The 52,231-nt window shown below is 34.9% G+C and overlaps 1 protein-coding gene across 1 annotated transcript; it reads right to left on the bottom strand.

Moving 5' to 3' along the window:
* Positions 1-21,031: 21,031 nt before the first annotated feature.
* On the bottom strand, positions 21,032-51,852 carry LOC113521062 (protein boule). Its single transcript, XM_026906494.3, has 4 exons — positions 51,165-51,852; positions 29,129-29,191; positions 27,195-27,351; positions 21,032-26,255 (listed from the first exon to the last, which is right to left on the bottom strand). The coding sequence occupies exons 1-4, from the start codon at positions 51,537-51,539 to the stop codon at positions 26,107-26,109; spliced, it is 744 nt and encodes a 247-aa protein (XP_026762295.1). The 5' UTR covers positions 51,540-51,852; the 3' UTR covers positions 21,032-26,106.
* Between the last annotated feature and the right edge of the window lie 379 nt (positions 51,853-52,231).

Genomic DNA, 52,231 nt, shown 5'->3' with positions numbered 1-52,231 from the left:
ATGAGAAAAAGCTTTTTATTTAAGCTTTTTTACGTATTAACGAATTATATGCTATTAAAAATAGTCTATACTAATATACGAGTATAGTGCAAGTTTGTTTATTTTTTATACCACTGAGGTGGCAAACAAGCATACGGCCCACCTGATGGTAAGCGGTTACCGTACCCTATGAACGTCTGCAATACCAGAGGTATTACGCGCGCGTTGCCGACCCTGAAGAAACCTTTTTACCCCCCTTTTGAAGAACCCCATGCTGTACTCGTAGTCTCTCGGGAAAACCTCGGCAGGAAGCTCATTCCATTTGGTTTGAACACGCTAATCACTGAAACTTCTAGTCGAATATATATAATTTTTTTTTGCATTTGATAGCTCTTTTCCATCCAAAGGTTGCCTGCAAGAGATCGCTCTTAGCGATAAGGTCGGCCATTGTTTTCTTATTGTGATTATTTCTTGTAATTATTCATATTTATAATAAGTTTACTACTGTAATCTTTTGGAAGAAACAATAAAGAGTATCTATCTATCTATCTTTTCTTGAAAAAAGTTATATACTTATATATTATTGTACATCACGATATAACCATGGGCAAAGACGCGGAATACAGCTAGTTAAATAATAAAATTAATTTAAAAATGGAATACTATCGATAATAACGTAATTCGTCGTTCCAAAGATAAAACAGTAACTATATTTTACTGTAAAACGCTACTACATAGGTACACATACTCAAGCACTCATGCATGCACGCACGCACGCACGCACGCACGCACGCACACACAAGCACACATACAAAATAACAACGACACTTATAATTCGTACCCCCATTTTATATAGTAGGGATAGGATAGATAGATAGATAAATAGATAATTTATTTGCATTACTTATAATACGCAAATAACAATACAAACATATATACATTATACAGACATACACAGTAAAAGAGATAAAAGAATGAAAAACAAAAAAAAGTAACAAAAATTATTGCTTTTTATATTTTTTTTATTATTTATTTGATTGTAATTATAAGAATTATAAGAGAAAGGAATTTTTTAATAAATAGTAATGAAATAATGGGTAACTATTTATTTTTAAAATAAAAAATATTTTTATTCAAGTAAATTTAAATAATTATATACAATTTTAAATACTATTTTTATCGCCTTATTCGAAATGGAAGGAATTTGCAATTTCAACTGAGAAGAACGGACAAGAAAATTAGTTGTTGTTTACGCTAAAGGGGTATATATATATATATATATATGTATTTGTTTTAAAGTACGAATAGTGAAGTCTCTATTTACAGTAAAAATTTGTTGTAATTGTTCCTTCTATTGCATGAATGCATTATGTTTCATTTCCTAATCACTTCTTATTTTTCTGAAAATGAAAAAGTGTAAATCAAATTTCAAAGTATTTTTATATTAAACTACCTCCATAATGCAGTAGTAAGCACGTTGCTTAACATGAATGAGGTCTCAGATTTGATTCTCGCTCGAGTCAATTTGGAAATTAAACTTTTTTTAATTGACTCGATTCTGGGTGTACTAAGTGATGTACCCACATGCTCGTCGCCTGTTCCTCGTAACACAGGGTGTCCCAAATTGAGGAGCAAGTGATTATTTATTTATTTATTTATTTTAATCGTGCGATCGCATGGCACTTATTATTATTAGTATACGACACGAACACAACATCGTGCCGTCTTCGTCGCGGAATAACTCTGCAGATAATTCAATACGCCTATAACTCAATCCGAGCCGCCACACCCCCAAAGTTTTCACAGGGGAAAATTTATGGAACCATTTTCCAGAATAACGACCCGATTGAGAGTTTGCAATATAAAATGCCCCTTTTTAAACGCCTTCCAAAAGGAGTAAATTCTTAATTCGTCCGTGGTGAGGTTTCGTCGCCAATTCTGTGTCAATTTTGGTAATTAACTTTATAATCTGTTATATATGTGTAAGTATATTTGTTATTTATATATATTTATTCGTTTATATATGTAATTTTAGTATGTATGTATATCAATAATTACTAGTATCGCATACGAGTATTCTGACACTTCTCTATGGTTGACTGGAAGAGAATGCTTTTAGCATTAAGTCCGCCATGTACACATATTTGTACTAATGAATAAATAAATAAAATAATCAATGAAGTTTCGATCCCATTTTATTTATTGATCGCAATCGATGATTATCTTTACTCAGCAACTACATTTAGCAGAAACAAAATATCTGATAAACAATATGTGTTTGATGTTTTTGTGCATTATACACATACGTAAAAATTGAATAATTCACTCTTGCGCCACCTGCTCACTTCTATCTGTTCTCCTTTAACCAAAGCTTGTCTGTAAGAGATTGCCCTAGCAATAAGACCGCCTTTTGTACCTTTATATGTATATTTTAATCTGTACTCCATGCTAGTGTATTTCACTTGAATTGGCTTTATATGTCATTGTTTATTTTTACGTTTTTGGTGCAATAAACAGTTAAATAAATAAATATAATTATCAAAATACAATTCATTAATTCGACATTTAATTAACTGTCAAATATAATATGTCTACAAAACGTTTTGTTATTCGTGGGTGTTTTTTTTTATACCACAAAGAAGGCAAATAATACATCCCGTTTAATGGTAAACGGTCACTGTAGCCTATGGATGCCTGCAATACTAAAGGTGTCACGTGTGCGTTTTTTTTGATGGGTGAAAATGGTATGGTAGCCCCGCCTGCGCTAACGGGATACGCTGGCGGGGCACCAGTGAAGGGTGATAGATGAGAATGAAAACAGGCCAGTTAGCCAATCGGGACTAATTCAATATAATTAATCACGATGGTTTCCAGGGGGAACCGCGTGGAGGTCGACCTGACATGGTATATTGCTAGCAATGAAACTGATAGCTTGCATTACTAACAACCCTTCCCCCCTCACGTGTGCGTTACCAACTATGAAGGAACCTTTATATACCCTTTTTGAACAACCCCATACTGAAGTCTGTAGGGAAAACCTCGGCAGGTAGCTCATTCTACAGTCTGAGCGTTTGAGGAAACTCCTTTGAAACCGCACTGTAATCGACTATTTAGGTTCTAGCGTGTGAAGATGAATTTCCTGTCGATGATAAGCGGTATGATGATAAAAGGTGGCTGTTGGTATCATTTCCATCAATATCTCAGAATACAATCCATTATACAAGTGTTACAACGACGAAAGGTTGTAATGAAACATAGTATGTATTATTGTAACGGATGTAGTCGTTATATATTCACGGTTTCACATATTTATTTATTTAATTAATGTATTCTTTTGGGAAATTAAATAAGGTTTTCCCAAGAGACTACAGCATGGGGTGCTTCAAAAGGGGGGTAAGAGGTTTCTTCAGGGTCGGCAACGCGCGCGTAATACCTTTGGTATTGCAGGTGTTCATAGGCTACGATAACCACTTACTATCAGGTGAGTGAGTGCGTGCGTGGTTGCGTGCGTGCGTGCGTGCGTGTATATATTACGCAATACACTTGCAAATAGTGTATTTTGATGTTTTCTCAATTAATGTAAATTAGTCACTTCTGTTAATTTCATAATAATTTCATGAGATTGTTATCTTTTAAAAAAATAATCACAAAATTTCGTAATAATATAACATGTACTGGTATATCGTGGGCGTGCTCCAATCGTAAGTGCACGAAGTCAATGCACTATATATTGAAGTGAAATAATGTGTTCAATTTTCCAACGCACCAATCGGAACTCGGTCCCTTCGCTTGGCAGCCGAGCGTTTTGACAACTAAGGAACTCGGTCATGGATATGTGTAGTTTCTTTTTGAATGCATCGAGCTTCAAAAAGTTCTCAATTCGATTTCTTTTTTTTTTGTCTGTACATTATATGCTATATCTTCACTGGTTACGATTTTTTTTTTGTATTTCCTAGCATTTTCTTTAGAATTTTTATTTTATATTATTTTATACAAAAATCCACAGCTCTCAAAAAACAATTTACATGCTAAGTCTCTTATGAATACAGCCAATAACGGATTTTATTTATAGAAACAAAAATTATAATTCCAAAGCGAGGTAAGCAAGTAGAGTGGGTGTATGCAAGTAATATAAGTATATGTATGAAAGAAACCATGTATAGATAGATAGATAGACAAATAATTTATTTCCATTACTTACAGCACACAAACAGCAAAAGACACAAATGCAAGGTGAAAAAAAAATAAAAAAAGATACATGTATAAAAAATAAAAAAAAAAAATCAGAATGCATAAAATTAGTAATAATTTTTTTTTCTTCATGCCGTGTGCCACAGTAATACAAAATGGCCGCAACTCAGGCTTTTTGCTTTGCCCTAAAAAGAGCAAAACACTGATATTCTGTTGTGGCCAAAAGTGAACCGCGAAATACCACTAAAAAAAATAATAAAAAAAAATAAAGTATGTAATAATGAGTGTCCATAAAGTTAGGTTAATTGATATATAAAATAATTAAAATCCATGTTGCTAAAGTTCAGATATTGACAACAATGATTAAGTAATACAAATTCATGGTCACCAATTGTAAAGAGGTATAAATGCCTTACTGTACTTATACAATTGTATCGTTGTGTTTGTAAATTGTCTTGCTTATTTCCTATATTGTATAATGCAAATAAAGTATACTCATTCATTCATTCATTCAAATGTATGAGTGGGTAACATAGTGTGATATAAATAAACGTAAATATGTAGTGTATATACGTACATGTACATGTACATAATAGACTTCAGTTTGCAAAATTCAGGTGATATTTATAAGAATCAATTTTACAATAACTCAGGTTTAAGCTACATCATCAGAGAGTAATATGGAGTATCATCACCATCATTGCAACTTGAACTGTCCACTGCTGAACATAAACCTCCCCCTTAGGGGGTTTTGCCAGTAGTTGCCACGCTTGGCAGGCGATTTGGCAACTGTAGTTAGTCTTTAGAGATGTTTTAAGAGGGACGTTGCTGCCTTTCCGTTGTCCTCCCTTAGTTGCCTCTTGCGACAGTCACAGGAAAAGAAGGGATGGCCTATTCTATGCCGGGACCACACGACTAAATTATAAACATAGATTATATATATATTTTATTTTCAAAAATGTTAGAGATCCCTAGGAAAATTACAATACTGTTAATATTGTTCAAATATTAAAATTGTTTTTTATTTGAATTTAAATATTCTATATAAAAACGCTTTATATTATTCTCAATTTCGTGTATAATATAGTATATGTCATATATATGTAAGTATATTTGTTATTTATATATATTTATTCGTTTATATATGTAATTTTAGTATGTATGTATATTAATTAAATACTAGTACCGCATTCGTGTATTCTGCCACTTCCCTATGGTTGACTGGGAGAGAATGCTTTGAGCATTAAGTCCGCCATGTACACATATTTGTACTAATGAATAAATTAATTATTGAAGCTAACCTACCCGTGCGAAGCCGGGCCGTATAACTAGCAATAATACTTTTTTACTTATCGTGGAATCTTGCAATATATTCCGTACGGTTTATATACGAGAAAAGTAAGAAAACAGTGGCATATAAAATGGCGGCACATGAATATGCAATTATATATTGTCGCGTCTGATAATAACTCACTGCAAGGGAGGCGCGCGACATATTTCGTAGACCTAGCCTGCAGTGCCGAATGGCCGGTACATTGCGCAACAGAATTTCTACATATAAAAAAAATATACTATTTATATATTATTATATATAATATTTTTACCAGAAGGAAACTTTGTACAAAAGTCGTTTGCTTGGACACCTCTGTCACGTTCGTGTTTCTACCGTGAAGCAATTATGTTTGCATGACTATGTTTCGGTTTGAAGGGTGAGATATGGCGTAAATTTACTGGGTACAGAGAAATGGCAAAGAAGCTGTCCGTCCACCTGATGGAAAGTGGTAACCGTCGCCTATAGACATGAGCAGTGCCATGGACATAAAAGAGGGACTTGTGAAAACACTTTTGTGCACTTATGTACTTGAAGCTTTATTGCTTTACAGTTTTAACCCTCTACTCCGGAGCTGGATAACTACAGCACTGAGTCAACGCTCCGCTTTTAAACTGACCCTTAATGTATAATCTGGAATGTTCTAGAAGTTCAAATGTGGCGAGATCGATGTGATATCCTGATAGAGTTTTGATTTTCGATTCTGATGGAATGTGGTAGTCGTCGCTTACGTATGAAGAGTACCATGGATTATAGAATAATACAATGTGATTTTGATGGTAAACCACACATATTGCTAATTCTAAGGTATAGCTGTAATTCGACTACATCAATTAGAGTGAGATATCAAGGTAATTAAGCAAAACCATAGGAAGTTTTCCACGAAAACTTCCTATGGTTTTATATAATTATTGTCAGTAATACGGACTACCGGTCCTATTGCTAACAGTATATCCTTTCAGGACGACCTCCACGCGGTCCCCCCGGAAACTATGGAGCTGAATTCCAGATGGGCTAACTGACCTGCCTTTTCATTCTCATCTATCGTCCCTCACTGGTGCTCCGCCAGCTTATACCGATAGTACAAGCGGAGTTATAATTCCATTATCACCAATTAAAAAAATATATAAATATACATACACATTTATAGATTATACACTGTAATACCAATAAATAACGATAGAGATCAAAGGTGATGATGATGAAGATGATGAACTGCTTTCACAGGTTCTTCCATTTGAAGAAGCTGTGAAAGCAGTCCATCATCTTCCCACTTTTCTCTTAAAAATAATCACATTCACTTCATTGTATATATTTTAGCCAATTTTGTTTCTTTATTAAAAAAAATACCGGCCGTGTGGTCCCGGCATAGAATAGGCCACCCCTTCCTATCCCGTGGGTGTCGTAAGAGTCGACTAAGGGAGAGCGAGGGATGGGCAACAGCGTCCCTCTTAAAACAATCCTGACTGCGGTTGCCAACCCGCCTGCCAAGCGTGGAATTTCTGGCAAAACCCCCCAAGGGGGAGGCTTATGTTCAGCAGTGGACAAAGGCTGATACGATGAGGATTAAAAAAACGTAACTGTCAATTGTGACAAAATTATATTATTATTATTTTAATATAATTGTTACTTATTTATTTATTTATTTATAAAAGATACACCAACAATATGTTCACAATAATTAAACAGACTACGTACAATGTTATAAGTAAGTAAGTAATGAAAAATTACAATTCAAAAATTTCAACAATGACTGGATGATGTCTGTATATCTGTATATTATGCCATAGGGAGATTTTGTACAAAAGTTGATTGCTTGGGTACCTCTGTCCCATTCATGTTTCTACCGTGAAGCAGTTGTGTTTGCATAACTGTGTTTCGGTTTGAAGGGTGGGATGTGACGGAAATTTACTGGGTACAGAGAAATAACACCCGAGTCCTCAGGAATGGCAACGCATGGGGGGTATCATGGGCGAAACAGTGCACTCTGTTATGTCCATGGTACTACTCATGTCTATAGGCGACGGTTACCACTTTCCATCAGGTAGGCCGTCAGCTTGTTTGCCATTCTAAGTTGTATAAAAAAAATATCGATCATAAGACCAAATAGATGCTAAAATATTTTTTTTTAGAAAATTTTATCTGTCTGCATCTATCTGTTTGTATGTTTGTTCTGGTATCACGTAAAACTGTTATACCAAATTGGATGCGGTTTCCACAGTCGAGTTCCTGTTGATCTACATAACTCAAAATCTGGAGTATGTTTCATCTTGGTTCGACATAAAAAAATGATATTTTTAATGGCATTCTCTACTTCTGAATTCCACGCGTACTGTTACAACCTTTTTTTTTTTGTCGAGGGGAAATGCTTCATTCAAACCCACACACCTCGGGGGAGATATGTGGGTACTGCCGGACTCTTACCGGCTAAAACCCCCCGGGTGTTCCTCGTCGACCTATTGCCGGAGCCGAGGGGAACCCGCTTGAAGTACACGTCCGAGACACTGTTACAACAACTGGGGGGAAAGGGATTGTTAGTAATGGGGTCAAATAGCCCTATTACTAGCAATATACCCTGTCAGGTCGACCTCCACGTGGCTCCCCCTGGAAACCATCGTGATTTATTCTAGTTTAATTCGTCAGGATGGGCTAACTGACCTACTTTCATCTTCATCTGTCATCCCTCACTGGTGCCCCGCCAATGTATACCAGTAGCGCAGACGGGGTTACCATACCATTATCACCCATTAAAAAAAAAACCCTAGCATATAGACATATCATTGCTGACTAGCAATATCATTAATTTTCATTTAAATCAGCAGTATTATGCCTATATAAACTCATACAAACTAAATCGATCAGTTCTAATTTAGCTAGCCAAAGTACTGCCCAGCTACGGACCTGGTTTCGGCCCGCCGGTCTGGCCAGTAAAACTAGCTAGTTAGATTCGGGGGAAAGGGATTGTGAGCAATGTATTTTGACAACCCTATTGCTAGCAATATGTCCTATTAGGTCGCCCTCCACGTGGAAACCATTGTGGCTAATTTATCCTTGAATTCGCCACGATGGGCTAACTGACCTGCTTGATCCTCACCTATCATCCCTCACTGGTGTCCCGCCGGTGTATACCGATAACGCTGGCGGAGTTACCATTCCATTATCATCCATTAAAAAAAATAGGCTATAATAACGCTGTTTACCATCAGACGGGCCGTATGCTTGTTTGTCACCATAGTTGTATAAAAAAAAATCAATTACCTATCAAATATCCGTAGCCGAATTACCGACCGCACTAATCACTCCCCCCTTTTCTAGGTGACAATGACTTATCGTGACGAGTCCTCAGTGACCTTGAGATCTCCCCCACCCTTACGCATAAGAAATCCGGGTGAAGTATATTTTAACCCTAAATTAAGTAGTGAGATTTCCTCCGACTGCCCGCGCCGTCGCGTCTCGATGTGGCGGTGTTAAAATCAGAAGGTCTCATCAAAATCGTCGCGGTATACGTATTTGGATCTTAAATGTGGGGGTTAAGGTTGAGGATCGTATGGTACGTAAGCAATATCAGGGGTGTGTTGTGGGCTCGCGCGCTGCGTCCTCTCAGAACATGGAGACAATACGATTATGGTGTCACAGTATATGTTGAAAGTGAACATAATTCATAAAATTTATTATTATTTATTTATTATTTATTGATTAAAATAATTACAACATTATGACATTCAAATACAAATTAATATTATAGCCCTAGTGCTTACATCCAAAATTATATTATTTTTATTATATTTCTTTATGTTTTTTTTTATACAACTTAGAATGGCTAACAAGCTGACGGCCCACTTGATGAAAAGTGGTAACCGTCGCCTACAGACATGAGCGGTGCCATGGACTTAACAGAGTATACTATTTCGCCCATGATTCCTGAGGACTCGGATGTTATTCCTCTGTACCCTGTAAATTAACCAATGTAACGTTTTCGTCACACGACGGCAAGTCAATATATACATTATAATTTTTAAAATTAATAAAATAAATAATAACAATGACAATAACAACAGAGAGAGACTTTGTACAAAAGTTGATTTCTTGGGTACCTCTGTCCCATTCGTATTTCCACCGTGAAGCAGTTGTTTGCATGGCTGTTTCGGTTTGAAGGGTGGGATATGGCGCGAATTTACAGGGTATAGAGGAATAACTTACCTTATTAAAGAATTAATTTGTTATTATTAAGCTATTGTATAGCTTTTATCGCGGGCCTTGAGCGCGGAGACCGAATGTAAAAATTCCGTAACGGAAATGGAACCTAACACCCCCCACTCTTACGATGGCAGAGCGGTGCGAGAACGGAAGCCGTGCATCGTCTAACGTCGCTTCAGTTCGGCAGACTTCGACACGGTGTTTGTGTGCGTGCGAGTAGACGTATGCGTGTAGACTAGCCGCTGACTGCTCATAACTGATTCTATCTCTTTTAGATACAATGCTAGGTGAGACAGCGTGCTTTTTGCGAGCTGCTCCGGAATTGGACGAATACGTAAGCAGCTGTTGTAAGAATGTATATAGGTGTATAGGTATCTATCATAAATGTCCAACAGTGAATAGCTGTACGCGTAAAATTTGTGTATAAAGTGTTTTAATATTAAATATGAATAAACAAAGTGCATTTATTAATGCAGAAAGTAACGAAAAAATAGTGAAAGAAAATGAGTGAGTACTCTATATAAATACATTTTATTTATTATCATAAATGCAGTGCTTTTGTTTTTGAATTTATATATAATACTGCTATAAAAATACATATCCTAAATTTTGGATTTTGAAATGAGCGATTTTAAAAGTAGCCCTCTTTTATACACATAAACACACACTCATATAGTTTAAATTTTCAATTTCGATTCTCAATATGTATATATATATATATATATATATATATATATATATTCATTCTTCATTATGTATATAATAGAAACCATTAAACCAAAAAAAAAATTATAAAATTGCATAAGTTGATAAAAAATGCTATACAATAGCTTTACCGCGGCAGTCTCCGACTGCCACACGTCTTTTATTATTAAAAAAAAGATATACAGGTTTTATAAGCTATTCCTTACACGTTAAAAAATATATTGTTGTTGTATACATCTGAGAATTTTACGTATACTCGGAGACCTCGCAAATATTATTATGTATAATATAATAATTTAGACTATCCGCTTCCCATCCCTCTCGCACTTCCCACTTTGTAATCTTTTGTCTCTTTCCAAACCCGTTTACAGGCGGATTTCGCGGGTCTTTTTTTCGATTTTTCACATTTTTGCTACACTACTGATTGATAGAGGTAGGGAAGGGTGGGACGAGTGGGGGTAAGACAGCAATGTACAGTGCAACTGTACCCAACTCGCCAATAGATGCCGTTAGCGGAGCATTTAGTGCGGTTCTCTTTAGTTCCTTTTATTTCTTGCGTTAACTGGATAGTTGTTAGATATTCGGCATTGGTCGATAATTCATTACATTAATCTTTCCCGTCGCAGCTTTAGTGTGTGATAAACATCGATACTTTAATGGTGTTTTAAGGAAATTAGATTTTAGGAGAACTTCACTTGGTATGCCAGATTGATTTTGAGCGGCGATTGCAGCTCAACGTTAACTGCATCAGAAGCATCACTCTCGTGCTGCTAACCCTTATGACTTGCAGATTTTTATTCCTAGCAAACAGGTTATTCTATTCTATCTTTGTTAAACTGCCCCATCAAATTACGTTTAGTTTCCTGAAATTATACACCTGTCAAGTATACCTTGGATTTATTTCAAGAAAGGCGTGAAAAAATGTTCATATAAGACAGATGGTGTGGGCCGCAGGTTACATGCACTTTTGCATTGGGCCTGCGACCCATACAGATAGATTTCATAACCACTTATCTATTCATTGAATTTGAGTTAAAATTTATCGTGTCGTTATAAAAAAAAAAACCTAGAATATAACAATAAAATATAAAAAAAACATTTAAAGTTTTTATGTAGGTTTCTTAGATAAACTTGTGTTTTTTTATACAACTTAGAATAACAAACAAGCTGACGGCCCACTTGATGAAAAGTGGGAACCGTCGCCTACAGACATAAGCAGTACTATGGACATTACAGAGTATACTGTTTCGCCCATGATACCCTCATGCGTTGCCATTCCTGAGGGCTCAGGTGTTATTCATCTGTACCCTGTAAATTCACACCATATCCCTTCAAACCGAAATATAGCCATGCAAACACAACTGCTTTACGGTTAAACACGAGTGGGACAGAGGTACCCAAGCAAACGACTTTTGTACAAAGTTTCCCTCTGGTAGACAAGAGAAAGGTCTTAAATGAGGAGAGAGACGATACTTCCCATGACTAACAATCCCTTCCCGCCTACAAACTCTCTCTCTCTCTTTGCCGTTTGCCGGTTCCCGTTTATCTTTATTGACTTCGTAAGAAGATTGTTTTTTTTTACAACACAGGGGACAAACGAGCATGCATCTCACCTGATGGTAAGTGACTACCGTCGCCCATGATCACCCACAACACCACCGGCATTGCAGGTGTGCTGCCAGCCTTTTAAAAAGGAATATGCTCTTTTCTTGATGGTTATGATGTGGTATCGGTTCGGAAATACTGCAGCTGGAAGTTGATTTCAAAGAGTGGTTATAGGTGAAATGCCTTGAAAAATGCACGGTGAAAGACTGACACTCGTCCAGATGGTTGGAATGAAACTTTAAGATGATGTAATGTGAAGAGAAATTTTCGTTCTTGAAGAAAGAAAGAAAGAAATAATTTCTTCAGCAATAGTATATATATATATATATATATATATATATTGTTATTTCTTTCAGTTCGTGTCTCGCTTCAACAATAATGAAGCAAAACATTTCACAGTGACAAGAACGGTCGACGAATCTCTCTAAGTAATCCATCCTCCATAGAATTACAGTCGAGTGCATATTTTTTTTAACTTTTTTACCGAATACAACCTCCAAACATGGCTCGATATCTTGCGAACGTTGGCCCCAGATGCAAAGTCGGGACGGATTTGGATCACGCTCCATAAATAGGTCAAGGAACTTTATATCTTCACGCTTACGCACGAATCTAGTCATAAACTGACATTTTATTTTGCCCAAATAACTTTTTGACGATTCTAAAGAAATGTTACTTTTAGTAATTTTTAAGATATAGGCCCATAAACATCATTTTTTAGTCATGTTAAGATAACTATTCCGTGACGTCATATGTAATCATTTTATAATACCATAAAATAAAAAACAAATGAACAACAGCTCAAAGACGTAATTTTTAGTCATTTTAGAATGTCGACCTTAAAATGTAAAATACAACCTCTTTTAACCTCTTTTAAAAGGAGAGGAATTTTTATTACTAATAAAAATTTATTATTTTTTATAACTAATAAATTCGAAACAAAATTAATAATATAACGCGAACATAAAACTATCAGTTTCAAAAATAATTATCGAAATCGGTTCAGAACTATTGAACATGTACGAAAAAGATTAATCGAGAATAATTTTAACGCGATTTCCAAAAGGAAGAAGTTCTTGATTCATACCAGAGGGAGGCTTTGTACAAAAGTCGATTGCTTGGGTACCTCTGTCCCATTCATGTTTCAACCGTGAAGCAGTTGTGTTTGCATGGCTGTGTTTCAGTTTGAAGGGTGGGATATGGCGTGAATTTACTGAGTACAAAGGAATAAAACCTGAGTCCTCAGGAATGGCAACGCTTGGGGGGTATCATGGGCGAAACAGTATACTGTTATGTCCATGGTACAGTTCATGTCTATAGGCGACGGTTACCACTTTCCATCAGGTGGGCCGTCAGCTTGTTTGCCATTCTAAGTTGTATAAAAAAAACTCATGTGTTTTTTGTGTATCATATCAGCCGTTAACTGTCCGCTGCTGGACATTTAACCTTTCCCATAAGGGGAGTCAGTTTTTTTGTATATGTGCCTGTAATATTTTCATGAAGTAAGTTTAACAAACCTACTTTGAGACCGGCTAAATTTAGATTCACTTCGAGTTCGTCACAAAATTTATGTCAAAAAGTTTAGAGGACTCTTTAAACTTTTCGACATAAATGTGACTAGAAACGGCAAAACAGCGTTACAGATGGTAGTGTCGAAAGTGTTCGGTGTGGAAGGGGGAAAGGGGTTTTTTTTTTTATGGGTGATGATGGTATTGTAACCCCGCCTGCGCTAATGGGATACGCTAGCGGAGCACCAGTGAAGGGTGATAGATGAGAATGAAAACAGGCCAGTTAGCCCATCATGATGAATTCATCAGGAATTAACCATGATAGTTTCCAGGGGAACCGCGAGTAGGTCGACCTGGTTGGGTATATTGCTAGCAATGGGATTCTCAGTCTCCATTACCAACAATCCCTTTCCCCCGGGGAAAGGGGTTTACTTAATAAATAAGCAATCATCGGTAATTTCTAGATTAACTTGAATATGTCTCTTCTAGACATAAGTATTGTATTATTATTATTCTTTATTGTACATATTTTACATTAGACATATTAAAAAGATTTAATTTACAGTGGCGGACTTATCCCATAGAGGGATCTCTTATAGTCAACCTTTGAGAAGCTGAAAGAAAACTATACTTATAAAATTATGTATAAGTTTGCGTTTTACTCTTGCTTACTTTGTCTCTTTTTGTATACGATTAAAAAAAAATTAAACAAATCCTTACAATTTTTATTATTACTATTATTTCAGCCGTTAACTGTCCACTGCTGGACATAAGTCCATAGACAGTCTTCCCCATAACCCAAAACTCCGCTTAGCAAGATGTTTTAAGAAGGACATTGCTGCTCATCACTCCACCATAGGCTCCCTTAGTCGCCTCTTACGAAATCCATAGGAAATTGTGACCCACGGGAAAGGAAGGAGTGCCGTGGGCCACTCCTTCCTTTCCCGTGGGTTACAATTTTCAACAACTTCAAAAAGTAGCAAGTTTTCAATTCGGTTGTATTTTTTTGTGTTTAATTACCTCATAATTTCATGATTTGTAATTTTCCAAATCGGTTGATTTAAAAATTCTATTTTTTAACTGAAAGGATATACATACAGATTAATCTAATAGAAATTTTATCAAAATCGGTTCAGTAATTCAGTTTTTAAATCAATGTAAATGGTTTCGCTACAATTGAAGTCACTTTTTTTGTGGTTTAACAATCTTTATTAATAAATCAATATAAAATTTATATCATTCTTCTTGCGTTATCTATCCCGTTTATATCTGTGGTCGCACTCAGTCAGGGTTTGACAATATTTTATTCACATGTTAAAAATAACTTTTTAATTGTTAATAGCGCGCAGACTTCCCGCTTCGTACAACAATAAAAATTTAAGTGTTGTAGCCGGCAATGGTGTTTGTAATAAATTAAAAATATTATGTTTGACAATTTACATTCCCTGCTCGGTTCTGCTCTAATAATTTTTGAGACGGGTTTAAGGAGCCGTGGATGTGCGAAGGAGTGGATATGCCAACTGTCCTGATCGTTGTTGGTGATATTTTGAGCATACATTGATGTTATTACACAATTATAATTTACAATTGTATACCATAAAAAAATTACTTAATTGTAGCTAAACTAGTTCTTTCAATTTAGAAACTAAATATACCAAATCGATTTCTATATGATATCCTTTCAGATAAAAAACGGATTTTCCAAATCGGTTTACAATTGACGGAGTTATGACGTAACAATCATAAACAATATGTTATACAACCGAATTGAGAACCTCCTTGTTTTTCAAGTCGGTTGAAAAAGTTGGTTGTTTAGAGAGACTTTGTACAAAAGTCGATAGCTTGGGTACCTCTGTCCCATTCATGTTTCAACCGTAAAACAGTTGTGTTTGCATAACTGTGTTTCGGTTTGAAGGGTGGGATATAGCAGTGAATTTACAAGGTGCAGAGGAATAACACCTGAGTTCTCAGGAATAGCAAGTTGTATAAAAAAAAACCTACAAAAAAGGAAGAGGTGGCCCATTCTATGCCGGGACCACACGGCGACAGAAATGTTTTGTAGAGTTTTCAATACATAAGGCATACATTGATAATATAGCTTTCTATAGATAAAATAATCTTTAAAATTGGTGAATTATTTCTTGAGTTTCGTCGTGTGGTCCCGACATAGAATAGGCGCAAAGCTGCAGACAAACTGCAGTGCAGTTTCGCAGTACTAAGAATATATACTGTCTATGTAGCTGTTTACTTGAAATAAATAAATAATTAAATCTCGTCCTTTTACGTGGGTATCGCTAGAGGCGATTAAAGAAGAGCGAGAAATGGGCAGCAGCGTCCTTCTTAAAACACTTCTAAAGCCTAACTGCGGTTGCTGATCCGCCTGTCAAGCATGTCAACGACTGGCAAAACCCCCCAAAGGCAGAGGCTTATGTTCATCAGTGGACAGTTGAAAGCTGATATGATGATGATAATGATTTATTGAGTTTATTCATTACAAACAAAAATCTTTTCTCATTAATAATATTACTGCCCACTCACTACTTCCTATGCCACTGCGTTAGGTTGACTGGAAGAAATCTCTTTTAGAGATAAGTTCGCCTTTGCTAACATTGTTATTAACTTATTGTTGTTACTGTATGTTTTAGTGCTATATATATATATATATAATAATTTAAAAGCATAATTTTGAATAAAAATGACGCATCCATTTTAATGTTTCGCAACTCTCGGTTCGTCTGGATAGGGGCCAATGAATAGGCAAGTGGGGTTACCACAGTGGTAACTCGTATATGTCTGACTTTTATCAATATAACCACTAAATGTAATTACGAACGAATCTAGAATGTACTAATACCTATTATGTTTTGTGATCTAGTTTTGTAGCCTCCTTGTCGTTTAGAAGTAATTTATCAGAGGGAGACTTTGTACAAAAGTCGATTGCTTGAGTACCTCTGTCTCATTCGTGTTTCTACCATGAAGCAGTTGTGTCTGCATGGCTGTGATTCGGTTTGAAGGGTGGGATATAGTAGTGAATTTACAAAGTACAGAGGAATAATACCTGAGTCCTCAGGAATGGCAACGCATGGGGGGTATCATGGGCGAAACAGTACACTCTGTTATGTCCATGGTACTGCTCATGTCTATAGGTGACGGTTATTACTATCCATCAGGTAGGCCGTCAGCTTGTTTGCCATTCTAAGTTACATAAAAAACTCTTTAGAATATTTAAAAAAATTAAAACGATGGGCTAACTGATAATCCCAGCTGATAATCCCGTGATAACTGGTGCCCCGGTGTATACCGTTAGCGCAGGTGAGGTTACCATTCCATTATCATCCATTAAATAATATATATGGTATACCCTATCAGATTGATGTCCACGCATTTTCCTTTGGAGACTATCCTGTTAATTGTTGACGAATTCGTCGCAATATAGTCAGTAGGCTGACTTGAGGATCTGGGGGGAAAGGGATTGTTAGTAATGGAGACTGAGAATCCCATTGCTAGCAATATACCCAACCAGGTCGACCTCCTCGCGGTTCCCCCTGGAAACTATCGTGGTTAATTTCTGATAAATTCATCATGATGGACTAACGGGCCTGTTTACATTCTTATCTATCATACTTCACTAGTGCTCCGCCAGCGTATCTTGTTAACGCAGGCGGCGTTACCATTCCATTTTCACCCATAAAAAAAAGACCTAAAGGGGATCTACCATGAAATGTTTTCCGAAATTTCGGGCCACAAATTTTATGTTAACATTAAATAATACATACCGTTTAAAAATATTGAAAATGTTAAAATATAATTCCTTTGGACTTTTACTGTAGGATTTATGGACGAACCAAATGTTAAGCTTCATTTACTGAACCGATTTTTAGTGTGTACGAAAACATTAAATTAAGTGAGAATTCGAAATTTCATTTCATGGTACACCCCTGTTTTCATCCTCACGTATCATCTCTCATTGGAGCCCCGTCAGTGTATACCGATAGCGCAGGTAGGGTTGTTACATCATTTTAATCCATTAATAAATCTCAGTTACGTCCAAATAAGGTATGATACCTTATTAGCCAGTAACTATCCACTGTTATACATAGGCTTTGAAGATTTTACCAGTAGTTGCCACCCTTAGTAGGCGCGTTGGCAACCATACTTAGGCTTTACCTCGATCCCTCGACCCTTAGCTCAATAAATTTCCTCAGTCGCCTCTTACAATACCCACGAGAAAAGGAGTGACCATTTTATGCTAGGATCACATGGAAATATGTCTAAATAAAACCACAAAATAATTCATTAATTAATTTATTGTAATAGGTGACTTAATTGTAATTATTTGTTATTGCTTTATAGTTTTATTAGCTACCCTTAGTAGGCGCGTTGGCAACCATACTTAGGCTTTACCTCGATCCCTCGACTCTTAGCTCAATCAATTTCCACAGACGCCTCTTATGACACCTACGAGAAAGGAAGAGGTGGTCATTTTATGCTAGGATCACATGGAAATATGTCTAAATAAAACCACAAAATAATCCATTAATTAATTTATTATAATAGGTGATTTAATTGTAATTATTTGTTATTGCTTTATAGTTTTATTAGCTACCCTTAGTAGGCGCGTTGGCAACCATACTTAGGCTTTACCTCGATCCCTCGACCCTTAGCTCAATCAATTTCCACAGACGCCTCTTATGACACCTACGAGAAAGGAAAGGAGTGGCCATTTTATGCTAGGATCACATGGAAATATGTTTAAATAAAACCACAAAATAATCCATTAATTAATTTATTATAATAGGTGATTTAATTGTAATTATTTGTTATTGCTTTATAGTTTTATTAGCCACCCTTAGTAGGCACATTGGCAACCATATTTAGGCTTTACCTCGATCCCTCGACCCTTAGCTCAATCAATTTCCTCAGTCGCCTCTTATGACACCTACGAGAAAAGGAAAGGGTGGCCATTTTATGCTAGGATCACATGGAAATATGTTTAAATAAAACCACAAAATAATCCATTAATTAATTTATTATAATAGGTGACTTAATTGTAATTATTTGTTATTGCTTTATAGTTTTATTGTACTTAGTTTTATATTACAGTGAGACGCGTTTATCCAGTGATATGGACTAGAATGTGATGTGCTCGATCACTGTCGGTGAGTAATCACTCATACAAACTATTTTATTTACTTATTTCAATAGGTACACATTAAAGAGAATTAATAATGTTATAATAATTTATACGGTACATATAGTATTATCAAAATTTTGTTCAAGCTAACGCCTCCAAAAATATGCGTACACAGCATGATCAAAACATAAACATACAGCTAAACAAATATGTAAATACATTATAATTTATACAACAAAAAAATTAAATTAAACTATTATTATAAAATGGAGAGATTTCCTTTTGTGTTCTTAATGGATAAACTCAAAAATACTTGACAAATTTATTTTTAATTCTTTTATTTCTAGAAAAATATATTATAAACGAGTAGCATGGGTAGAATTCTATTTTCAAAAAACAGATCGTTAATGTATAATTAACGATCTGTTTTGTAAATATATATTATTTATTTATTTAAATATCAGTTTTTATTTAAAATGAAAAAACAGTACTCTTATAGAATCCCTTCGTTGTCCGTCCGTCCCTTCACGTTTCCGTTAAGACCCTTTTTCTTTGAAACGCATGGAGGTATCAAGTTGAAATTAATATCATATACTCAGGTCTGCAATCTCTTAAAGCAGTAAAAAAATCAAGCTTCTAAATCCAGGCAATCAAAAGATACAGCCGTTTATGTTTCATTTATATAGCATATTTTGACAGTCGCAAAGGGAATCAAAGCTTATAGTACTTCCCGTTGATCAAGAATAATTAAATTTGGCAAGAAGCAATGTCATGGAGCACAAGTGAAGGAAAAAACTCAAAAACCTTAAATTTGTAGTTATTTCACAAAAAAAAAATTAAAACTTGATAATTTTGTACGGAACCCTCGTTGCGCGAATCCGGCTCGACCGGCTTTTTAATTTATATTTAAGCAAAACTTTAACAAGATTGACAAGTCGTGGATCAATCAAAAATACCACTGATACCACCAAGGTGATCCACGAGTAACTATCATTTATATTTTTGAAATGGAAACGGTTAATTAATAAACATAACTAATTATAATAATGTTAATAATGTTATTGTTTAAAACGTGTATTCTAATATATAATAGATTGTTAATCACCTTTAATTAAATTTGACACCAAGCATTATTGATTACATTTTTAATGATCCCACCGCTAGGTTAAGAGGAACTTGTAAAATCAACAACAAATTAAAAATGTTTTCTCGGATACATAATGAAACATTAAATAACATAAATTATTCGTACATAATTTATTTACAGTAATATATTTATTTATAATTACACGTAAATGTCATTTGTTTAGAACAGAAAATATTAATGATTGTTTGTATCTATAATAAGTTTACTGTTGTAATCTTTTGGAGAAAACAATAAAGGGTATCTATCTATCTATTATTTTTTAACCTTGTTACATTAAGAAAGTAAATTAAAAGAATTTGAGTAATTACTCACCAACAGTAATTTAGCTGAAAGTACACTAAAAGTATATATATATATATATATATATATATATATATATATATATATATATATATATATATATATATATATATATATATATATATATAAGCGATTCACCAGCACTAAATACTAATTCTACACCAGTATTTTTTTTTTCAGTTTTAAAATAGACTTACTTATATATATATAACACGTATTTCTTAAGAAAGAATTATTCTAATACACACATAAGTCAACAAGGAGAATATATAATTATTATTAATATTTAATTAGCATTTATATATAATCTATTACTCCAATAACAATATCACATACGGTAATAACTAGACGATAACTAATTTTATTTAAATATAACAATCAACAAGGACATACATTCGATGGTACCATGGTGTAATTACATAAATATTTTTTTTTGTTTGTTATTATTAATTCGTATATTATTAATTATATAATTAATTAATTAATGTGCGTAATGATTGAATATGATCACCGATAGCGCGCGCACTAAACATATTTAATTATATTTAATTAATTATTACAATTAAAAGATCATAATTAATTATATTCGTTATTGAAAACTTTTATTGATCTTACATATGTAATTATACGGTACATATATTAACGACGGTAAACATTACTGGCTTATTATTCAAGTTACTTTAGAATCACTTATTAAAATGTAGAATAAAGTTACACAGAATAGTTAATATGTATTTCTCGCTACAATTAGATTGAAATAGCCTCGTGGTTTTACATTTAGTAGTATATTATATTATATAATATAATAATAATAATATAGTGTCATTCGTATATATTTTTTTTATAGTTTTATTAATTTTAAAATACTACTGGTCGAATACAAAAGCATTGATGCATAGCAATCTAAGGGGACTCCTTAAAAGTAGTTAACAATAAAATACTTTTATAAGTAATAAATTATTTCGCATAATGTACGACTCTCTAAAAGGGTAAAACTATTATAACAAAATGTTGGTTTATAAACTTGTAAAGGTTTATCAAAATTGATTCTGTTTCCAAGTTGACGTCATGGGTCTTGATCAAATAGTCTTGATTTTTGATTGAAAAGTTATAGGGTGTACCTCAGGGGTCTATACTTGGCCCTCTTCCTTTTATAATTATTTTTTTTAATCTAATGTTAAGAGTTAAAAGGAATAGTTATAGAGTTTTTCATTTGTAGATATGCCAATTATAATTGTATTATAAAAGTCAGCAATTAATCTCTTGATTTTATTAATCAGTGCAATTGGAATCTTTCTTGATGACAAAACTGAAACTTGCTTTTATACGTATATCTAAACAATTAATTAACTTTATTATAACTTGTGTCTCTCATATAAATATAATGTAGAGTTTTGCTTATAAACTAACATCCACAGATTATACTACAATCAAGAAATTAAATAATATCCTAAAATCAATGAAAATTTATTTATTTCAGTTCCTTTTTTCTTGGGGAGTGAATCGGAATCTTCTAATAATATACTAGAAGATAAAGCAGATGTTTAACAATGGAGAAATAATGACTCAAATAATGATTATAACAGCAGTTGTTATACAAAATATATATTACAAAAAAAATAGAGTCATGACTTTTTAAAGCGAAATTAGGCTTTATAAGATATGTATATTGTCAGCAGAGTGCTAATTTCTTTTTGGATTCTGAAATCCCAATCGTTATAATTTTCTGAATATTATGTTTCTATGTTTACCTGCATAACGTCAATTTGTAGACAGTTCACAAATACAATTCAAAATTCAACAAAAATATTTAACATAATATTTAAAAGATGCAGTACATTGTACTTTGGACAATCATGGATGCCATTTACAAACATTCAATAACGATTTTGCAAAATATATCTAGCTTGGTTTAAGTCAAAATTTCCTCAAGAAAGATAAATACGTTTGTCGTCTACATTATCTAGTACTGAGTCTAAAATATTAGACGTATTGGAGATCAAATAGATACGTTCATTTTTTTTTTTTTGCCTTTTATTAAATACAAAATTGTGCTATAACTAACTTAATTAAACATCCTTCAATAACAGATTTGATGATAAATTTTAATATTATCAGAATTATTTCCTGGTATGACCTATTCTTTACGTTATTGGAAAGACAAATAGTTTAGCAGTCCACAGATGAAAGGTAATTGCGTATAGACATGAACAATATAATATGAATACCACAACTATGACACTCATGGTGATGCCCATGCGATTCCCAATAACTTAGGTATTATGCTTCTTACGAGTATACCAGGGACTGCACTTAATGTCTAACTTTCGAAACACAATAATCGTGAATTTTGTGAAGTTACATTATGAACTGAGCTTTTTAGTTTCGTACATAATCATATTGACAATGCCATACAATATCTGGATAAATATTTACTCAATTTTGTCACTCTTCTGTATTGTAGCCAGAAAATAACATGGACGTCTTGATTTTATCCTCGCAGGATAACAACTCTACACAAAATAAATTCTCTCCGAACAACGTAACTGTATTGTCTTCATCCCTGTACCATATAAGTATCAATAGATTGGAGACGGAGATGCAACTGTAACACTTTTTGCTGAAACACTGAGAATGTTACATGCGTTTGAAATATTTGAAGGTATAGAAGAGTGAAACACCTTAGCGTATGTTAAATAAGCTAATAATAAAATAATAGTTGAAATTAACAAGTCGCTGTTTGTTAATGATACACCGTTATGTATCGATACAATCAGAATTGTCCCTTTAACTAGCACAAATAGACGTATATATCTGACTGACATCATTGAAAATCTTAATTCTAATAAAAAAGATACACCTATTTAGAGACGTGACATTTTGTTCGACTTAATTTGGCTTTAATAGCACACTGATAGTAAACTACTGTTCGCTCTGATTCATTATTATTTTTAATGCTCAGTTCTTGCAGATGTCCCAACGATTAAATGAAGACATTTCTCAAAAAATTCCCGTCATAACAACAAAGTATCTAGTCAACATCGTCACTCATACAAACAGACAAATATGCGAGTAGACCATTTTGAACTACTTAAAATTACAGATAAATATTAATACTTAAAAATATGCCTACACTAAATTAGAGTAATATTGTCTAAATTACATCGTTTGATTTCACAATTCTAAATCCATCTAGCGAGAGTTATATACAAGATAAGTTTTACAAAAAATAAATAACTATAGCATACTGATTCATTACATACGATATGTCAGGCAGTAAAGTCACTAGGCCACATAATATTGTTTGACATAATCCTGGATGTAAATATGTGTTTAAACCGATATTCTCATTTTATCTCTCGTCAATTTCAACCACTCAGAAATATAAAATGAGTATATATAAAACAGTCACATATCTGAGAGTATTCGATACCTTTCATGTCCCTAAAATCATCGGCCTATCACAAAAGGTCTTTTCAATAAAGCTACCACTTCTTTAGACATCCATTTCAAATTTGTCAATCACTACACATGATATCACACGTCTAAACTACCGAACGAACTTTATTCGTTTACTCTTATCGGATAACATTTAAAAACTTCAACATTTATCGTCATCTAAATACATATTTATACCAGAAATCACAAAAGCAGCATGATACGTGATATAGATTTTATGCTTACATAGATCTTAAATTAAAGTAGCTTGGATATACTTAACATTGTCATTTCTGTTTCCGCAACATCGTACACAATATTGTGTATAGATATTTTTAATAGCATCAATATTGTAACTGTCACGAATAACGAAGATCATCGTAACAGCCTTTAAATTGTAACACTGAATTTTATAGATAACGTAATTATAATTTATAAAGATAGGAGCAAAATAAATTATGAAAGTTGGAGCACTGAAGCTTCACAAGTCACATTTAGTACTATACTTAATATCTAACAATTAATAGTCGTAAAAATTCAAGACGACAAATTGACAGCATTTTCAGTAACACTAATCGTATATGATGTAGTAGTAGTAATTGAGACAAAGCCTTACGTCTAAAGACAGACTATAGAAATGCTCTGACCCATATGCAAGCTATTCGATAATGATACTCCCATTTCGGACTGAAGCTTGCGATCCTCCATATTTCTAAGGACACTCAAAGATGAAGGACTAAAAACGCCTCCGACAATCCTGTTTTAATTCTACAGATTCCAATTACTTGGAAAGTTATAGCTAAAATTTTTATTGTTACACTTACACTTAATGAAAATGAACGTCGAATTAAAAACATTGTATGTAGAATTTCAAAGATATATTGAACATACATATATACTATAGAATTAAAACAGAATATAAGAAATCCAATACTAGTATAGCTTGCATCTAAACACTCTATTGGAAGAGCCTATAAGTGAAGGATATTAGGACACAACAATGAAAATTATTTACCATTCATTTATAAATTTACGTATAAGAGATTTATTTTACGTAACACTACAAAGATGTTTTGATTCCATTTAGTAGGTATTAGAAATCATCATTGGTCCTATAAGGTACTACAATGTTGCTGGTAACATCGATATTCGGTAAAAATAATCTATAAACTATAAAAGACTAGGAAATTATACTAACACTACAATATTGAATATCCCATATCACATTCTTGACGAATTACGTGTCTTACATCGTTTTAAAACATCTAATTGTAATGTTAAAACTTATAGGTATTAAACAATGTAAAGTGATCTTCATTACAGAACAAATTCGAACTTTAGTTGTATTCACACAGCGACAAAAGAATTATTTTATTCGAGGACATGGACATTATTTTAACAAGTAAGTTTTTTTTTTTCTAAATAATTCTCCTGTAAATCTGCAAAGTAAAACCTAAGAAAAGGCATATTTCTAAAACTGTTCAACTCCACAATAGTAAACTTTGTAATCACCTTCATGCCAAAATCTTTCCATTGAAATTATTCGACAACATTCTAACAACATAATTTCATAGATCACGTTTCTCTAACAGGTGTTGGACCCCAGATTTTTAATGACAAACAACAACGTGTATAAACTAAAATTCTTTATAAAATAGGTTTACTCTCTGTTCTAGATCTTAGGGCACCCGAAAACAATCTTACACTAAAGGTAAACAAAAATCCTTTTAAAGGATAACAAGCGATATCAACAAATCTGTCTTTTATCAGAGGTAATGAACGTCTTCTAAAATCTAGCAACTTATCTTCTTGTGCTTAATTCGTTGTGCATATGCACATTTGTATACTAACAATAGTAATTGTATAGGTGAAGCAAACTGTTCTATCCATGCTTCTAAATTGTTTACTGCAGTGACCAAAAAAAAAAATACAATTGACCAAAGTAATTTAAAACATGACTTGTACAGATTTACTCATAATGATACAATATTAATATGATGTAATACATATTAAATCTATGAATTTACCCAAAGCAATTGTTTAAAATAACTATTTGTCTCACCTATACAAAACTTTAGTGCTTTAACATTATTGATAGCACACGAATCCACGGCTCTCGTCCTTATAAATACCTGTTTGAAGCTAATATACCTTAATCGTCTATACAAATAAAAGCAATCAAACATTCATTTACAAAATCTTCGAAAACACACTCTCCAATAGACACGAGCTTACTAATCCATGAACACTTGCATCACATGACCTTCTACAATTAATGTCCATTAACAAGTCACAGACAATATATTAAAACAGGAAGTGGTATGGGGAGTGATGGAAATAAAGGATGATTGAGCATGACCGTGATTGGAAGACTTGAGCAAAAGGAACGGATTCGAACACAACTCATCAGAAATGTACCCGTTGATTCAGAAGCTCTTATTGTTAATCTCGATAGCGGAATAACTAATACAGTAATTACTGTCAAAGTAACAGCAAATAATACAAGTGATAGTAAAGTACAGTTATGTATAGACAGTTCATCAGTATTACATCACAATATTAGATTAACAGTTTAGTAAATAAACGCGGGATGTAGCGGTGGCGGAGGTACGCGCGGTTGCTTGTCGAGGGGAGCACAGCAGGCTGGCTCACAGCACGGCGTGGTGTATGGTGCTGGCACGAGTGTGTATTGCGTTGGTGGACCGTAAATAGCTGGAGTAGCTGGAATTAAACATACTCATTATTATTTTAGATTAAATTTTACTGAGACACCATTATAACTAACAATTCGATCATTTTAATTAAAACTTAATTGCATGGCTGTGTTTCGGTTTTAAGGGTGAGATATGGCGTGAATTTACAGGGTACAGACGAATGACATCTGAGTCCTCAGGAATGGCAACGCATGGGGGGTATCATGGGCGAAACAGTATACTCTGTTATGTCCATGGTACTGCTCATGTCTATAGGCGACGGTTACCACTTTCCACCAGGTGGGCCGTCAGCTTGTTTGCCTAAGTTGTATAAAAAAAAAAGTTTAATTACATCAAACACATCAATACACAGTCCATAATATCGCCCACAATAATTTTTACATTAAATCAGCCATTATCTGTATATTGGTAAACATAAGACTTCCCCATAAAGAGAGTTTATTATGGAGGACAACTTAAAAAAAAATCGTATCTTATATTAATGAGTTTAGTACCCCTAAAGGACCTAATCTTTTTTTTATTGGGTGATAATGGAATGATAACCCCGCCTGCGCTACCAGGATACGCTGGCGGGACACCAGTGAGGGATGACATGCGAGGATGAAAAGACAGGTCAGTTAGCCAATCGTGACGAATTCCACTAGAATAAACCACGACGGTTTCCAAGGGTTTGGAAGTCGACCTGATAGAGTATATTGCGAGAAATGGGTCAATCAGACCCCATTACTAATAATCCCTTTGCCCCCAAATATAACCTACTATTGTTGACCAAACGGTTTAGTACAGTGATGTATCCTTTACACAAATGTATTGTGCGGTATTCCCTCAGACTCGCTCACTCAGAATCACCGGTCAGGAACCGTTGGATATGAAAAGACGAGTTAACTCGTCACCGGTCAGCCAAATATTAGTACGACTTTAGATCTCTTTGTCAAAGGAAACTTACTCTCGAAAGGTAATGGATATACGGCGTAAGGTGGTGGGGGTATCTCGCAAGGCGCACAGGCGGGCAGCGGAGCCAGCGGCGGTGCGCACAGCAGCTGGTAGCAAAGCGGGGCCTGGAGCGGCGTGGCTTCTGAGCTGAGGACTGGCAGCTGGCTCATCTGGAACAAGGGAGGTGGTACCTACGTTAATAACCTTTATTTATGTCTACTTACTGTTTTCAGAGGGTTTACAGCAAAATATCTTGTGTGGTGATAGATTTACGGTATAAATTTCATTTTAAGTAAATTATTTATAGTAAAAATCTAAAAAACATACATACATGAGTAGCTGTTTACCAATTGTTATGTCGAAATTCAAATGTTTTCTCTAAATGTTAATCAAGCTGTGTACACATGTTTTTGAATCGTAACCCAGTATAAAACCATAATTACCTACATATAAACCTAACATGGTTATAATTTGTTACGTGCGCTTCATTAAAATAAAAAATAAATAAAATAAATAAATAAAATTACTTCATATTGTATTTCAACCCTTACTAGCATTATAATCCTAAATATGAAAGTGTAAAGCTTGCAAGAACAATAGTGAAAACCTATTTAGAATTGATAACGTATTCCCGTGAAAGTGCCGCAAAAAATGATATGAATCGAGGACGTGCTCCTTTTAGAAACACCTTATACATAAAGGTAACAAAAAGTGTGAAATTGTGTAAAAAGATCTTTCCGGAAAGATGATTTATGTACAATTTTTGTTTTTTTTTTTATGCAACTTAGAATAGCAAACAAGCTGACGGCCCACCTGATGGAAAGTGGTAACCGTCGCCTATAGACATGAGCAGTACCATGAACATAACGGAGTATACTGTTTTGCCCATGATACCTCCGAAACGTTGTCATTCCTGAGGACTCAGGTATTATTTTTCTGTACCCTGTAAATTCACAGCCATATCCCAACCTTCAAAACTTTTGTTTGAAACTCTGCCTTTTCTTCTTGACTGAACTTATTATAGATTAAGGATTCGAGTTGAGCAATAAATTAAAAAAAGACACGCCAAAAGTCTGTATAGTCCAACCTAAATAAATACATTTTGATTGATTGGCTCTTTATCTAGAGGCCTAAGTTGTCACCGTTCTACTAGATTTTTATATCCAATTTGGAATGATAAACAAACCGACGTCCTGTCTAAAGCTAACTAGTAACTATTACTTATCGTTTAGATATAAAAAATACCATACACAGCGACAGAGCCGTAGAACCCAAGTTTAAAGTAGGGCAAAAGAATTTTTTGATAGGTCAGAAGCCATAATTAAGTGACTAAGCGACTGATTATGGAATGAGCTCCCTGTCGAGGTTTACCCAAGAACCTACATACAGCATGGGGTTCTTCAAAAGGGGGGTAAAGAGGTTTCTTCAGGGTCGGCAACGCACGCTTAATACCTCTATTTTTGCAGGTGTTCATAGGCTACGATAACCACTTACCATCAAGTGGGCCGTATGCTTGTTTGCCACCTCAGTGGTATAAAAAAACGTCGAAAAAGCAAATCTGTCTAATTTTCTTGGGGCCCTTCATTTTAAGGGCATTGGGCCTTTAAAGGTAGCGCATTGTCCCCCAATGCCTCTCCCTAGCTACGTCCATACATAGTGATGATCCTTACCCCTCATGTGTTACCATTTCCGAATATTAAAGTGAATAAGGTTAGGTTTATAAATAAAAAATAAAAAAATCCAACAGGGGGCAAACGAGTATGCAGCTCACCTGATGATAAGTGACTACCGCCGCCCATGGTCACTCACAACAACAACGGCATTGCAAGTGTGCTGCCGGCCTTTTAAAAAGGAATATGCTCTTTCCTTGAAGGTTATGATGTCGTATCGGTTCGGAAATACTGCTGCTGGAAGTTGATTGCAAATATAAATAATAATGATGCATACCTGCTTCCTTACTGCTTGTGCCACACGCAGGCGTCCTAATGGGGAGAACATTACCCCTCCACTCTGTAACAGAAATAGAAAGAACCGTTATTTATTTAAACAAACATAATAGATAAAAGAAACAACTTTAACACCGGGATAAAGATTACTAGAGATTTTTTTCATACAACGTAAAATGGCAAATAGGCTGATAGCTAATCTAATAGAAAGTGATAACCGTTGCCTAGAGGGGGGAAGGGATTGTTAGTAATGAGGTCAATATACCTTGTCAGGTCGAGCTCCACGTGATTCCCTCTGGAAACCATCGTGACTAATTTATCGTTGAATTCGTCACGATGGGCTAACTGACCTGCTTTCATCATCACTGGTGCCCCGCCAGTGTATACCGATAGCGCAGACGGGGTTACCATACCATTATCACCCGTTAAAAAAAACCGTCGCCTTGGACGTCCATCGTGATGAATACACCTGGAGTTCAACACAATGGTTTCCAGAGACGGACCACGTGGAGGTCGATCTGACAGGGTATACTGCTAATAATAGGAATGATAGTTCGAATTAATAACAATCCCTTCCCCCCAGGTTATAAGGTTAGGAATAAATGAAACGGAATAATTCCTACAAAGATCTTTCCTAGAAGCTAACAAAATGGGTTCCTAAAAATCATAACAAAGCTTCTAAAGGGTAATCCATACGTGACATTCTTGATGTTGCAGAAGGTTTGTAAGGTACAATAACCGTTTAATGGCCGTATGCTTCTCTGTCACAATAATAATATAAAAAACATTTCGAAATTGACAGTTTTACATGATTATACCACTGTATATAAAAGAGCTTGTAAACAAGTCTATTTAAATAAAAATCATTTCCATTCTATTCTATTCCATCAATATCATCATCATCATTTTAGACATTATTCGTCCACTGCTGGACATAAGCCTCCCCCATAGACTGCCACAAGGAACGGTCCCAAGCCACCTGCATCCACTGACTCCCTGCAATGCATTTGAGGTCGCCACTCCATCGATGTACATCACTCACTGAAGCCACTCAAAAAAAGGATAAAACTCCATAAAAAAAAAGTATAAAACGCTACCGCTTATAATTTAAACCGTTACAATTTCACCTGAATGCGTACCCTGTACCTTTATTCAATACGACAAAGGCCTAAGTGGTTTCCCGTGTATGTGATTTGCAACTTTACCTCACTTAGTACCTTGACCGGGCGCTATTGATAGAATTGCCGCGACTAGGCTATTTGTTCACCTACAATTTGGACGCGGCGTGAAATAATAAAGAGAATTTAGGGCTTCCCGTGCATATATGAGTAGATTATGCCAAAAAAAAACAGCCCGAATATGTCACTTGTAAATTATGGTGATTAGTGATTACGCTGTTCTTATTTTAAAATGATTTTTTAGTTTTAAAACTTTTTTTTTTAAAAAATAATGTGATAGATACAGTATTTGAATTACTTGTAATCGACCAAATTGGTACAACATACATTTGCCAGAGGGAGACTTTGTACAAAAGTCGTTTGCTTGGACACCTCTGTCCCATTCGTGTTTCAACCGTGAAGCGGTTGTGTTTGCATGGCTGTGTTTCGGTTTGAAGGGTGGGATATGGCGTGAATTTACAGGGTACAAAGGAATAACACCTGAGTCCTCAGGAATGGCAACGCACGGGGGTATCATGGGTGAAACAGTATACTCTGTTATGTCCACGGTACTGCTCATGTCTATAGGCGACGGTTACCACTTTCCATCAGGTGGGCCGTCAGCTTGTTTGCCATTCTAAGTTGTATATAAAATTTTTTTTTTAGCAATAAATACTTCAAATGCAATAATCTGTATTCAAGCAAATCAAGTTATCGTTCAATTAATTATTTTATTATATTAATAGGATGTGTGAGTTTTTTTTTTATGGGTGAAAATGGTATGGTAGCCCCGCCTGCGCTAACGGGATACGCTGGCGGCGCTGTCAGTTAGCCCATCATGATGAACTCATCAGGAATTAACCATGATAGTTTTCAGAGAGAACCGCGAAGAGGTCGACCTGATTGGGTATATTGCTAGCAATGGGATTCTCAGTCTCCATTACTAACAATCCCTTTCCCCCCAAACTAATGTGTGAGTTTATTTGTTTGTTAGATCATATCATTTTAACAGTTCGACCAATTATAATAACATTCTGTATACAGAGTACGTACCATATGAGATGGAAATGGCCGTAGTCTATATTTTATCCCGGTCAACCGACATACCCCGGTCACGCGACCGAGCTCGCGGGTAAGAGCCAGTATGGAAAATTTATTATTTTCGTCTTTCCTCCTCATCCGGGCCGCAGAAGTTTTTGCATCGATTTTATTCCCGCGTAACCTGGGTGTAACCTCAATTTTCAAACATCCAAGGGGCCCTTAAAGTTAACCGGCCTTGTGAATATAATTGTTATTGTAACGGATAAATCTACGGGTATACTCAGATCATTATAATTTATATATATATATATATATATAGGTATATATCCCTTTCAGACCCAAGATTTTTTTTCTTTCAGATTAAATATATTTTCGAGTTTTGGAGCCAAGCCATCTTGCCGGCACGCACGAGACTACTGCACTACCTATACACACACACACATACATATATATAATAATTTGACAGCTATGTTTTTTTTCTGCAATGGACATTTAAAAGGTATCCAGACATGATCATATATATATATATATATTTATTGTTACTACATATTACATATGTATATATATATATATATATATATATATATATGTATTTATATATATATATATATATATATATATATATATATCCATAAATAGTATATTATAATATTCCTTATTAATAAAAACTAACACTTTCCACAGACCTGTGTTAACTATTACATTGTTTTATCACTGTCCTTCAAATTACGAATTTAACACAATAGACAAAACAGTTTGACAGCTAAAATAAATTTATAAGAGACTTGACGTTTTTATGAATAAGATATTCATATCTATAATCTACTTTGAATGATTCATTCATTCATTCTATAATCTACTTCGATAGAATTTAATAAAAATGTAAACAAATTAATAATTGAAGCGACCGTTTAAATAAAAAAAAAATCAATTAATTGGTTGAAAGTGTTTCATTGATAATTTAAATAGAATTTCCTGAAGTTCTACTGACCCAGATATGGGACACTTGGCTTATGTATATACTAACATTATGAAAAGGAGAGATTTAATGTTTATATGCTTATTTATATATATTAGATAAAGGGAGAAAGTTATACAGTAATATTTTACATTTACATAAGTTATATATTTTATTTATTTATTTACACTATATTGCACCGAGTGAAAAAAGAAATAACAAATACAGTAAATATAAATGAGAAGTGATACAAAAGGCGGCCTTATCGCTAAGCAATCTCTTCCAGACAAACTTTGGGTAGAGGACATTGAGAAAAAGACAAAGGGTAGGTGGCGCACTATTATATAAATATTATCATATACAAACATACATACATACATACACACATACATATATGCACAATTAAATATATACATAACATACACATACTTAACAGCACACATACAACAGAAAAAAAATTACGAAGGAAAACGAAGAGAGAACACAGGAAAATAGTACTAAAGTGAGAGGTAGTAAGATTTAACAGAGGTTTTGAAGCTAGTAAGAGTTTGAGCGCACCGAATAGAGGTAGGTAGTGAGTTCCATAGGCGAACTGCCTGAACAGTAAAGGATTTAGAATAAAAGGAAGAAGAATGAGTGGGAAATTTAAGTCGGAGGTTATTGACATTGCGTAAAGTATGATCATTAGCCTCACTGAGAAACAAGAATCGGTCTTTTAGATTATCACGAGCAGCGGGATTAAAAAGGATTGCGTAAAGAAGAGACAAGTATTTTTTATTTAGTTTTTTTTTTTTTAAATAGAGATCCCTACGAAAAGTAAGAACAATATTTTTGGGTAGAGAAGAAAAGAAAGAGGTGGTAGCTATTTGGCACAATAAGTATAATCTATTTAAACGCTCGTATTAAAAAAAACCATATGAATTACTATACATAAGTACCTAAATTACTTAAGTACTTATATATATATATATATAGTTAGCCCATCGTGACGAATTCAACAAGAATTGTTCACGATGGTTTCCAGGGGGAACCACGTGGAGATCGACCTAATATTGCTAGCAATGGGGCTGGCAAACTCCATTGCTCCCAATCCCTTTTCCCCCTAAGTACTTATATTATAGATTACATAAATAAATATTATAATAAATAATACAGTTTATGTAGTTTATTTTATATACAGCCTTTTTTCCGGCCGTCCATTAGCATTTTTTCCATAATAAAGCGAACTATTACTGCGCAGTTCCGACATATTGAAAGGATGAATAAAGTACCAGGCAAGCAGAAATGTAAAGGAATAGCTTAGTAAGTCGGTCGAGGGCCCTCGGCCGAAGTAATGTGTATCGACACCCTTAAAAGAGGTCAAATTAGGAGTAATCTGAACTGAGGATACAAGGGATGCAGGAATGTAGAGGAAGTATTAAAACTATGTATATTTAATATCAAATAACGATATATCGCTACAAATAAGTGACCTTTATATAGTTACTAATTAAAAACAAATTTATTTTATGTTAGATTTTATTTATTTATTAAATAATACACCAAGAAAGTGTAAATGGCGAACTTATGGTTTGTGAAGGGGTTTTTGTAATATTTTTATGCCCAAGAACATAGGGATATATATATATATATATATATATATATATATATATATATATATATATATATATATATATATATATATATATACAAATACCATGTAATGTATGTAATAAATAAAACATGGCAACTGCTGGCAAAACCCCCCAAGGGGGAGGCTTATGTTCAACAGTGGATGATGATGATGAATGTATGCAATATATAGATAGATAGACACTCTTTATTGTTTCCTCCAAAAGATTACAATAGTAAACCTATTATAAATATAAACAATTACAAGATAGGCTACTGTTTATCCTAGTCAAGCGAAGTCGTGATTAAAAACTAGTATTATACAGTACACTTTATCTAGAAAATTCAGGCCAGTCTGACTTATGTATGAAGCTTAATCTAAATATTATTACTACTGTTGACCTAGCTCAGTGTTTCTCAAACTTTATGGCTCCTTGTATCCGTGTTAGACTTTCTAGACCGCGGCGGACCTCTTAAAAATAACTGACTTTAAATCGAACAAATAATGTATTTTATTAAAAAATAATTAAACATTATATCCCATAAAAGAATCGATTTCAATTGTACAAAACCAGTTATTTTTAACTAAAAACTAAACTGATTTACCAGAGGGAGACTTTGTACAAAAGTCGATTGCTGTCTCATTCGTGTTTCTACCGTGAAGCAGTTGTGTTTGCATGGCTGTGTTTCGGTTTGAAGGGTGCGATATGGCGTGAATTTACAGGATACATAGGAATAACACCTGAGTCCTCAGGAATGGCAACGCATGGGGGGTATCATGAGCGAAACAGTATACTCTGTTATGTCCATGGTACTGCTCGTGTCTATAGGCGACGGTTACCAGTTACCATCAGGTGGGCCGTCAGCTTGTTGGCCATTCTAAGTTGTATAAAAAAATTCATAAAATTTCTACGAGACTAATTTGTAAATATATATACTTTTAGATAAAAAAAGAACCTTCCAAAATCGGTTTAGAACTAACAGAGTCATGAGGTAACAAACATAAAAAAACCGAATCGAGGTCCGCCTTCCTTTGTCGATTGAAATCGATCAAAAAGTGCTAAATAGCAATAAATAGATGTTATTTCTGTTATTAAGTCAATTCAGTGTGACGCGCGTGTTTTTTCAATGCAAACGGAACCGTATTTCATAGTAATATTGCTCAATTTCATTCTTTATTCAGATTCAGCGTTCAGTCGATTCCTGTATTTCATCTATTACGTGTCCAGTCTTGAAAACCTATACTTACATAAGTAAGTTGTAATGAAATTAATGAATTTCACAGCTTTACGTGTAAAGTCCGGATATTCTTCTTGTCTTGTTACCCCCAAAGATCTACTATTATTATTGAAAGACAAGTTTTTTTACAGGCAGAAAAAGCTGTGACACTGCAACCTTTTCATGTTCTTTTGTGCTCGCTAAGTTGCCTAAGTTATATATAAGTTATAATTATTAGAAATAAGTTTTAACGTTAAGTTTATTCTTGCACTCTATATCTCATTGTTGTTATCTGTGTATTGTAACACTAATCGGTTGCCTTGTATTTGTGTAGTCCATGGAGATGGGGCACTGGTGACTTGTAACACAGGCTCTTCTAAACCTACCGCAAGCACCAGTCTCTCACAAAATTGGGCTTCATATCGAATTGTACCTCGAGTTGTCACTTTATACTACCTTTTGTGAAGAGAAAATGAACTATTCATTCATTCATTCATCATTTGTGCTCGCCCAGTTTTTTGAAGTTCGCTGCTTAATCCAATACACTAATTTCTATACCCAAAGATTTGTTAAAAACATCTTTTTAAAATCAGTTTGAAGCGTTTGAATCTCGGACAATTTGTCTTACTGTCTGTGCTTAGTAGGCGTGCGAATTAATTAAGCTGCCGCCATTACGTATTTGTCGCGTTTCCTCTGCGATCAACTGGAGTACCCCAAGTAGTATGAGCAGGGGGAAAGGGATCATCCCATTGCTAACAATATACCTTATCAGGTCGACCTCCACGCGGTTCCCTCTGGAAACCATCTTTATTGTTTTTTTATGAATTGATCATTATGGGCCTGACCTGTTTCATCCTCACCTCCTATCATCCCTCACTGGTGCCCCGCCAGTGTATACCGTTAGCGCAGGCGGGATTACTATTCACTTATCATAAAAAAACCCCCAAGTGGTATGAGCACTCCACTTTGAGAAACCCTGACCTAATCTATATTTAATTGTGGATTTAGCATGGAAATCACTTACTGAGGTCTGAAAACTTAGAATATCTTTATTAGCCAGACTAATAAATTTGATTCCCTCTATTAAAATAGACTACTAAGGTATTATTTATTTATGTATTATGTGAAGTTAAGATTAGGTAATGATGGGGCTGACATATCCTTATAGGATGAAAACCTCTAAATAAAAAAAAAAGACAAAAAAACTAATAAATCTCAAAGGTCATTGTTAAACCCTACCCCCCTGCCTTCTTTAGTCGAATATTTAGTCGATTTAGAATTTAAAATATTTTTTTATACCACTGAGGTGGCAAACAAGCATACGGCTCACCTGATGGTAAGTGGTTACCGTAGCCTATGAACACCTGCAATACCAGAGGTATTACGCGCGCGTTGCCGACTCTGACGAAACCTCTTTACCCCCCTTTTGAAGAACCCCATGCTGTAGGATCTTGGGAAAACCTCAGCAGGGAGCTCATTCCATAACCTGAGTATTCGTGGGAGAAAACTTCTCTGAAACCGCGTTGTACGCGACCATTTAGGCTGTAGGGTACGAGGATGAACTCCCTGTCGATGGCGAGCCGTACGATGATAGAAAGTGGCTGTGGGCATCATATTGAATAATTCCTCTTAGCACAATCCGTTGTACAACACGCAGAGCGAGGCAAAATCTCTCCTAAGACTTAAGGGTTCGATACCGCTTGCAAGCCTAGGATCACCGACAATTCTCATAGCTCGTCGTTGCAACCTTGTTAATATAGTGCTTTTTTTTGGTGGATGAAAATGGTATGGTAACCCCGCCTGCGCTAACGGGATACGCTGGCGAAACACCAGTGAAGGGTGATAGATGAGAATGAAAACAGGCCAGTTAGCCCATCATGATGAATTCATCAGGAATTAACCATGATAGTTTCCAGGGGGAACCGCGAGGAGGTCGACCTGCTTGAGTATATTGCTAGCAATGGGATTTTTAGTCTCCATTACTAACAATCCCTTTCCCCCCTGTTAATATTGTGTTTGATAATGTACTCTTAAATTTTCGACTGAATATATTTTGAATGGTCCCGACATAGAGTGGGTCACTTTTTTCCTTTACCGTGGGTGTCGTAAGAGGCGAACGAGGCTATTGGAACTTAATGATGATGATGATGATGATATGATAATGTTTTTAATGTCGGGGAACGGATTTATAAGATAGGGGACTAAAGGCCCCATTGCTAACAACCCTGTCGGGTCTATCTTCATAGAAATCATCGTAATGCTCGCAAATTCATTACTATACGTCAACTGACCTGATGACTGACTGACTTCATCACTGATACGGCCAATATGAACCAATAGCAACGGCGGGAGTACGATTCCATTTTCATCCATTAATAATTTAATGATTTTCTTCCACAAAAGAAAAAAAAAACAAAAATCAAATCATACAAAACCAGTTATTTTGATATAAAAACTAAATTACCGAATTAATTACGAAAAAAAATCTACAGAATTTATAAGAAAGTATACCCTTTCAGATAAAAAAAAAAATAATCGGTTTACAAATGACGGAGTTACCTCATTACTTCAGTAAGGAACAAAAAAAAAAACACAAACGTACCTCCATCATTTTTTAAATCGGTTAAAAAATGTTTAATTATTACATAAAACTGGTTTCATTTCGTGAAACTAATAAACGTATTAATTAAAAAAAAAAAATAACACGTGATTTTACACGTGAAACGGTTGTGAAACCAGTTTCATACCAGTAGTTCAGTGTATAGTCATTTGCCCTTCGCTATACCACACCATACCAATACAATCTACGATGCCATGCCTTGTTATTCGCCATTATAAGGTGACCCTAAACATTTCCAAGTAAAACTCTGACCCGGTGCAGCGGTCAAACCTAGTGGTGGGCTATGTAGAGCATATATAGATACAATATACTATATATTTGTCCAATAACAGATATATTCAATATGACTTATCCAATATCTAGTTATAATATCGAAATAAAGAAACCCAACGGTATTTATTATGGGTATCTGTCCGGTGAAAGTGAAATTGAAATGAGTGATGAAGTATTTCCGCCATCGACAGTGTTTCAGATGCGATTTTATTTAGCCAAATATCAAATATTTTCACTCCAAATCGATACAATATCTTTAATTTAATTCAAACACAAGCTTGGCCGCGTGATCCCGGCATAGAATAGGCCACCCCCTCCATTCCCGTGGGTGTCGTAAGAGCCGACTAAAGGAGAGCGAGGGATTGACACCAGCATTCCTCTTAAAATATCTCCAAAGCCTAACTGCAGTTGACAATTCGCCAGCCAAGCGTGGCAACTACTGGCAAAACCCTCCAAGGGGGAGGTTTATGTTCAGCAGTGGACGGTTAAGGGCTGATATAAAATCATAAGCATGTGTCGATTTTTATTACATTTTGAACAATGAAAATGCCATTTAATGCGTTTCACTTCTCTTATTCACTCTTTCTCTTATTATAATTCTCTATTTTGCTACCTTCATTAATCTACCAGAGGGAGACTTTGTACAAAAGTCGATTTCTTGGGTACCTCTGTCGCATTCGTGTTTCAACCGTGAAGCATGGCTGTGTTTCGGTTTGAAGGGTGAGATATGGCGTGAATTTACTGGGTACAGAGGAATAACACCTGAGTCCTAAGGAATGGCAACGCATGGGGGGTATCATGGGCAAAGCAGTATACTCTGTTATGTCCAGGGTACTGTTCATATCTATAGGCGACGGTTACCACTTTCCATCAGGTGGGCCATCAGCTTATTTGCCATTCTAAGTTGTATAAAAATAAATCTATATATTATTATATTATTTACAAACACCAACACTGTTACAAATATTACCCAAAATTTTCAAGCCCATTTCACTTTTCCCTCAAAATTTCTCTAAGAATTTAATTTCTCCACAATTTCGTAAACAGAAAAATGTTAACACAAAAGTAAGAAAAATATATCCAATCTGGCAACGTTGATCATTGATATTCAGTATCTAATACACAGATATCGGGTTGGTACCGATATTACCCATGCCTAGTTGGACCCCACTAATTTTCTATACATATACCGCTTGTAAATTAAAACGAAGAGATACGAATCTGGAACGTGAGACGTAGATGTTAAGCGGCGATAGCGTACGAAATGAAAATCATTTGTTATTCGTTATCGCATGTTCAACAAATAAATATGGCGGTCGCTTGTTTCACTTCAATATTTTTATTCTTTTAAGCGCCTTTTGAGTTATATTTTATTTTGTTAAAAAAAGGACTGGCTGAAAACCAGCGCTGTGCTGTTCACATTGCGCTGAGAGACTCGCAGCATCAGCTGAGCCGGTTCCTTTTGCCTAGTACGGGACACTTTTTGTATATGTTTTTTTCTATATTTCATATTGTTTTTGTGTTTACTAGCAATAAATGTTTCATTTTCTATTTTATTCTTTTAATTTACTTACACGTTTTGATGTTCAATTTGGAAGTGATGAAACTGCTGGTACAATAGATTTTGCTTCGACTAATAATTAAAATTTTGTTTTTAAATCGTGGAAAAACCGCATTGATTTAAAAAGTAAACTTTAAAATTCTAAGGTATTAATTTGAAAGTATAATCTTTTTAGATAAACAAAATCCAAAACACTTTATATGTATCAATAGCCGAGATATAAGGTAAAAAACATAAAAAATATTGCTGTGCAGGTCTCGGCAGGAAAAAGGTCACCCCTTCCTTTCCCGTGGGTGTCGTAAGAGGCGAATAAAAGAAGGAGAGGGATGGACGGCAGCGTCCCTCTTAAAATATGTCTAAATCCTAACTGCGGTTGGCAACCCGCCTAACAAGCGTGACAACAACTGGCTAAACCCCCAAGGGGAAGATTTATGTTCAGCGGTGGACGGTTAAGAGCTGATGTGATGATGATGATGATTAAATTATCATTTCTGAACGCAATGCAGTGGGGGAGGGAGGATTGTTAGTAATCCTATTGCTAGCAATATGCCCCATCAGGTCGACCTCCACGTGGTCTACCCTGGAACCCATCGTGCTGAATTCTAGGTGCATTTATCGTGATGGGCTAACTGACCTGCTCTTTCATTTTCATTTACCATCCCTCAATGGTGCCCCGCCGGTGTATACCGATAGCGCAGGCGGGGTTACTATTCCATTATCATCCATTAAAAAAAATGCAATGCAGTAATAATTTTTTTACCCTCCTTACCTACTTATATTCCCGATTAAATCTGGGGGTCTGTTAACTACACGCGCCATCGAACTGATCAAGTGCTGCTAAGATCTCGTACTTAAATTCCATCGGTCGTGATCTCCGCCTAACATCTTGTGAAACAACGAAATTTCGACAAAAGTGTTCGATATTTTTAAGTGAATTACAAACACGCTTGAAGAACTACACGCGGGGACTACGTGAAACCGGATTTGTCCTCAATTTCCCCTTCTCTTTGCCCAAAAACTGTAAAAGTAATTAACAAAATCGGTTCAGAATTATCGTGTCAGTTTCCGGAGAGGTCAGAAAAAAATAACATATTAAAATCCTCTGACGTCATTCGTGTTGTGATGAGAAAAAATGCAATTGCTCTTAACACTCACGTGATAGTGAAACAAACGTACTGATAACAAATAATATATATATCAAATATATATATATATATATTTAATAAAATATCAATAGATTCCGTTACGTTTAGGGTTCAGTACAGGAATTGATAAAACTCTTTCTTTAGAATTTGGTCTCGCCTATCATCTTATTCTAAGTGACACTGTAACTTGAAAATAGTGAAATTTCTCAATGCGACGGTATTTTTAATGTGTTTGTTATACAATATCTTGGTAAGTTTTTTTACAATACAGGTGGTAAACGAGCATGTGGCTCACTTGTTTGTAAGTGACTACCGCCGCCCATGATCACCCACAACACCAACGGCATTGCAGGTATGCTACCGGCCTTTTAAAAGGGAATATGCTATTTTCTTGAAGGTTATGTTGTCATATCGGTTCGGAAATATTGTAATATTTTCTATTATAATAAATGTAGTCCAGAGGGAGACTTTGTACAAAAATCGATTGCTTGGGTACCTCTGTCCTATTCGTGTTTCAACCGTGAAGCAGTTGTGTTAGCATAGCTGTGTTTCGGTTTGAAGGGTGGGATATAGCGTGAATTTACTGAGTACAGAGGAATAACACCCGAGTCCTCAGTAATGGCAACGCATGGGGGGTATCATGGACGAAACAGTATACTCTGTTACGTCCATGGTACTGCTCATGTCCATAGGCGACGGTTACCACATTCCATCAGGTGGCCGTCAGCTTGTTTGCTATTCTAAGTTGTATAATAAAAGTCTATGGGGGAGGCCAATGTCCAGCAGTGGACGGATAATGGCTGAGATGCTGACCACGATATATCTATTGTCAAAAACTTAACTAGCGTCTGAAGTAGAATAAACCTGTGTTACAGATTAATTGAAACGGCCACAATATATAATAACACTGGTCTACAAATTTTGACTTTAAAAAAGTATTGTTCATGGAAAGTAGATTTTTTTATTGATTTCCACGTACTAAACACAAAAATAATTAATAAACATTAAAATTAGTTTCCCTTATTTAGAAAAAAAAATAAGACGATTTTTGAAAAAATTTACAGAAATTATACAGTTTTTTTAATCATAAGTGGAATTTCGACGTGGTCTCTTCGCTGCCCTCTTATATTCTGCTTCTGGAATATCTCGACAAACAGTCCAGCAATAATCCGCCAACATTGAAACGTTCCAATGGCCTTGATATCGCTTTTCCATGTTGGCAATATCCTGATGAAAGCGCTCCCCATGTTCATCGCTTAAAGCCCCACAATTATCCGGAAAGAAATCCAAATGCGAATGTAAAAAGTGGATTTTCAAGGACATGTTGCAACCCAGTTTTTGGAATGATGATAACATATTTTCTATAAGTTCAGCATAGTTGTCACTCCTTTTATTTCCTAAGAAGTTTTTTGCAACAAGGCGAAAATCATCCCAGGCTTTTTTTTCTTTACCTTCTAGAACCGAGTCGAAGTTATCATCTTTAAATAAATTTCTTATTTGAGGACCTACAAATATTCCTTCCTTGACCTTAGCGTCACTTAATCTTGGAAATTTCTGGCGAAGATATTGAAAAGCAGCTCCATTTTTGTTCATTGCTTTTACGAAATTTTTCATCAGTCCTAGTTTAATATGCAATGGCGGAAGTAAAACATTTTGTGGGTTAACTAAAGGGTCATTTTTAACATTTTTTTGTCCAGGTTGAAGTGTCTGACGATGGGGCCACAACTTTTTTTTATAATGCTCTTTTCTATCACGACTATCCCATTCGCAAATGAAGCAACAAAATTTCGTGTAGCCTAATTGTAGTCCGAGCAGCAGAGCTACGACTTTCAAATCCCCGCAGATTTGCCATTGGTGTTTATCATACTTAATCCGCAACAGAAGGGTTTTCATGTTTTCATAAGACTCTTTCATATGGACCGCGTAACCAATAGGAATCGAAGGTAAAATATTTCGGTTATGTAACAAAACAGCTTTCAAGCTTAACTTCGAGCTATCTATGAAAAGTCGCCATTCATTCTGTTTATACGTAATTTTAAGAGCTTTCATCAAACCACTAACATCTATACAAAAAACTAAACTTTCAGCCATTTCAAAATATTGCGTTAAGTTTTTTTGTCTAGTACGGAAAGATGTAATATTCACACCACTTTCTAATAGGTTCCATTGTTGCAGTCTCGATCCTAAAAGTTCTGCTTTGTTCTTGGGCAAATCTAAGTCCCTTACAAGATCATTTAATTCGGCTTGTGTTATCCTGTGTGGCTGTGATGACGTACTAGGTACTTCGGATTCTGACATTGAAGAAATTGATGGTGAAGTAAGTGTAATTTCATCTTCCTCAATATGAGGACGTTTCGGAATCGGGTGAAGATTGCTGTGCGGCAGAGGACGAGTAGCCGATGGTACATTCGGATACACTATGGTTTTTTTCTTTTTTTTTTTAGAAACACCCTTGCCTTTTCCAAATACATGGGTTGTCAGGCAGAAATAACAATCAGTTGCATGATTTGTCGATTCTCGCCACTGCATTGGCACTGCAAATCGAAATGATGGTTTTTTGCCATTCAGCCAATTTCTTAAGCCTGTAGCACACGGATTGCAACAAAAATGTGGAACCCAGCTTTTATCCTGATGTTTTATGCTTTCGTTAAAATAGTAATAATAAGCTTTTTTATTGCAGGTGATATTGAACACTTTTGCTTATTAAATATCACTTCACCACAAATGTAACAAAAATTGTCGGAATTGTTTACACATTTTCGAGACATTTTGCTATAAATTATACGTATTTTTTTTTATTTTTAATACTTTTATCACTTAGTAATACAGATCACTTTAACTAAACATAATATTTTTAACATTCGATGCCGACTAAGTAAATATAATCAGCATTATCAAGTTCAGTGAGGGTAGAATCATTAAATTCGGAAAATGTCAAGTATTGCAAAAACTCAAACTAATAAATCACTTTCACTTGTCAATTTGTATTCAGCATGGGTAGTTGAGTAGAAATTTGTTAAAATTATTTCGAATACTTTTCCGTTGTAGACCTGTGTAATAATTACGAAGTATTGCCACTTTTAAACTTTCGTACCTTTTATTTAGAAATAAAAGATATTTACTCTTAAATTCAAAGATCTTTTTCGTATAACAAGAGTCACTTATGTATTTGTAGAGTTCTAGAAGATTCCTCAAGGGTCTGGAATGAGCGCAACGGCGCCACCGCTCGGCAACAAAATACCATACATAACTCTTAACGATAGTGTTGATACTCAAACAACCTTGGTCGTTCCTACAGTCGCAGGTTTGATTCCGGCACAACATAAACATTTGTATTCATGAGGATGTCTGTTTGTACTGGTGTAAAATTTGTCTATAAATTTTTTTATACAACTTAGAATGGCAAACAAGCTGACGGTCCACCTGATGGAAAGTGGTAGCTGTCGCCTATAGACATGAGCAGTACCATGGATATAGAGTACATGCGTTACCATTCCTGAGTACTCAGGTGTTATTCCTCTGTACCGTGTAAATTCACTGCCATATCCCACCCTTCAAACCGAAACACAGCCATGCAAACACAACTGCTTCACGGTTGAAACACGAATGGGATAGAGACCATATGGCGTTATCTACCAGTCAAACGTAGACAGGAATAACAGAAAATATAATTGACGGTACAACGTAATGAACAATATTAAATAAAAATAAAAATTAAAAAATAAAATACATATAATACATTACCTACATTATACATATATGTTTTATATCTATTATTAAAAAGTTCGTAAGCACACTACATTTTAATAACTAACACTACCAATAGGAGGGAAAGGGATTGTTAGTAATGGAGACAGGGAATTCCATTGCTAGCAATATACCCAACCAGGTCGACCTCCTTGCCGTTCCCCCTGGAAACTATCATGGTTAATTCCTGATGAATTCATCATGATGGGCTAACTGGCCTGTTTTCATTCTCATCTATCACCCTTCACTGGTTCTCCGCTAGCGTATCCCGTTAGCGCAAGTGGGGTTACCATACCATTTTCACTCATCAAAAAAAAAAAACACTACCAGTAATGAGCGCGCTCGCTTCACAACCGTTCAATACTAAGGGTCCGGGATAGTATCGAAACTAGTCGAGATTTCTAGACCAATTACATGTAAATTAAAACAGTAGTTTATCATAATTATCATTTCAGATATTACCCGTCCACCGCTGGACATAGTCAGGGGACTATGTCCAACAGTAGACGGGTAATATGGAGGGCCATAGACTGCCATAAGGAACGGTCCTAAGCCACCTGCATCCACTGACTCCCAGCAATGCATTTGAGGTCGTCACTCCATCTAGTGCGGAGTAGTTATTACATTAAAATATAATAGCTATTTTAAATTTAAAACATTTGTAAAGTAATTAATCAAAAATAACTTTAATGACGGTGCTTATTTACTTTTATATTAATCAAAATCACGTGTTTTCTTAAATCTTCCTGGATTAACCGGTACAGTTTTCCCCTGGTTGTCATCCAAACTGATGAGGGTATAATTTTACGTCATTAATTATGGTCCTAATGACACCTTCCGACAATAAGCCGGGAAATAAAGATTTAGAGGACATTTTAAAATGTAAAATGTGAAATTATAAAGAAATATGTAGGTAATAGATGATATGTGTATTTGTAGATGTTTTTTTTTTAATTTATTCTTGTAGTTTTTAAAAAGCAAATTTCTCTGCATGACCGCGATAGAATGTAAATAAGCCGGGAAATAAATATTTAGAGGACATTTTAAAATGTGAACACAGAGAATTATGTAGGTAATAGGAAATGTGTGTATCTGTAGATGTTTTAAAATTCATTCTTGTAGTTTTAAAAAAGCAAATTCGTCGGCATGGCCGGGATATAAATGTAAATAAGCTGGGAAATAAATGTTTAAAGGACATTTTAAAATGTAAAATGTGAAAATATAATGAAATATGTAGGTAATAGATAATGTGTGTATTTGTAAATGTTTTTAAATTTATTTTAATAGTTTTAAAAGCAAATGGGATGTAATATCAATGCGGTCGATTCTGAGATGTTATTCCTCTAAACCTACCTCGAAAATTCAAATTTCAATTTGATATCACAACGAAATCTTTACTGTAACGATTAATATGAACTAATTTTCTAATACATTTAAGTCGGAATTATTATAATTATAGTTTATAATGATACATAAAATAGTAATTTCGACAAATTATCAAATAAAATATTAAGAGATAAATTTAGAAAAATTCTACATTTTTTTTTTTATAGAACTTTGAATGACAAACAAGCTGACGGCCTACGTGATGGAAAATGGTAACCATCGCTTATAGATATGAGCAGTACCATGGACATAACAGAGTATATTCTTTCGCCCATGATACCCCCCATGCGTTGCCATTCCTGAGGACTCAGATGTTATTCATCTGTACCCAGTAAATTCACGCCATATCCCACCCTTCAAACCGAAACACAGCCATGCAAACACAACTGCTTCACGGTTGAAACACGAATAGGACAGATGTACCCAAGCAATCGACTTTTGTACAAACTTTGATAAAATAAGTACTCACACTTTTATGATACCTATTCTAAAGTACCAGAGGTACTTTAGAATAGGTATCATAAAAGTGCTAACTATAGTAGCTCTTCAGTAGCTTTTAAAGTAGCTACTTTACTAGTATAGTGTAAAAAAATCGAATTCAATAAACTGGTCGCATAGAGTTTATACAAAATACATTTATACTGATTCTTTGTTCGAAGTGAAGCCTGCCTGCTGCTAAAACAAACTTGTTTTTTTTTACTAGTAGTTGTAATGTTCAGCTTGGAAATAAAATCACATCATACAATAACATATGATGAAATGTGTGGTTTAAAAAATTAAACGACCATAGACAAGAAATATAGCGAAACGTGATTCGCGCTTCACCGGGTTTTTTATACTTTTGTCCGTTTATCTGACTGTGATAACCTCCAGTGTACATGATATAATTTAATTAAACCTAACACGTAGTTAAAGTTAATTACTATACTCTTGTATATCTATAACTTTTAAAGTATAGAAAAATATTAATATATAAAAATACCATGTCACATTTTTCTACGAGTATCATGCTAATTTCCGTAACTGCTCAACAGATTTTAATAGTGTATTGAAAATTTATATTATTTGCTTCAAATTGAGAAATAGTAGGGTAGTTTTTACCTGAATGAGAATAAACTCTTTACACATTTATATTGATATTTTTGCTGAAAAACTACGATGTTTCTACGATGTCAAAGATAATGATTTAAACTTAATCCAGTCTTATTTATCAAACAGAATTCAAAAAGTTTAAGTAAATTGTGTTACATCTAACGGGTCATTTGTGCGAATGGGTGTCCCTCAAGGATCTATTCTTGGGCCATTCTTATTTTTTATCTATATAAATGACCTCGCTTTTGCCATGCAGGATAAATGTGGCATAGTACTGTTTGCAGATGATACTTCTTTATTTTCTAAGGTTGATAGATTGACTAAACACTATGTTGATGTAAATAGTGCTTCGTTACGTCTCTTGCATTGGTTTACAACTAATAATTTAATGTTGAATGCAAATAAACTAAAACTAAACTAATGCATAAAATTTTTAGCCCACTTCTAGATGGCATCAAAATAATTTATACGCCAGTTTAGAAGTTACATCTTCAGAAACATAATAGTGAAAATCGTATTCAGTTTGATGCAGTGATACCGGAACAATCATATAAATAAAACATATATATAAAAATGCTTGTAAACAAGTCTATTTGAATAAAGATGATTTGAATCGAATTGTATAATAAAAAAAATCTATAAGTTTACGGTTTTCGGATATTTCCCTTTAATTTTGTTACACGCCATTGCTTCTTACCAAATTTTACGATTCTGGGTCAACGGGAAGTACCTTCTCACTCCCTTGCAAAAATATCAAAACGCGTTATAAATGATCGTATCTTTTGACTGCGCTGATATTTGAAGATTTTCTTTTTATACAACTTAGAATGACAAACAAGCTGACGGCCCACCTGATGGAAAGTGGTAACTGTCGCCTATAGACATGAGCAGTACCATGGACATAACAGAGTATTCTCTTTCGTCCATGATACCCCTCATACGTTGCCATTCCTGAGGATTCAGGTGTTATTCCTATGTACCCAGTAAATTCACGCCATATCCCACCATTCAAACCGAAACACAGCCATGCAAACACAACTGCTTCACGATTGAAACACGAATGGGATAGAGGTACCCAAGCAAATGACTTTTGTACAAAGTCTCCCTCTGGTAAGATTTCACAGATTCGAAGCATTGCAAACTTGTCATCATCAACATCATCATATGATCCGTTAACTATCCAATGTTAAACATGGGCGAAGGGTTTATTAGTAATGCGGACTACCAGTCCCATTTCTAGCAATATACCCTGTCAGTTCGACTTCCACGTGGTCCCATCTGGAAACCATCGTGCTAAATTCCAAATGTGTTCATCGCAATGGTCTAACTGACCTGCCTTTTCATTCTCATCTATCCTTCACTGGTGCCCCGCCAGCGTATACCGTTAGCGCAGACGGGGTTACTATTCCATTATCATGTATTAAAAAAAAAACTATATCTCACTCGTGTTTCTGTCGTGATGCAAATGTGATTATACGGCTTCGATTGTGGTTGCGATTTGAAAAGCGGGAATTATGGTTTGGAAATTACAGGGTACGGAGATATAACACCAGAGTCCTCAGTGATGGCAACGCATGAGCATCACAGTATATTCTATGGTATCTATCTATGTCGGTGTTTCCCAACGTGGGGCCCACGCCCCACAAGAGGGCAGTTTGATAGTTAAGAAGGGGCAATTAAAAAATGGACTTGAAGCGCTTTTAACCCTCTTGCTCCGAGCCATTTAAATGCAATGCTACGAGTAGATATCGATGTCAAATTTACTAAAAAAAAAAAGTAAATAAAAAAATGCTGTAAATATTTAATAGGTAAAATTTCGTTTGACGTTACCAAAATATCAACTGGACGATTAGAGTCGTCAAGTAAACTTTGTCGGGAAAAATTATGTATGGGGACATAGAAATTTTAGAAATGTTCAAGTGGGGCGTGACACAAAAATGGTTGGGAAACACTAGTCTATGTGCATATGTTCTGTTCATGTACATAGTTACCATTTTCCACCAGACGAGCCGTTAGTTTGTATGCCATTTGGTATCATAAAAAAAAATATAATAAAGTCGAACTGCTGTGAATTTGAATTTATACATTTTATGACGACATTGATATGAAAATGTTTAGGAAATATTTGTAAGTATATACATATGGGTAGATATGGCCACCGTAAGGCCAACCGGGTCATCGTGTTGATAAATAAAATTCAGCAACCACGAATCAAAGTCTCATATCGCGGTTTCGTGCAATAAAAAATGGAACAGTTCAATTTTCAACCGAATTTAATAAGATGGAGGTTTTCGATTCAGTTGTATTATTTTTTGTGTTTGTTACCCCATTACTCTGTCAGTTGTGAACCAATTTGGAAAATTCTTTTTTTTTTTACTGAAAGGATATATTTTTTTTATGCTACTTAGAATGGCTAACAAGCTGATAACCCACCATTTCTTTTAACGTCTGGAAAATGCTTTATGCAGACCCATACACCTTGTGGGAAGTGAATGGGTACTGTGGGAATCCCCCCGTAAGGTTGGGATGCACCCACAAAAACCAGACGATATATCCGCGAGGTGCCATATGTCAGAGACTTTTCCAACGGTAAGCTGATAACCCACCTGATGGAAAGTGGTAACCGTCGCTTATAGACATGAGCAGTACGATGGACATAAGAGAGTATACTGTTTCGCCCATGATACCCCCCATGCGTTGCCATTCCTGAGGACTCAGGTGTTATTCCTCTGTACCCTGTAAATTCACTGCCATATCCTACCGTTCAAACCGATACACAGCCATGCAAACACAACAGCTTTACGGTTGAAACACGAATGGGACAGAGGTGGCCAAGGAAACGACTTTTGTACAAAATCTCCCTTTGGAAAACTTGTTATTGGCTATTTAAGTATGTGAACAAATTATTGTTATTTTAAACTATGTATGGTAAGCTGTTGGTTTTCTAAAAAATAAATAAACAAGCGGAATTTGCATGATTATCACTTAGGAGGTATTTGTCAAATTAGCTGACTTGTTTTTCTGATGTATCTTGACGTATCTATATTTAATTATTTAATAAATAAAATATGTTTTTACACGTTAAAAAGATGCAGAATTTATAATACACAAAAAATGTAGAAGTTATAAAGGAATCACAACTATTTATCACGCAAAATTGTAATGAAAAAGTTGAACCGCTTTTTTCGAAGCTAGTGAAGCGAAGATAGTGTCTCCATACAAATGTATGGAGACACTATCTATAGAATCTAAGTTCACAACAAATCTACTTAAATAAAGAGAATAAATGACTACAGTCATTGCCAAAAAATGATAATTCGGTTAAAATTGATAAAGAAAACGAGTGATAGACATTGAAAAAAAGAAAAAAAATAACTGTACGTTTATAACGTACAGTTAAATTGGTGGTCATGTTTTGATGTGAACGTAGGTGATTACATATACATATGTATAATGGGAATTTTATGAACTTACTACGTTTATTATTCCTAATAATTTTATCTTATTCATCTAGAAGTTTTATAAAGGAAAAAATTTAAGGGTAAAGTCGAAACATTGTTCGAAAACGAAAAACACAATTTTTCGGAATGGAATGTGGAGTAAAAATAGGTATCTAATATTTTAATAGCCTTTTTAAAGGTAGAGGATTACCTTTATCTTTAGTACTAGTGTTCGGGTAAAATTTTATAACTATTTGTCCAGCCGCTAATGTATCAAGAAATATCTGGCCTTTATAGTAATTATTGCTTATTACTTATTATTGTAGATTTTTATTTATTTTTTTATTTAATGAATAATAATAAAAGACATTCCAAGTTTGTTTACGAAATAGTCAAGCCAAGTACTAGAGACTACACTATGAAAACAAATTTAATGTAGATATAAATAAATGAAGAGGGTAATTTGAGTAATATTTTACATGAAATGTTATTAAAGAGAGGTTGCAAAGCCCAATTTGAAGCAGGCAGAGATCCCTTTGTGTTACCGACTTTGACAGATAGGTAGGTACCTATAACTGTGTCAAGGTCGGGCAAATTGTGTAGCGAAATTCGGCTGGTGCTCACCAAAACAGAGATTTCAAAACAGTTTATCGCAAAAGACAAGACCCATTTATGTTATCAGTACAAAAAAATATTTATCTAACGATAACAGAGATAATTCAGATGCAATGTGTGAATGTGAGACGAGTTTAAAAAACATATATATATATATATATTAAATTGATTACCTGTCTTACGATCAACCTCGCCACCCTGGGACTGGCGAATGTCACGAAACCATAACACTTGGACACACCAGCTCTATCGTAGATCACCCTGGCAGCTGTCACTGTTGCGAAGCCAGAGAAGAACTTCCACAGGTCCTCGTCGGTGGTGGTCAACGAGAAACCACCAACGAAAATCCTGTTGTGTATAACGGTGCCGAACTTGGGCGCGTCCGATGGCGGCAGACTGTCATCTGTGTCCTCGTCAGGTGAATTCAACAGTGCCTTTAACTTCTCGTGGGGGTCGACACTTTTTCTATTGTTCGCCGTATTTTCCTCGACCATATGTGCGCAACTGGCCGAATCACTCCTAATGTACCTCTTCACACTAGTTTCCATGTTACTATATATCTTAAAACATGTTCCCTTGTTTACTAAACTAAAAAAATCTAGCGGTAACTAAAACAGTCACTAGCGATCAGATGAGAAACTGGTAGTGAGTGAATGCGATAGGTGTCTACTATCGATCCCGGCGTGCTAGGTATAGATAAGTAGACGGGTATGCGTTGCGCTGTAGTCTCAACGGCGTGGACCACGCAAGGAGCCGTTTTTACGTTGAAAAGAAACTTAAGAGTGCTTGGACATTTAATGATGGACACTAAAAATAGTGTTCGAGCTATTGTCGCACGCTATTTTTAATGTTCGAGGCAACTGGGTCGACGTGTGTACGGCTTCGGTGGTTCATATCGAAGTTATCTCTAGTTCACCGTTGTCGTGTACAGATGGCGCTACTGGTCGAGTCCCTAATATTAGTAAACAAATCCGCAAGCACAGAAAATACAATTTAAATCAAAATTTTGAAAAAAATTCATAGCAAATATTAATGCATACTCCACTCGAAAATTAGCAGTACATATTTATAATTTACAAAATAAAAGTAGAAGTCGTAGTCAATTATATTTATACATAAATATAGTAAATTGATACTAAATATGAGAGAAAGAAATAATTTATTGTAGACACGTTGAATTCTAAAAGTATTTATGAAAAGATAATTTAAAATACAATTCCTTATTTTATTCACACTTTAT

The sequence above is a fragment of the Galleria mellonella genome, unplaced genomic scaffold, assembly GCF_026898425.1.
Source record: "Galleria mellonella isolate WM207_F2 unplaced genomic scaffold, CSIRO_AGI_GalMel_v1 utg377, whole genome shotgun sequence".
In the NCBI taxonomy this organism is placed as follows: Eukaryota; Metazoa; Arthropoda; class Insecta; order Lepidoptera; family Pyralidae; genus Galleria; species Galleria mellonella.
The sequence above is the reverse complement of the archived record's forward strand: the minus strand, read 5'-3'. Positions and strand labels throughout refer to the sequence as shown.

Excerpts from the sequence above, each read along its gene's own strand:
- LOC113521062 (XM_026906494.3), bottom strand. The coding sequence starts at position 51,539 with ATGGAAACTAGTGTGAAGAGGTACATTAGGAGTGATTCGGCCAGTTGC. Across the intron at positions 29,192-51,164 it reads CGAGGTTGATCGTAAGACAG|AGTGGAGGGGTAATGTTCTC; the intron begins GTAATCAATTTA and ends TTTCTGTTACAG. Across the intron at positions 27,352-29,128 it reads CACAAGCAGTAAGGAAGCAG|ATGAGCCAGCTGCCAGTCCT; the intron begins GTATGCATCATT and ends CCCTTGTTCCAG.